The sequence below is a fragment of the Erythranthe guttata genome, chromosome 11, assembly GCF_056151865.1.
Source record: "Erythranthe guttata isolate IM_541 chromosome 11, IM_541, whole genome shotgun sequence".
NCBI lineage: Eukaryota > Viridiplantae > Streptophyta > Magnoliopsida > Lamiales > Phrymaceae > Erythranthe > Erythranthe guttata.
The window spans coordinates 13,754,301-13,826,389 of record NC_142543.1 but is presented as its reverse complement, the minus strand read 5'-3'; the positions used below and the strand labels follow the sequence as shown (position 1 = coordinate 13,826,389).

Genomic DNA, 72,089 nt, shown 5'->3' with positions numbered 1-72,089 from the left:
GCTCGAATTTTCATCTTTCAACAAAATCCGAATTGTCCAATATTTATTAGTTTACAGATTATGGCTCGCATTAATACAGTCACAACTTAACTGGGGTATTTGTTTGGCAATCTATATGTTATTTTGGGGTTTAAAAAACGTATATAGAAAATCTGAATGTGAATGCAGCAATGTGAAACAAACAAGAATTGTAATATAAAGTCTTAATATTCTATTGCACATAGTACGTTTTTACAACTTTAATGATTTTATTTTCTTTCAAAAATTATTTTCTTGAATAATATGCATGTAATATCATTATATGAAATTATTACACGAATGTTAAGTGGCACATGAATTCATCATATAATGCACAATGCATATAGCATGACAGAAGCCACGCTCATCAAAACCAAAACGTTGTTCATGACCAACCATGGCCGAGATGAAAATCGAAGTTTTCAACACAAGCATACATTTTTTTACGAGACATATTGAAACGATGAAGTTGAAAATTTGTTTATCCACAACCTCGCAAAACAATGCAGAAACGGTAATTTTGTATTTCAAATGTCTAATTTGTGTGCAATATTCCAATCAGAAGGGACGTACTGGTTTCAAGTTTAGTTATCATATGTGTTTGCAAACATTGGACAAAATTGAGACTCATTTCAAAATATTTCAATGGCTACTCTCATTGCCTGGTACCGGTGTACACGACCGTCGATGTTTGATCTTTCTTGATAAAGATTGCCTTCATCCCCATTTATTATTAAGTACTATTCTATATATATTACAAATGAACACGAACACAAAACTAATATATTTTATTGGGTTTGCAGACTAAGAGCAACTCCAATTGGTGGCACTAAATGGATTATCAAACATTCAATTGATGTTTGAAACAATGCTTTAATACTTCCCAAAAATTCTTGTGTGCCAACTCATAAGTATCAAATACATTATTATATGAATAAAATTGAATTAAAAACAAATTAATACATATATTATTCCCTATTATATAGGAATTTGTTGAGACTTTAATTTTTGCCCTGTTGAAATTGTGCTTCCTAAGAGCAACTCCAATGGGGAATCAAATGGAGTATCATATGATAAAACTTCCATTTTGATTCCTAAAACTTAAAATTTCTTCTCCAACGGAAGCATCAAAGAGGTAGTTTTTTTGATACTTTATATCCTAGAGGTGCAAAAATGCATCCAAAAAAAACCAAGTATCAAATATTCCTAGACATTAGGAACTGCAATTTCAACGTAAAAAAATAAATTTTCTAACGAATTCCTATGGAATAGGGACCAAATAAATCTTTTGATTTATGTTTAATACATATTTAAAAATTAAATAATTTATTTGATTCCTACGAGTTGGAGCATATAAGTTTTTTCGAAGTACCAAAGTATTATTTCAAGCATCAATTAAGGGTTTAGATGCCTCGTTTTAATACCTACCACTGGAGTTGCTCTAAAATTAGTAATATTTGATTCTTTTCTTTTTGAGCTGTATTTTTGCAACTCCGTGAGGTGAAGTATCAAAAAAACTACTAATTTGATGCCTCCATTAGAATTAGATTTTTGTGTTTTGAAGCATTAAAATGGTAGTTTTATCATTTGATAATCCATTTAATTCCTCTTTTTGAGTTGGTATAGTGTATTTATTGTTTTGGCATATTGTCCGATCGGCGAACCAAAGTGGGAAGAATTGCAAATGGATGGGGCGGTGAAGCTGTACTAAAAGGTCAATCTATAATATTTTATCTTTATTTGTCAACACACTACTTTAGCAATAGTATTATTTGTAATGTACATGGTAATATTTGAAGTTGGTTTCGAAAGGAATGCTACAATAGTAAATTAGGACTTAATGTTTGAACATCGCATGCTATGTGTAATGAAAATAGTAATATTATAAAGCTACAGTCGATTTTGAAGGGAATATTTGTGAAATATTAGAGTTATTTTTTGTCTTTTTTTACAGTAGGTTTTTCAAGAGGCTTCTAGAGTAGGATTATGTTTTAATTTATTCTTAAATTTTCAAGGTCATTAATTAAAGTAATTAATTAGGAAGCTAGAGCATTCTATATAGTATTATAGTTGTATATATTGGTGTGTTATCAAGCTTTTGTAATTATCGAGAAATAGAAACTATTTCCAGCAAATTATCTCTTCAATTTTCAGCTTTCTTCTTTGGGGCTATTCGACAAAACCCTCTCTATAAAATTTCCTACTATGATAGCCCCAAATTGAAATCCAATATAAGTCATAAACCCATATGATGCAGATTGTCTAAATTACTCCTATTTAATGATATTTGGATTTCTTAATTACTAATATATTTTTAATTTATATGTTATTTACATTTTCAGTTTTTTATTTTAATTTTTTTTTTCTTATTAGTTTTTTTTTTCATTTTTATTTAAAAAAACAATATTTTTTCGTTCAAATAATTGGTTTTTTCACCAACCTGTTTTGAAAATTGAAATCCAGTACAAACTTTTCAAAATCCACTATTTAATTTAATATATTTTTTAATTGTAATTCAGATTATTTTTTCTATTTTTTTTTAATAAGTTAACCACCAACAAACGAAATTGACAAAACACTCGTCCAAATCCAATATAAATTTATCTAAAACCACTATAAAGTTAACGTAAAATTCACTAATCATAATCCACTACAAACTTATCGAAAACCACTATGAAGTTAGCGTGAAATCCACTAAATGTAATCCACTACAAACTTATTAATCCACTACGAAGTAATCGACTCGAAATCCACTAAAAAATTACGTAATCCACAACGAAGTAATTAACGCGAAATCCACTAAAAAATTACGTAATCCACTACGAAGTAATTAACTTGAAATCCATTAAAAAAATACATAATCCACTACAAAGTAATTAACTCGAAATCCACTAAAAAATTACATAATCCACTACGAAGTGATTAACTCGAGACCCACCACAAAATTACGAAATAATTAACATAATGCACTATTGAAACAACTACTAAAATATCGAAATCCGCTAAAATATTAGGGAGACCAAGACTATTAGCCGACAAATGAAAAGAAAAGTCACGAACACATTCACTCATGTATGAAATCCCCTGCACTAACACTAACACATCTTGAAAAATAATAGTTTTCTTCACTAGAGTCAAGCAACCAGATTCATACGACCACAATTCCTCAACTATGGTCTTGTTATAAAAAGATAGTCATTTACATGTTATTAACTTTCTCATTTTGAAACTGACCTCCGTGCAACGCACGAGTGAAGTACTAATATTTTCACAAATATTGTTTAAAAAATTGAAATATTTAAACAAAAGTTAACTGAAATATTGTTTAAAAACAGGAATATTCGTAGTGAAATATATTATTTCAAAACAAAATAAAAATCTAATTGCAATAGGTGGATAAGAGAACTTCGTTCCAATTTTCACTTCTACTTAATGATGTAAAACTCGATATATTGTTTCAAAATATTTTCAGGCATGGTGTTTAAAAATTTGAACTATTGTCTAAAAAATCGAATTATTGTTTCAAAATTGGGATAGTTGGAATTCTAATGAAAAATATTGTGGTAAAATGAAATAAAAATCCAATCAGAATAAACCGAATAAGAATCGTCATTCCAATTATTACCCTTACTTAATGATGTAAAACTTTTGCATAACAAGATAATAGTAAAACTATATTTTATTCCCTACACATTACCATTAAAACATTTTCCATCCTCAAAGTTTTTCATCTACAAAATATGTCCTCGAACTTGCCACCTTTTATTAATGGCTGCATCTATTTGCAATCTCAAAATTTCTAAGAGTTACTTGATGTAAGACCAAAATATAAATAAATTTACTAAGAACAAGACTAAAAATTACAAATATAACTCCAATATTTATTTTGATATTATTCATTCAAATTAGACCTGATTACTATTGCAAGACCAGAAAAAGAGAAAAAAAAATTGAAAAACGAGAGGGAATGCTCTAGTTGAGAAGAAAAGAATTGCCGCCGCCCATCCACCGCCGAAGAATTGCGGCCGCCCAACCGCGGGTGCTGGAAAAGGAAGAGAAGAAGAAGATGGAGGAAGGAGGAAGGAGGAGGAGAAGAAGAAGAAGAGCATGAAGAAGAAGAAGACGAGGAAGAGGAAGAAGAAGAACAAGAAGAAGAATATGAAGAAGAAGAAGATGAAGATTAAGAAGAAAATGAAGAAAAAGAAGAAAATTCGACCTGTACATGTTGATTTTTTGGTGAAAATTTGATATTTTAGATGTTGATTTTTTGGCAAAAAATCTAGATGTTGATTTTTTGGCGAAAAATCAACATGTAGATGTCGATTTTTGTCAATAAAATTGACACATCTAGAGTTGATGTCGAGTTTTTGCTAAAAAAAACAACATTTAAATGTCGAATTTTGTGACAAAAATCGACATGTATATGTCGAATTTTGACTGCGCGAATTGTTTCTTTGAAAACTTAAAAATCGATCACCTAACTATAAAAATATATTCAATCATAGTTTGTTTTCTATTTTTTCTATAGAATTCTCAATATTGATGTCTCGTGACTCCATAATGCTATCAATTGCATGTTTTAGTAAGATTTGATGGTTTTGGATGTTGATGATTTTTGGGGAAGATGAAGAATTTTCTTTTTAAGAATTTGTGTGAAATGGGTTTCTGAGGAAGATGAAATGAGTTTTGATTGTGTGGTGTTGCACAAAAAAAATTGTGGAATTTTGTAATTGTGGAAGGGTATAATAGTCTTTTAGTAATTCAATTGGTAAAAAAATAAATTTGGTCTTCCCCTAAGTATTTTTTGCGATTGCATATAGGCGCCGCCTTTAACAATTTATGTTCGGCCGTCGACTTCGTGGGTCAACTTGGATGGAAATATCACGTGTGGCGCACGTGATGTCGATCTGATTGTTAAAAGTCGATATGGCTTACACCCTAGTTGACTTGGCTGAAAAACATAGTATGAAGTGACATATGGCAGTCAAATACCGACCTGAAACACGTTTCAGATGAGTTGATCTAAACTTAATTCACAAATTTTTAACTCAAATCCCTACCTTCCAATTCTCACTTCTCAATTCACTCTTCATCCCGTAAACCCTAGCTATCAAATTCCAAAATATTTTTCCATCGCATAAACTCACTCCCAAGTTTCCTATTAAACCTCCATTCCTCTTCGGAATCATACGAATTTCGAAGGCATAAACCCATAAAAATTCAAAACTAAGTCTCACATTGCAACAGTTATTCGATCGAAGGTGCCGGGCATGGAGTCTTGCTTCGGGCGCTTTCAGGAGAATAAAATGTCCATAATTTGATCTACTACTCATATTGCACACTACAACATACAATTTGATATGAAATCAAAAACACCTCCTCCCAAATTACCAAAACTGAAGTTCAATAATATCAACTTTGAAGAAACTTAATATATTGTTTCAAAAATTGATTTTTTTTTGAAAATCGGTATATTTGGAATTCAAATGAAAAATGTTGTTTTAAAATAAAAATAAAAATCCGATCGGAAAGCCGAATAAGAATATTTGTTCCAATTTTACCCCTACTTAATTATGAAACTTTTGCATAACAAGATAATCAACACACTAACTGCATTGAGTAGGGGTGAAAGTAAAGGGTTTTTTTTATCCTCCTGTTGCGATTGACTTTTATTTTAATTTATTTTAAAACAATATTTTTCATTCGAATTCCAATAGTTAAACAATATTTCGATTTAAATTTCTCAAAGTATTTTGACAAAACATATCGATTTTTTTTTTAAACTTACGTGATTGTGATTTTCAATGAAATTTTAATTATAAAAAATAATTGTGATAATTTTATTTTAACAAAACGCAGTGCGTGTTGTGAAAAATCCATTTTATTGTATCGTTGGAAATAGAAGGCATGTGAGGGCACGTGCCATTTTCCATCCAACTTAACTGAACATATAAACGGCGGAGCAATTCTGTTAAAAAATGGCATGATTGAGTACTACTATTGTAACTCCAAAATCTTTAGGGACAATTTTGAAAAAGTGAATAAAGTTTGAGGATGGAAATTGTATTTTTCCCTCTTGTAATTCATGCTTTTTAGTGTACTAGCGTCTGGGGATTTACTTTAAATTTAAGAAAATAAGTTTTGAAACAAACTAAGAAACCTGTTATTGATTATATTTTACTGGGGGTTAATTACAGTTTGCGTGCATGTACTTTAACACTAAAACGATTTTGGTCTCCAAAATCTCACGCCCACGAAATTAGTCCCTAAACTCACCACTTTTGCACGATTTTGGTTTGACTGTCAAGGTTTACGGTTAAGTTAGACGGATTTGTCACGTGTGGCGCACGTGACGTCCATTTGACTATTAGTTGTCCAACTGGACAACACCCAGTCCACCTCATGGTTCCCTCCTCTCTATCTAACCCAATTTCCCAATCCCTACCAAAATTAGATCCACAATTTTTCCATCACTCTCTGAAGCTCCCAATTTCACAGTCCCGTAAGCACTGGGCAAACAAAATACCAAATTTATGTATTGCTCTCTCAGTTCGTAAACCCATATCAAAATTATCAAAATCGAAAATTTTCGTATTGCTCTCTCAACGGGGGTTTATGCTACATTAAACACATTGAGGTGAAATCAACACTGCATCTAGAAAAATTACCAAAAGTGAAAATTGTTCAAAGATAAAAATGTTGAGTAAACATACCAAAATCAAAAATTGTTTTGCGATTGTGACGGTTTAACTCCACAAACATTAAAAAACTTGCGAAGACGATTATGCTATATCCGAATTTCACCTTAATTGAAAGATTCGAAATGGGAATTTAGAGGTTGGGTTTACACGTTCATTGGGGATATGGAGAATTAGGGATTTCAAAATACAAATAGGGGAGGAGATTGACGTGTCGCTCCACATCACATTTCATCGGTAAGTAGACATTGGGGTTGTCCAGCTGGACAACTTATAGCCAAATGGACGTCACGTGAGCCGTACGTGACAAATTCGTTTAAATGAACCATAAAACTTGACGGTTGAACCAAAATCGTGCAAAAGTGGCGAGTTTAGGGACTAATTTTGTGGTCGTGACATTTTGGGGGCGAAAATTGTTTTAGTGATAAAATATAGGTACGAAAACTGTAACTATCCCATTTTAGTGATTATCATCTATTCTCTGTTAGAATATAATGAAGAACAAATGTGAAACCATGAACAGTGTGTTGAATAATGAAGAAGTATATAACATTTTTTTGAAAAGCTCTATGATATACAATAAAGAGGGAGATCTGCCGTTGCTTAATACCAATTAAAGAATAACTAATCAAAAAGTTAAACGTAATAGTTTGACAAGCAAGAATTTAGACGATTACTTAACACTTAGATTTGAATAATAAATAACTTTATTTTGGTAAATATTATGGATACTTACATTTTTTGTCCCCATACTTAACCTAGCACCTAAAACGATTTTACTTCTCGAACAAATTTGACCACAATATCAGTCATTAATTAAACATGTAACTTTTTTATACTCTTTGTCTATGCCGTCAACTTTCTTGGTTATAATTTGTGGAATTGTCACGTAAGGGACGCCTGATATATATAAGGAATATATAATAACCATTTTGGTCCTTATATTATACTCCTCTTCGATTTTAATCTAAAATTGAGATCGCGGTTTTAGTCCTTAATCTTGCCAAAAAAAATTACAGTTTTCTTTTGCGGTCTTACGTTTTGTGTTAAATTCAACAAAATAAGTTTTGTGTTTTGGACGTGTCACCAAACCCCATACATTTCTTACCTCTAGCATCTGTTTTTACCGACATTCAATTAATCCATAATTTTGTCGGAAGTTCCCGTCAATCCTAAATCGTCTGTCCAAATTCCTAATTTCACACAAGGGGAACTAAGTTATAACAGTTTGCACTGGAAAAAAAATGTTCGATCAAGTTGCCCAAAAAGGATGTAGCATCTTTTGTAGCAGCATTAATAAGCCTTAACGAGTGATTCATGTGTTCACGTGGGTCGAAGATTTGAAATTAGAAATTTGCGAAAAATAATTTAGGGATTTAAGGAAAAGTTTTGAAAAAAATTATAGATTAAATGATTTTTTGGCAAAGTTAAAAATGTAGATAAGAAATGGGGTTGAATTGGGTGACACATTACAAAATAAGTAAGTTTTTATGTCCAATTTAACCATTGTCGGTGCTAAGAAAGTACAGCAACATGTGTTCATATAGACTATAATCGAGCTAATGTTGAGCAATTTGCATGCAATATATAGATAAGAAAAATTAGAAATTAGTAAATATATATGACATGTTCAATAGCAAAAAATGGAACACCGAAAATGTAAAAAATCCACCAATTGCAATCATAATCTATATATGTATTTTAAAAATAAAATTTAATACACATACGTGTGCTGTAAAAAAATGAGAAAAGTTAGTGGTGGAAAGGAAATTAAAAAATAAAAAAAAAAAAAAAAAAAAAAAAGAGAAAATAATTAAAAAGAAAAAACAAACGTGAAAAAAAATTCAAAGTTGATCGTGTTTAGTGGGGAAGGGAAAAAATAAGAAAAAAGAAAAAAAAATAATTAAAAAAAAACGTGTCCTATAAAAAGAAATTTAGTGCTCGAAGAGAACAAAAAAATAATTAAAAATAAAAAATGTAAAAAAAAAATTGGCCGTGTTTAGTGGGGAGGAAAAAAAAAGAAAAAGAAAACAATTAAAAAAAACCGAAACGGGTTCTATACAAAAGGAGGAAAACACAAATAATTTTGAATGTGCTATAGAAAAGGAAAACGAAACAAATATTTCACAAAAATATCTAAATAAAAAAACAGCTTTTAAGATCTTGGGGCAACCTTTCCTTTATATATAAATATTTCATTTTATGCTTTTCTTTGGGACTTTCTTTTTACGGTTGGAAAATTGCTATTTACGGTTCATAACAAAAAAAACCCCTCTCTCTCTAGAAAAAGAACCTCTCAAAAGCTTTAGAAGGGAATTTGCTTAAAAATCATTCTTATTGGTGTGATATACGAACACAAATGAGCTCATCGGATGAAGATCGGGATACCCGACATAACAAGGTAAAAATTTCGTCTTTTCGATCGAAAAAACTGAGCAAAACGCGTAAAAGCCCAACTTGGGCGCCCATTCATGCGCCCAAGTTGGGCGTGCAGTTGGCTGCTCCACGCCCATTTTGGGCGCCCAGCAGCCAACTGCACGCCCAACTTGGGCGTGCACTACATGAATGGACGCCCAACTCGGCGTCCAGTTCAATTTTTTTTTTTTGATAAATTTTCTTACGTTTTTTTCATGACAATACGTCTATAATTGGAGTTGATCATACCGATTATTTTACAACAACTCAATTGTTTGACTCGAGGGACGAGATAGTGGCTTGGACGAGGTCCGTTGCAAGAGGTCTTTTTGTGAAGTTAGTTAAAAAAAGTGGCCCCAAAACAAAAAAAGTGTGTCTGACTTGTGATCTGTTTGGGGAGAAACGAGAAACACCATCAACTAACCTAGAGGCGCCCTCGAGAAGGATTGGTAGCAAAAAACTAAACTGTGGTTTTCAAATTGTCGGGGAGTGGCGGTTGGACGATAGATGGGGGCTCAGAATAATATATGGGAAACATAGTCATTTTCCGATATACATGTCTGGGCATGGGATGAGTGCATTGAATTCGAAGCGGAGGTGAAGATTATTAGGGATTTGTCACAAATTCATGTGCCGCCCAAGAAGATTTTGGCTAACTTGAGAGAAAATGGCTTGGGTCTCGATGCTTATTCGAAACACATATACAATAAAAAGGCGAAATTGAGAGACAAGCTAGGGGTGACCGTACAATGATGCAACATTTGATTGGGTTGCTTGAGGAGCATAACTATTACAAGTGGTTCCGTACTGATGAAAAAATACATGAAGTTATTGATTTGATGTGGACTCACCCTCTATCTGTCGAATTGTTAAGTAAGTTTACGTACGTTATACTACTTGATAGTACTTACAAAACCAATCAGTACAAATTGCCTTTGTTGGAGATTGTTGGTGTTACTCCTGTCGGAAAAAAAATTACTGTTGGAGTGGCATTTTTGCGCCATGAAAATGAAGACCATTATACATGGGTGTTGCAAAGGCTGAAGAGACTTTTCCCCCCACATACTCTACCTAGTGCAATCGTGACTGATCGAGAGTTAGGGCTCTTAAAGGCGATAGAGAATGTATTTCCGACCGTGGCTCATCTCTTATGTCTTTGGCACATTAACATGAATGTGGGGCGTCGTGCTACAAGATGTTTCAGTAATAGTAGGCGTCGAGGGGTTTCTTTTGTACTTGGTCTGTGGCAAACTTTGGTAACATCAGTGTGTGAAGAAGATTTCGGCCAGAATTACAGAGCTTTGGTGGACGAGTACGCGGATCATCCACAGTTGATTGAGTACCTCCAATACACTTGGCTGATATACAAAGAGAAATTTGTAAAAGCATGGACGGATCTAGTTTTTCATATGGGCAATACATCGACAAGCAGGTATTTATTTATAAGTGGTTAAATACATATACTTAACTTACTGTCATGTTGTTTACTGAAACGTAACCTACTTTAATCATATTAGGGTGGAGAGCAACCATAGAGCATTGAAGAGGTGGTTGGATGCGTCCACAGGTGGCTTTGACACATTTTGAGCACAATATCACACACAGATCGAAGATCAACTTAACGAGATTCTGGCCGAATTTGCGAAGTCAAAGAGGATTCGGGCCCAGACGATTAATGTGTCCGTATTTAAAATATTGTCCATTGGAACAGTAACACATTCCGCACATAAAATGTTGGATGATGAGAAGGATGAAGATATAGACAGTTGCGTCTTTTATATGAGGAAATGTCTTGGCCTTCCATGCAAACATGAAATTGACGCAAAGGTGAATGCCTGACTTGGTTTGTTTTACGCGGAGGATGTCCACATTGTTTGGAGGACATGGGTTTCGGGCTTCGGTGCTGGCCAAGAAGAAAGTGTTGGTTATGTTCCCGATCACAGGTCACAGGCTATTGGCAAGCTAGACGGGTTAGTTGATGAGTTGCGTCAACGGTCAGAAATTGAGATCACGGACGTGGCATATGTCATTTTTGAACGAACGCATCCTGGGGCAACGAAAATAAATGAGTCACCAGTACTAGATCGCCCGAGAGGTAGACCGCGGAACAACTCCACATAGAGGGATCAGTCAGCGCATGAGTATGAATTATACCCGGGTCGAAGGTGAATCTAGACGAGGACGAGGACGAGGACGATCAAGAGGCAACAAAGGTCGTGGTTCATCTTCTGAGAGATCTAGCTGTAGCCGTGGTCGTTCATCGACTGTGAGTGGACCGGAAATGGGACGAATGCCCCGACCTGGTTGGTTGCGAGAGCTTCATTTTTTCCTCGTTCCAGAGGTTGTGACGTGGACGGACGTTCAAGGGGATGGTAATTGTGGTTATCGGAGCGTGTCGTGTGCAGTCAAGAACCATGAGGATGATTGAATGGAGGTTAGATTGGATGTGTATAACTGTATTAGAAGACACGAGCTGTTCTTCCATGATTATTTCGGTGGTGGTAATTCAGTGTATCGGGTGTTGGCGAGTGTCGCATATTGGGACAACGCCCCAGCATCTCTTCAAAAGTGGATGACGATCACATACGTGGGCGTGGTTGTAGCAACATATTACAACGCGTTGGTCTTGTCGGATAGCAGTTCGGGAAATCAGACTTATTTGCCACTTTGGGCTCCCGAAGGTGTTTCAGAGTTATCTTACTAGATGACTATACTATTCCTTGAAGCAGGAAGCCACTTTGTGTATCTGAAGTTGAATGACAACTGTCCGCTTCCTCCGTTTAACTTGCAGCGGGCGATATACAACAATGATAGTGTTGCATATTTGCCAGAGGCGTTGCGGGATTGACGTGAAGCGTAGGATATTCTAACTAGTGTTTGATTTAGTTGTGTTTTTTTTTATTGGAATGTATTATGCATATTCATTATTATTATTATTATTATTATTATTATTATTATTATTATTATTATTATTATTATTATTATTATTATTATTATTATTATTATTATTATTATTATTATTATTATTATTATTATTATTATTATTATTATTATTATTATTATTATTATTATTGTTGTTATTATTATTATTGTTGTTATTATTGTTATTATTATTATTATCATTGTTATTATTATTGTTGTTGTTATTATTATTATTATTATTATTATTATTATTAGGGTAAATTACAAACACCCCCCTGAGGTATGGTCAAATTACAAAAACCCCCCTCTTGTTTGGATATTTACATCTGCCCCCCTCAACTATGATTTTTTCTTACATCTCCACCCTTATGGTGCCAAATTCAACATAATCATCTAGATTCCGTGAAATGTGCTCTAGTTTGTACTCGTTTTGTGTAAAAATACAGTTTCCGATGCACCACAAACTGATATATACAAGCTAAAAATCACATATTATGATCATCTTGCTTCATAATGTAGAGTTTGAATAGGATAAAACAGGTACAAAAGTGATAATATTCCATATAATCTCGAAGATTCCACTAAATTTGAGGAGCTGAGGGGGTGGTTGTAATTATTCAAACAAGAGGGGTGTTTTTGTAATTTGACCATACCTCAGGGGGGTATTTGTAATTTACCCATATTATTATTATTATTATTATTATTATTATTATTATTATTATTATTATTATTATTATTATTATTATTATTATTATTATTATTATAAAAAAAAAAAACATGAACAAAATCAAATAAAAAAACAAAACATCAACAAGTCCAAATCAAAACAAAAAACATCAACAAGTCCAAATCAAAACAAAAAACATCAACAAGTCCAAATCAAAACAAAAAATATCAACAACTCCAAATAAAAACAAAAAACATCAACAAATCCAAATAAAAACACAAAACATCAACAAGTCCAAATCAAAACGAAAAACATCAACAAGTCCAAATCAAAACAAAAAACATCAACAAGTCCAAATCAAAACAAAAAATATCAACAACTCCAAATAAAAACAAAAAACATCAACAAGTCCAAATAAAAACACAAAACATCAACAAGTCCAAACCAAAACGAAAAACATCAACAAGTCCAAATCAAAACAAAAAACATCAACAAGTCCAAATCAAAACAAAAAACATCAACAAGTCCAACAAAAAAAAAAAAAAAAAAAAAACATCAACAAGTCCAAATCAAAACAAAAAACATCAACAAGTCCAACAAAAAAAAAAAACATCAACAAGTCCAAATAAAAACAAAAAATATCAACAAGTCCAAATTACCCGAAAACATCAACACCAAACAAGTCCGAATAATAAAAACAAAAAACATCAACAAGTCAAAATTACCCGAAAACATCAACACCAAACAAGTCCGAATAATAATAAAAAAAAAAAAAAAAAAAAAAAAAAAAAAAACACCTACGTATCTCTCGTCCGACGTCAGCGCAGAGAATGTCGCTCCTGTGAGTATAGTGTCCTGCTCGTCAGAAGCATCAGGACGGTCCAACTGTAGATACTCAACGAATGGGGCGCACATGTCCTATATCGTCCTAAAGAAGTCATCGGGCATCTGTCGATATCCTGGAATAGTTGACAGAGGCAAGTTATCGTAGAAGTAGGGATGCAACACTCGAGTGATGTCGTATACAAACGGAACTGCAGATGGCTCCACTCTCTCAACCGGCTCGGTACTAGGATGTATACGGACGTGGGTGTGGTCGAGATACCACGACAAATACTCCGATGACGACTCCCAAGCCGGACGCGCCCAACGACCATAATAATCTCGACTAAGCATGCATGTGTGTGTGGGGGATACTCCACATCTGATCGCCATGCTCGTATAATTTTGTACGATGCTAATTTTCTCTCCCTCTTAGCGCGGACGAATAGGGTCTGCCGGTTAAATCTGCCGAAACCCGAACTGACGCAAAACTCTATCGGGCATGTAAGGCTCGACCGTATCCATCCATCGAATAGTCTCGTGATGAACCGTCTTTTCAACATCACGTGCCACATTCAAACCAAAAGGCGTCCAATTCACCTGTTGTATGTATTAATAATAGACATGTATTAATAAACATAGTAAATATAGAAATCTTATTTTATTTAAACTTGATACTTACATCTGACAGACGCATTAATTCAAGACGTCGACGATAATCAACAAGTATATCCTTGTCCTTAGGGATATGATGTATCACCTGCCACCCCTTAGACCAGGGCTCTCCATCCATATGTGCGTTAACCATCGGAGGCCGGAAACACGGAAAATTCTCATATATCCAACACTACAAAAATAATGATACGGCGTATTAAACATAACAGTTTGGTCACATTAATAAAAAAAATTGAGGGGTTACTAAAAATAAAAAAATACCTCTAACAGTGTCAGACAACCACCCATCTGCGCCGCCTCAGCTCGCGTAGCCATGCCCAATTGTCGGTACAAATTGGCCAATGTAGCCGAACCCCAGGAATACTCGGGGATCAGATCGATGTGCTATAAAAGTGGGAAAAAATATGTTTTCACCTTCGATCCACTCTTATCGACGAACAACAGCTTTCCGAGCAACTAAGCAATATATGCTCGTACCCGAAACTCGGAAGGAAATGTAGAATTGTCGCCATACATCATATCCAAATCATCTAACTAGGACCCGCCACCGTACCACTTCTCCATAAGTGGGGGCTGGACACCGAACGCTCTCGCACCTGCATAAATCGCCTCTGCATTATCCATCCAAATGTTAGGGCGATGTCCACTAACTCGCAAATGCATGATGTAATGCACATCGTGGAGAGTAATTGTCATCTCTCCGAACGGCATATGAAAAATTGTTGGTGTCTGGCTGCCACCTCTCAATAAAAGCCTCTATCAATGGGTTATTGTGCTGAGGGAGCGAACAATAACGCAAGTGATACAAGCCCGTACTCTCCAATAGTGAAACACAATGATCGTCGTCGGGGCCCTGCCAAGTAGACTTCGCGTGTGACCGCAACTTCAGCATATGTCGGCTCTGTTGAAGATATATTCATATTAAGAATAGCACAATCAAGTATAAACATTTTAAACAAAATTTATTAAAATTAATAAGTATTACCTTTCCCTCCAGATGTCGTAGGCAATATGTGCTCCAAAACTCGGAATCAAGTGAGGGTATTTTGGTCCACCGGGTGTCTCACCAGTCAACTTCCACGGTCGGGAAGGAAGCTTTTGAGCGGGGCGGGAAAAGAAAAAGCCCTACAAATCGATTTGTGGGGCTTTTTAACATGAAATTGGTTCCGTAATCAACCTACACAATGCATATTATACATAAAAGAGTCGGAATTACCTCAAAAAATCAAAGCCCAACCCTTCTTCAAGCTTGATTTCGAATTTTCGATTTTTTTTTTTTTTTGGCTATTTGTAGTTTTGAGGTTTTTGGGTTTTTCGTGGGACGTTTTGGGGTTTTAGAGAGATAAAGTGTTATTTTGTTATGAACCATAAATAGCAATTTTCAAACCGTAAAAAATATTTCACTTTTCTTTGTATTGTATGTGTTTATTAGGTAGATTGAGAATCCAAGGAAACATCGAGCCCCAAAATGAAATCAAGGCAACGAGGCGAAGAAGGTCGAGAGAAGTGCATATTTACCACTTTCAAATATTTATATTTGAACTAAATAAATTGTTGAATTATTTGTATCGACTACTTTTAAAGATATTTTTTGTGGTAACTTTTAAACTAAATCCACATTCTTCATTTAAAATATATATTTTTTTATATTTAAATATTTTAAATTTACATATTTATTAAAAGGGTTTAACCAAAATGAAACACATCAAAAAATTGATAAAATAACTAACTAGACACGTGCGTGGCACGTGCATCTCAAATAAAAAGGGCAACCTCGAGAATATTTATGTTTCCCTTATCGCATTCTCAATAAAAATTAGAGTTTTTTGCAATTACTACCCCTGTGAAAATTGCAACTGCATGTTTCTCCCTTGTCATAAAAAATTAGCAAATACCCCTTGTATTTAGTTTTAGATATCATACTTGACCCATTTTCCTTTTTCCTGTTGACTGGTTGTGAAAAGACAGAAATACCCTGGGAAGATTCCTTCAAAAAAATCTGGCGACCAAATTGAATTACTGAAAAATTGTAGAAACTTAATCAAATAATAAGTTAGGGACTGAATTGTAATTTTCAGGAAATACATAATATTTATAAAATCGTGGGGCTGAAAACACTATTTTGGAGCCAAATTAAAATTTAAAACTATTTAGGAACTGAAAAATAATTAGAAATGTAAATTACTATTATAATTATTAAAACATAAACAAAGAAAATTCTTATACAAATAAACATAATCAAATTGAATTTAAATATAAATAATCCAAAACTTTGGATCAAATTGTAATTTTTAAAATTTCTTTAACAAAGGAAAATAACACGTTTTTTAATGAAAAAAAAATGAGAAAAAAACATCGTCTTCCCCAAATTTCTTAATCTCCATTGAAATTGCCACCACTACCACCAAATTCCCACCACCACCGGCAATCACCTCGCTATGCCGCCGCCTCCCAACCAGCAGAGAGAAGAACATGTCTTCCCCTAATTTGTTCTTATTCCCCATTGAAATCGTCACCACCACCACCTCCGGCAGTCACCTCTTCACGCCGCCACCTCCGCCGATACCACCTCTTTCCCCTGCCGTGGACGATGGTGAGGAATGGTGGTGGACTGGTGGTTTTGTTCGAGAATATTTATTTTCTTTTTTAATTTACTAGTATCTTACCCGTGCGAAGCACGAGAATCAATTCTCATATCAAAGTGCATTAATGTAAAAACCAACAAATTAAAAAACATCGACAAACAAAAAAAAGTGTTTTCATTTTATCAGCAAAAAGTCTACATAAATAAAAAAGTGTTAATGTTATAAATATCATCCGCTTTGAAATCCCACAACCAACTTCAAGAACTTCAAGAGGAGCAAACGAATCAGTGAACCACTATTTCACATTAATCTAAATGTTGGTAAATTATGACATGAAACTACAATCAAATCTATCATTACAGGACAAATAACATGTTATTATTCATCAATTTCAAAATATAAGTTCAACACATTACTTACACAAAAATATAAATATATAAATAACAAATGAAGATGTATGCATAGACTAATCTTGCACAAAAAACAACATACTCGATTATTCATGGAAAATTATACTCATTGCAAATAAACATGAACATACAAAAACTGCACATGTTTAAGTAACAAAAGATTTGTGAAAATTCAATATTGATCTCATTGTCCTGTCACGTGTTTTAAAACAAAACTCATGTATCATCGGCTTATCTTTAGAGAATATTGCATGTAACATTAGTAAATATCGACATATTATAACTTGAAAAATATTTTTATACCACATCTACTCATAACTCTCGACATTGCAACGTATATTTGCCCATGTGACCTCTAATATTAACAGTAATACTAAACTAAAACCTAATACTTATTCTAAAACAAATACTAATACTAATACTGATATTGATACTAATATTAATACTAATATTAATATTAATACTAATACTTATACTAATACTAATACAAATACTAATACTAATACTAATACGCATACTCATACTCATACTCATACTTATACTCATATTGATGCTGATACAGTGATACTGATATTGATATTAATACTGATACTAATACAATAATACTGATACTAATACTAATATTAATATTAATACTGATACTAATACTTATACTAATATTAATACTGATATTAATACTAATACTAATACTAATACTAATACTAATACTAATACTTGATACTAATACTCATACTAATACTAATACTAATAGTAATACTAAATTTGTATAATGCGTGCAAGTTAAACTCTTACTCATATTAATAATCATACTCTTATACTCACGTTCATCGTCATACTCATACTCGTACTAATACTCATATTCACACTCATACTCATATTCATATTAATACTGATATTATAATTCATACTAATATTTATACGCATACTCATATTGATACTAATATGATACTAATACTTATACTCATAGTCATAACGATATTGATACTCATATTGATATTGATACTAATATCTATGTTAATACTTATACTCATACGCATACTAATATTGATACTCATATTGATATTGGTACTCATATTTATACCCATATTGATACTCATACTTATACAGATACATATTATACTAATACTGATACTCATACTCATACTGATATTGATACTTGATATTGATACTGATATTAATATTGATTAAACTGATATTGATGCTTATATTGTTACTCATACCTATACTGATACTAATATTGATATTGACTAATACCGATATTAATATTAATATATATACTCATACTTATACTAATACTCATACTCGTGCTCATGCTCATGGTCATGCTCATATTTATACTCGTACGCATACTCATACTCATATTCATATACATACTCCAACTCATACTCATAATCATACTTACACTCATTCACGTACCTATACCCATACTCATACCTATAGTAATACTCATACTCATTACTACGTATACTAATATTGATACTAATATGGATATTTATATTAATAATAATACTTATACTCGTATCGATACTCACACAGATACTCATTTTCATACTCATATTGATATTGATAATGATAATAATAATAATAATAAAGATACGAATATTGATACTACTATTGATACTCAACTAATGACATTGCTAATAATGATGTTAATGCTACTAATAATACTCATATTAATTATAATACTCATATCCATACTCACACTCATACTCATAATCATACTCATACTCATATCGGTGTTATATTGTAACACCATTAATGTGATTTATTCAAATTAAAAATACAATTTTTTTTTAATTTATATAATATTTATGCAAAAAAGTATTTATGTACTAACTAATAGGTTGGTAAAATAATTTTCTTAAATCATAAATTGATATGCAAATTAATTTTATCAAAAACAAATATTAAAACAATGCAGGAATTATTAACAAAATTAAACGTCATAGTAAAACTACGAATAAATAAAAATAGGTAAAATAATAAAATAATAGAAATGATTCATATAAATAATTTATTCATGTAAAAAATTAGTAAAAATATTATCAAAATCGTTTGACAATATAATCCTATTACGGTTAAAATTTATAATAGATTAAAAAAAATTAAAATAATAATGCCTTTTATTAATAATTTTACTTACGAAATACTAAATGGAATAATATAAATAATGTTCTTATATATTACTTAATATTAAACAGTTACCAGAAATTTTAAAAAAATAAAAAATGCATATTTGGTGGAAGTATAATATTTATAATAAAAAGAATGTGTAATATAATAGGCATTAAATATATGGAACTGATAATTAAAAATTGGATTTTATGGATGGAATCTTGTAATATTCAAATGCATTAATTAAAAATAATGGATCAATTATAAGAATATAAATAAAACGACATTGAATAAAATAAAAAATAAAACAAAAATTGCGAGAAAAAGTAGAGTAGTGCTCGGTTTATTTTTCAGTACAGTTAATTTCACAAATAAAAAACATATTTTCTTAATATAATTCTTTGATATGTAAAATCAGAGTAAAATAATTCTATAGCATTCCTTTTCTTTTTAGGAAATTTTTCCATGTCATTCTTAGATGGCGTTTTTTTTAATTCATATTATAAATAATAAATATAGATAACACATTCTAACAAACAAATTCATAAACTAATTAGGTAACTGAAAAGAATTAATAAACGGTTGACCATACTCAAAATCCTAATACATTATATAAATATTCAAATAATTATAAAATATTTGAAAGAGTATGATAAAAAAAAATTAATGAGCAGTAAATAATTATAACATTATTTAAAGGAATATGTAAAAAAAATTAGTTGAACAATAAATAATTATAAAAATATTTAAAAGAATATGATAAAAAATAGTTAATGAAAAGTGTAGAATTATTAGTAATTCTAACTTAGTTCACTATTTTCCAAAACTTTTCCATCAACAAAAAGAATTTATTGTATTTTACCATTCATACAATACTAAAAATATTTCAAAACATTTCACCATACAAACAATACTATAAACTCATTTAAGTATATAAATAATTAGTACATATACGTAAATAGTATTATATTTAAATGAGGTTATTGCAATAAAAATATTGGACCAAGTGTATGCGTCACTATGTGGGTTATTTCTAAATTAACACAAAAATAAAAATCATTTTCACGTAAATCATTTCATTTCATGTAAATCATTGTGTGGGTTATTTCATGTAAATCATTTTTCATTTAAAAAATGGAAAAAAATAAATAAAAATTAATTCAAACACATTATTTAAATTTTATAAAAATTGAATGGATTCATTAAATCATTAAAATGAAATAACAATGAATGGTAAATCGAATTCTATTTAGAAAACAATGCAGAAATGAAAGCAAAACCATAAAATAAAATTGGAAATTATTGAATAAAATTTATATAAAAATAAATAACATAAACCTGGAAATTGTTTTAAAAATGAAAGCAAAACCATAAAATAAAACAATGAATCTACAATTTTTACATGTATTGGTATTTGCGACTTTACAATTTGTATAGGGGATTTAAGAAATGTAAACAAATAAATACATGTAAATTTCCTGTACAAATTACATGTTGCAAATTCCAATACATGCAAATAATAAAATAACAATTCGAAATTCGATATAATCAAATAATACCATACAAACAAATGAAAAAAAAATATTTAGTTTACCAAAAAAAAAACAGATGAGGAAAACGACTAAACACTATTATACTCTCTTGTTGCCGTAAAGTTGGATGGTGGTGACACTTGAGGTGTGGTATGAGAATTTTATACTTGTGTTTGCATCATAAAAAAATAAATAATATTTAAACTTGGTATAAAATAATCAACATTGAATATACATTGCAAAGATTTTGTGAATCGTAAATTGAAATTTTAAAATGAAGTACAAAATAACCAATCAAGTTATTATTAAGGCGGATTTGACGGATTTGGTAAAATAATAATTTGGTGGAATGACAAATCATTTGCTTAAATAAGATAAATTAATAAAGAAGAGAAAATGTAATATATATATATATATATATATATATATATATATATATATAAGGAAAGCAATGGGAGAATAAGGAATACATTGTAATTAAAAGACAAAAGAAAGTATGGAGACCAAAATTAAAGGAAAGCCGTGTCTCTCTCTCTCTCTCTCTCTCTCTCTCTCTCTCTATATATATATATATATATATATATATATATATATATATATATATATATATATATATATATATATATATATAGGAAATGAGGGATACACCCCTAGTTTTTAAAATATATATGGATAGGTCCTATAGATTTTTCTTTCCTAGTCAAAAACCCAAATTTTACTTTTAATTTGATAGACCCCCCTAAACAAATTAAAATACCAATTTTACCCTTTTAGTTCAATTAAATAAATACCCTATCTTCATCTCACGTGACCCACCAAATGATACATCTCTCCCCCTCTCTTTCTCTCTCTCTATGTCCTCCTCTCTCGCCAGATCTATCCGCTCCCCCACCGTCTTCCGCCGCTGCTCCCCACTGCCTTGCGTCGTCGGCTGCTGACCCCCCCCATCACCTTCCGCCGCTGGTCTCCATCGCCTTCCGCCACCAGCTGCTTCCCCCATCGCCTTCCGCCTCCAGCTGCTGCCCCCCACTGCCACCCGCTGTTGCTCCCCCACCATCTTGCACCGCACCTTTTCACCGTACTCAGCCCTACCTTTTTCTCCTCATTTATATATATATATATATATATATATATATATATATATATATATATATATATATATATATATATATATATATATATACACACACATTTTTATATATCTATTTGTTCTGTTCTTGGAATTCAATTGTTTTGTTTTAGGCTTTAATTAATGTGGTTTATATCTATGTGTTTAGAGATTGTTGATTTAAATAGTAGAAATTTGCTATTTTTTTATGAAACCAACTGAATTCGAAAATTTTAATTTGGGTCAGATCTAATGGTGAATTTCAGATCTGGAATTGGTGGTGTTCGATTTGTATATATTTACTGTATTTATTTAAAAAAATCAGATCTACTATTTTTTGAAGATCTGTGCACAATTAATATTATATATTTTTCTTTGGATTAATTTGATTTTTTTATTATAAATCATATGTAATTTATTTTTTGTATTTATTTGAAGATGATTCGAAATGCCTAAAGTGTGAGAGCTTTGTTTGTCTGTAATGAAAATTTAACCAGTAGTGGTTACTTACATGGGTGATTTGAGTCAGATGAATATACAGTTATATTTAGTCATATATAGTGAGACACATGTAGTCATATGTAGTCATAACTACATGTAACTATACATGACTATATATAGGACTTGTAGTATAATATAGGCATTTGTAGTCGATTTTAGTTCAGTAAATTTATCAACAAAAAAAATCATGTTTTTTTGTAGTTTTCATGTAATTTGATTTTTTTATTATAAATTATATATATGTAATTTTTTTTTTGTAATTATTTGAAAATGATTTGAAATACCTAATGTGTGAGAGCTTTGTTTGTCGGTAATAGGAATTTAACCAGTAGTGGTTACTTACATGGGTGATTTGAGTCAGGTGAATATACAGTTATATTTAGTCATATACAGTCACATATAGTCAGTCACATGTAGTCATGTATAGTGATGACTACATGTAACTATACATGACTATATATAGGACTAGTAGTATACTATAGTCATTTGTAGTCGATTTTAGTTCAGTAAATTTATCAACAAAAAAAATCATGTTTTTTGTATTTTTCATGTAACCTAACTCACATGTTCCATTTTGCTATTTAACTCGTATTTCTTTGTCGCAGGTTTTGCTTTTATTATAATTTTATGACATGCAGAGAATAAAATTCGATGAAGTGCCTTTGTGAAGTTGGATTCATGCTACAGTACTCCAGACTTATGCCACTTATATAACTATAGATAATTGTATATAACTATAGTCACGTGTAGTAACATATATTTATATGTATGTTATGTGTTTTTTAATGTATAGTAATGTGTGTTCATGTTTTAAAGATTATATGCAGGTGATTGTGTTTTTTTCATTTTTTTTTACGTTAGTTGATTTATAATATCAAGATTAAATTGTGAATTTTGTTGTTGGTGTAGATTAATTTTGGGGTAACAAGACAGTACATAATTACATATAACTATACATGATTGTGGTATACTGTAGTCATATATAGTCAATTCAGTACGGTAAATTATCCAAAAAAATTAAAAAAATTAAAAAATTAAAAATTAAAAATTAAAAATTAAAAAATTAAAAAAAAGTACAAGAATTAAAAAAATTAAAAATTAAAAAAATTAAAAAAATTACAAAAATTAAAAAAATTAAATAATTAAAAAAATTGAAAAAATTAAAAAAATTAAAAAACTTAAAAAAATTAAAAATAAAAAAAATTAAAAAAAATAAAAAAAATACAAAATACGATATATATAAAAAATAATAATAAAATAAGAATTTATATTTTTATTAAAATAATCTATAAAAATGATAAATGCAGGCCTAAAATGCTAAATGCAGTTCAACATTATGCCGAATGTAGGGGCAAAAGTGTTGAATGCAGTTGGGTGGAAATTGAATATAAGGGCCCAATGGTACTTTTACCTCTCCAGGGGGTTATATCAAAGAAATAATTTTAGGGGTGCACCTAGCCCTATATAAGTTCCATATGAGGGGTGTATATCAAATGAGCCCATATATATATATATATATATATATATATATATATATATATATATATATATATATATATATATATATATATATATATATATATATATATATATATATATATATTAAAAAGCAATGATAGAATAAGGAATACATTGTAACTAGGGGCTTACTAGTCATAGTGCGGTTTTTTCCAACTACAGTGCGAAATAATTCATTTGTCAAAAAATACTTTAACTTTTTACAAAATTCTCACAACCTCCAAATATTTTGACTTTTGTAGATCGTGATTTGTTTTCGTAGAAATCAGTTAAAACCCAACGATTATCAAGATGGCCAACATCGATCCCGTAAATGAGGTAAAAAAATTACGTTTTAGTGTGATTTTTTTCGATTTTCAGTCGTTTCGTGTAGAATATCAGGAAATTATTGAAGTCGTTTCGTAGTGGTTTGCACGAAATTAACACCTTATTCATGTTTTTCAGTCATTTCGTGTACAATACTACGAAATTGTACCTCTTATTTCGTGTAAAGTCACACGAAACAGCAGTAAACTATTTTGTTACTCATTTCGTGCAGTACTACACAAAATGTATGCATTAATTTCGTGTACTTTTACACGAAATACCTAGTATTTTTTTTATTTTTTTTTGTGTGCAAGTATCTAACCTCGGTTTGTATTTTGATCCCTCGGTTTTGGGTGCAAGTATTCATTTTGTTTTGTATTTTTTTTACGCAGCCATATGACGACAATTTGTATTTTGATCCATCGGTTTTGGATCAAAATGAATATGAAGATTTCTCTCACTTCTTCCAAGTTGATATTGTGTTCGGTAGTAGGGAAGAATTAATCAACTGGGCGAAAGCAACTGCAGTTAGTCATTGTCACAGTTTGATTTGTCAGTCTAAAAGGGAGAATGCCCAGTACCTGACGTGTGACAAATACGGACATGGCCGACAAACGAATATTGATGTGGAAGATCCTAGAAATACAGGAACAAAAAAATGTGGTTGTCCGTTCAAATTGATTGGCAAAAAGTCAAGGTTTGATGAATTATGGCGGTTGACTGTCAGCGATGGCAGGCATAGTCATCGTCCGGCTTTGTTTCCTCACGGACAAGGTACGACTAGTCGTATAACTCCACAACATAAAGCAAGAATTAAAGAATTGCGAAATTCTCACGTGAAGCCAATGCTAATCATGGATAGATTGAGGAAAGATGATCCGATGATACAAACCTCTATGAAGCATGTTTACAATCAGTTGGTCAAGATTAAATCTGAGGAAGTGGAGGGCATGACTGTTATTCAGTTTATGATGCATAACTTTCAACAAGGCGAGTATCGATATTGGCATCGCGTCGATAGTGAAACGAGCAACACGATTACATATATTATGTTTGCATGTCCCGAATCTATTAAGTTATTACGGCTATTCCCGTATGTTATATTGATGGACTGCACATACAAAACCAATAAGTAAGTAAAAATTACGATTGTTTAAATTATGATTATTGTGTTTTAATGTCTTGTATTGTTTAAAAATGTAAAAACAACATTGTTGTAGGTATGGAATGCCTCTTTTGGAAATAATTGGGATAACTCCAGTTGGGAGGAATTTTACAATTGCTGTTGCATTTATGTCGCATGAAGATGCACACACCTACGAGTGGACTTTGAATTGTTTGAAAGAGTTGCTAGATGGTGTCGATCCTGATGCGATCTTGACAGACAGAGAGTTGGGTCTTTTGAAAGCACTGCCAAATGTCTTCTCATTTTCGTATCATATGTTGTGTATATTTCATATAAACAGAAATGTTGAGGCAAATGCGACGAAATTTATGGGAGGCAACAAAGACCAAGGTCTAATATTCCGACGTGTGCTGTGGGCTAAGCTGGTGAAATCAGAAACCGAAGAAGAGTATCATTACAATTACAATGAAATTGTTGGACGGTATGCAGGGTATCCTAGGCTGATACAGTATTTGAATGATACGTGGTTGATATACAAGCAGAAGTTTGTTCGAGCCTATACTCGCAATGTGTATCATTTTGGCAACACGAGCACCAACAGGTATTACATGTTTTAGTTATTTAAATGATAAAGTATATTATATAAAAATAATATTTATTTTGTAATTTGATTGTCGTTGTATGCTTTGATTGTTGTTGTAATTGGATAGGGTGGAGAGTGCTCATTCTTCAGTGAAGGGTTGGTTAATTGCTTCGACCGGAGGTCTGGATAACGTGCAAGGCAAACTTCGGGACCAAGTTTATATCCAAATTAGTCAGCTGAAGTGCGATTTTTCATTATCATCCAAGATAAGGAAGCATACTGCAGCATGGCCGTGTTTTCAGGGTTTGATTTGTTATGTTACGCATCTGGCATTAGAGAAATTGGATGAAGAGATGGAGTCCCCGGCGATGCAAGATCTGAGTATTTGCACACACTATCTTTGAAATACTCATGGGCTCCCATGCGCGTGCAAAATTGTGCAGAAAATGGAAGATAATGACACGTTCGTCATTTCAGACTTGCATCCATTATGGAGTACCATGGCAGTTGAGCCTTCGGAGCTACCTGAGTATCAAGTAAACCGCAAGAAGATTGTGGATAGACAGATTGATCACCTGAATTGCAATTTGAAGAAGATGAATTACACGAGTAAGATAAATTTCTTGGCCTCATTGTGTGGCATCGTTTATCCGTCTACGTCGCATCTGTCCGAGCCATCATTTGTTAAGACCAAAGGACGACCAAAGAATAACTCGACAAAGAGATACCCTTCTGGATGGCAGTATCATATTGATGAGGAGACAATTAAGTCGTCTTGTGGTTCCAAGGGTCGCCAAACCTCATGTGGTGCAAAGATTCCTCAAGCAAAGGTTGAGAGAAGCACTGATGGAACGCCTCAATCGAAGATGAAAGGTCGTGGTTCTCGTATTCCCACACAAGAATTTGCTGCCCCTACAATACCTGCACATGAAGGAATCGACTTTTATTCTTTCGTGCCCAGATTTATGGTCCGTCTTATTCAGGATTATGTTAACGTGATGGCGGATGGCAACTGTGGGTACCGGTGCGTTGCTCAAGCCCTGTACGGGGATCAAGAAAGATGGCCGCAAGTGAGAGGGGAGTTGCTTATTGAGTTATACGAGCATGCTAATGTGTACACGGCGATGTTTGGCAGTACCGAATACGTTGAGGTCATACGCAAGTGTGACTGGACCTCAGGGCTTTGTCCACAAGCTTATTGGATGGACATGAATGAAATGGGATTGGCCATTGCTACCAGATACAGTGCATTAGTGGTACTTTTGACTCAAGTAGGGAGTATGACTTACCTTCCTATGTTTGGCAGTGGTCACTTATCATGTATGATTGTTGTGACATTGCACAACAATCATTTCATGTTTGTTATTTGGTCGCGAATAGTCATCTACCACCAATCCATCCGGCATGGGTACACCATAGAGCTAAAAACTTGAGGCACTTACTCAAAATGTACAAACCCCGACTACTCTTGTACGAACAATTAAAGTCTAGTCGGTAGTTCAATTTGTAGTTGTATTTGAATTCTAGTTCAATTTGGATTTGTATTTGAATTTTAGATCAATTTGTAGTTGTATCTGAAATCTAGTTGAATTTGTATTTGTATTTAAAATTTAGATCAATTTGTAGTTCGATTTTAACTCTAGTTCAATTTGTAGTTGTCTTTGAATTCTAGTTCAATTTGTATTTGTATTTGAATTTTTAGGTCAATTTTGTATTTGAAATTTAGATCAATTTGTAGTTGTATTTGAATTCTAGTTCAATTTGTATTTGTATTTGAATGTTTAGGTCAATTTGTGTATCTGAAATAAATTGGTTAATTAGAAAATAAATCAATTAGTGATTCCGTACTGAATTTCACGAAACATTACATTATATTTCGTGGAAAAATCTACGAAATATGATCTTCCATTTCGTGGCCAACACCACGAAATATGATGTCAAATTTCGTGTATTATTACACGAAATACACGATTTTTTTCAATCTAACAGTTTCGTCCTTCGTGTTCTATAACAATAAACACTTATATTTCGTGTAAAAATACACGAAATTATTGAGTGGATTTCGTGTAATAATACACGAAATAGCGGGGGAATTTGGTTTTTTTTTTTAGGAAAGTTACAAATGAAATAAATCGCACTGCAAGGCGGTAAAAATTGCACTATGAATAGCATTTCAGTTGTAACTAAAAGACAATATGAGACCAAAACGAAAGAAAATCCACGGCTTTCCTTTAAAATGAAACTATTAGCCTTCAAAACAATGGAAATAAACATATAAATATGATCCAAATTTATTGAAATAAAAACATGAAATAAAAACATAAAAAAATAACATAAAATTAGAATTTTTATCAAAAATGAAAAATGCAAAATTGGTGGAAGTATAATCTTTAGTCTTTATATACTATTGGATTAAAAAAAAAATCAAATCATTACCTAAAAACATGATATTTCGAATTAATTTTGTGAAATTCTACGAATATAATATATTTCAAGGAATTAATACAAAAAAAAGTTACATAGAAATACAAAAATATAAACATAATATAAAAAAAATTCAAAAATATATACATAACATAAAGAATTGAATATTCATACATTAAAAATTGAGTTTTGAATTTTCTAAAATATATAGGCGGAAAATATATTTCCAAAATTTTAAAATATTAAAAAGATAATATATTTCGAATTTATAGGATATTAAATGCATGAAATGTTTTTTGATATTTTAATATTTAAAAAAATGTTTTTTTCTGAAAATTATTTGAATATTCGTAAAAAAATTGAGTTTCATGATTTTTTTCAATAAATATATTTTGAAATACTGAAAATATAAATAAGATTTTTTTTTTCGAATTTATAAAATATTAACTTTGGAAATAATATATATATATATATATATATATATATATATATATATATATATATATATGTGGTAATTGTTTAAATGCGTGTATAAATGTTAAATAGAAAATAACTTAAATACATACCAAAATAAAATTGACAACTCATCAATTGAAGAATCCACCTCATCAATTGAAATCCAACTAAGAGGGTGTTTGGCTAAGCTTATTTTAAATAGCTGATAAGCTCTTATGTCTGATAAGATGTTTTAAGAGCTGATAAGCTGTTACATCTTATTTTTAGGATTAATTTTTAGAGTGTTTGGATAATAGGCTTATTTCCTATTTTTACTCATTAAAAGATCTTAAATAAAAAGGTGGGGTCGAGGTACTTATTTAAAAATATCTTATTTGCTCTCCAACAGCTTATTTTAAAAAAAAATTAAGATATTTTTCTAAAAATTTACCAAACACTTTGGAAGAGCTTATAAGCTCTAAAACATCTTATAAGCTCATTTTAACATCTTATAAGCTTAGCCAAAATAAAATTGACAACTCATCAATTGAACTCCAACTAAGTAATTTTTATAAATGATATCATCATTTGCCACGTGTCAATCATTGACGGCATAAATCATCTTTTTATATATTGTGGTCATTAGCAATAAACCCCTCATATAGATAATAAATGGTGATATGTCCACCCCTTAAATCTTTCTTTGTGATAAACCCCTAGAATTTGTATTTCCAATTCTACCCTTATGTCAATTAGCATAATTAGTCTCAATTATTCATTTTTTCTCTATTTCCATAACAATAATCTAATTCCTAAAAATCTGCTTCCAAATTCCTACAAATTTGCTACCAAATCAAAAAAAAAACTGATTTTTTTTATTTTTTATTATTTTCGGATTTTTTAGCCATTTTTTTATTTATTTATTTTTTAATATTTTTTCTAATAAAAAATATTTTTATTTATTTATTTAATTTTTTAAACAAAAAATTGAAATTTTTTTTTCGCGGATTTATAACTCCGAATATGACTATAGTTGAATATGGCTATTATGTGACTACGCTGTTTATAACAGTGTAATTAACATATTGTAGAAGCATTATTATTAAGATAACAGTAAGAATATGACTATTATGCGAATGTGATTGTGCTTTGTAAAACATTATAATTAACAGACAGTAGAAGCATGATTCTTAACAAAAACAGCGAGAATATGACTATTATGTGACTACAGTTTGTATAACAGTGACTGAACATGAAAGTGAGAATATGACTATTATGTGACTAGGTTCTGCGTAATGTGACTACAAGTAATCACCACTTGAAAAAACTTGCAATATTAATAGCAAAATACATTGCAAAAAGAAAAAAAAAATGACTAAAAAAAGCAAAAAATAACTAATGGGATCTTTCAACAATGGCCATCTAACATGTTTTTTTTTTTGCGGTATTCAACTCGGTTGCACCGACTGCACTTAATCTTCCGTTTGATCTTGTGTGTTAAATATGACTACATTGTTGAATGTTGAACATATGCAGCACTACAAAAAAAAATGACAAATATAACTAAGTTGTTAAACATGACTACTCTGTCAAATATGACTACTCTGTAAAATACACTGCGCTACAACCGACTAATCTCGTAATTCAATGGGTTTTCCAGATCTAAACATTCAGAATATGCAAAATAACACAAAATTAAAATTGATAAAATCCATAATAATTGAAAATCAATGTATGCATTCATAGCAAACAAATAATAGAACTGAAATTCAGATCCATAACATATTCTATTGCTAGTTAGACAATTAATTCGAGAAAAATAAAAAAAAAATGTACCAATTAATATAGTATATATTGGTATTCAGCGTCGAGAGAAGGGAAATCTCCATGTAGAAATCCGACGGAGACGGCGACAAGGTGGGGGAGGCGCCGCCGCCAATTGTATCAGGCGTTGATGTTGTGGTGTTCGACGAGGGGGGAGACGATCTCCAACATCGGCGGAGGAGGGCCTCCTGCAACGGGTTTCGGCCGGCGGCGTTTGAAGGATATTGTTGACTCCGGCGGCGGCGGTTTACAGATCTGAAGAATAAGGAAAAAGAAAAAAGAAAAAAAGAAAAAAAAAAAAAAGAACTGTGAACAGAGAGAAAGATTGAGAGAATGAAAGAGAGAGAGAGCGAGAACAGAGAGAAAAAGCGAGAGAATGAAAGAGAGAGAAATAAAATTGTATTAGGTTAAAAACCTAACACATAGGGGAATTTTAGTCTTATCATGAGTGGTAAGGGGGGTCTCACTAATTTAGATTGGGATATGGGTTATGGGAAAAGTCTTTAAAGTCAATTGGGTTTAGTTCAAAATATTTTCCAAATAAGGGGTGTATTGCATATTTACCGAAATATTATATATAGATTACTTATTAAAAAAAGGAAAAAAGAAAAAAGAAAAAAAAAAGAAGTTAGAGGGCAATTTTGTCATTTCCTACAACAAAAGGAAGAAAAGTCGCAGAAATCGCGCGTGAGACACACGATTTGCGACGAGGGGGTTTTCGCCTTTGACTAATAAATACAGGGGGTTATTTGCTAATTTTTTTATGACAAGAGGAAAATGACGCGCGATTTGCGACGAGGGGGTTTTCGCCTTTGACTAATAAATACAGGGGGTTATTTGCTAATTTTTTATGACAAGGGAAAAATGCACAGTTGAAATTTTCACAGGGATAATAAATGCAATAAGCTCATAAAAATTATCTTGGGTCCAACACTATCTATAAGTTGCCTCTTGACACAGAGACATGTTGAGTTAAAAGTTAAAACCAAGTATAAATAATCTATAAATCAACTTAAAAAGGGGAGAATAAAAGACTTAAAAATAGTATTTTTTTTTTCATGGACACAAGTAAAAGGATATATGGTTTAATTTCAGATATAAAAGGAAGTTTTGAAGTGGTGAATTTTATTGAGACATTGTTGAGCCCTCTCCAAGACATCTTCTGTATTGCACCTCCTCCTCTTTATGATGCTTTCATCTCTATCAACTTTCTTTCTTTTCTTTCTGCTCGATGACTCTGTTTATATAAATTATGCTAAAACAAATTAGAATAAAACAAATAAAACAATATATATATATATATATATATATATATTAATTGGGTGAATATTATTATTAAAGCAGTATACAAACCTTGGGTGTCAGGTGTAAATAAAGAGATTGAAGAAGTGCAGGGGGCTTTGATGAACACAAAGTTGTGATATTGAGATTCTAAATCTGAAATAAAAGATTTGAGCTCCGTTTTTAGAGAATGAAACTTGTTTGGGTGCTGGAATTCCAATTTCTCCAATTCTTCCTTTGCTTCTTCTATCAAACTCATATTCCTCGATGCCACTTGCGCCATTTCTGAATCCCCTCTCCCTCTCTCTCTCTCTCTCTCTCTCTCTCTCTCTCTCTCTCTCTGAACACGAAGAGAGAGAGGGTTTATATATATATTTATAAAACTGTGATATAAGTAATATATATCATTAATATCAATAAAAGACAAAAGGACAGTTGAAAAGTTCTTAAGGGCATCTGTAGTGGATCCCCAATAAAACACTCCCCAAATAGTGGGGTCCACGTGCCACCTACACAATTTACTATCTCCCTAAAAGTAGGACCCACATTTAACACTCCCTAAAAAAAAGGTTCTCTAGTGGTACATTTAAAACTCCCTAAAAATTTGTCCAAATATCTTAAATAATAATAAAATATTAAGGGAGTAAATATAATAATGTAATTAAATTTAATTCTTTGTATTTAATTAAATTAATTTCGTATTAGATTACATTAATTAAATATTAGTCACCATTTTTATTACGTTGTAATATGTATTATTTTATTTTGTTTGTATCCATATTTATATTGATAAAATAATACAAAACATTCAACAAACATAAATGAAATAAAATTAACAAAAATACATAATAGATTGCAGTAAATTGAACAAGCTTGTTAGAACATTCCTCCAACTCTAGACATAAATAGATTAAAGAAAAAGACATTATAAAATTAGTTTTTATTTTTTCTAATACGGCTTAAGATCTCTATTTGTTGTTCAATAATCCAAGCTTTACCTTCCTCTGTAGGTGCCGATTGAGGATCCATCAACATTATTTCTTGCTCGCGTTGTTTTTGTTGATGTTCTTGTTTAGCTGCAATTTCCATTCTCTTTGTTTCTATTTTAGCTTGTAATTTCTGTTGTTCGATTGCATTTCTCCTAATGCCCTCCTCTTCAAAGCGACTTGATTGTTCTTTTCTCATATTAGAAAACTCCTCTACAAATAAATCGATGGAATCGAGATTTTTCTTTCTTCTAGCATTTTTTGCAGTTTTGCGACCATGATGACGTGGTAGTCCATGTGCGCCATCATTAGATACCCCGTCATCAATTTCATGGCCGGTTGAAGTTGGAGTCGTAGCTGGGGCTGATTGATCAGATGATGGAGGTTGTGTATTTGATGAATCTTCAATTTCATCATCATCCAAATCAATTTCAACCCTTTTTTTTTGGGAAGTTTTTTTCTGTTTTCCCTTCTGCTCAATGGTATAATTATACCATTTGGAAGTGTCTTTCAAAATCATCCAACAAGAGTCATATTTGAATTGATGCTCTTCTTTGTCATTGTATAGTTGTTTTGATGCAATCATCTATAACAAAAATCATAATATATTAATGGTTGAACGAAAATTATATATAAATACATATATGAATTTTATTTACTTACATTATCTTCTGCATTGTTTCCACTACGTTGAGCTCTCTCAATCGTACGAACATACCCAGAAAATTTGCTTACACAATGTTGAATGATTTTCCATCGGTGCGCTAGCCCTGACGCATTTCTACCTGGATCATATTCTAAAATAGATATAAATTCAACTCTAATTCTCTCCCACAACCTACCTCTTTGTTGGTCAGTACTAACTATTGCATCTTCTGAAACACGTAACCAGGCCTTGCACAATGCTTCATCTTCTTCCATATTCCAGTTTTTATTTCGCCCCAGAGCCTTGGTCTTTTTACCTGATTTGCTTGTACTTTGTGATTGCTCTTGATTTGGTATTTGAGATGGCCCCGCATAGACGAAAGGATTATAGGAAAATTGTGAAAATGGTTGTGATTGTGTATTGAAATTGTAAGGATTGTATGAAAATTGTTGAGGAAATGTTTGAGACTCGTTTTGTGGTGGTGGTTGAGAGCTATACTCAGGATTGATTCCATAATTGAAGGGAAAACGTGGATTCATAGTAAATTGAAAGACTTTATTGTTATAAGTAAACAGGAGGAATGAATGATAACATCATGTACAACTAGTATTTATAAAATTTTGTAGATAGATTTTAACATGCCAGTAGATATTGTAGATAGATATTTTGTGGACATGTTTTGTTGATAGATTTTTAGTGGATAAATATATGGATAGATTTTAAGTGGATAGATTTTGTGGATAGATTTCTCGATTTTCTCAATTTTAGTGTTGTAGATATGTCAGAAGACCTCAATTATTTTTTCTCAACTTTACAGACTGTCTATAACTGCATTATTTTCTCGATTATCTCAATTTCAGAGATTTTGTCAATTATTTTTTACTTTTTTTTCCAACTCTAATTATCTCATTGGTTTCTGAACCTCAATTATTTTCTCGAGTATCTCAACTTTAATTATTTTATCTTTTTAAATTCAATTATCTTATTGGTTTCTCAACTTCAATTATTATAATGATTTTCTTAACTTCAATTATTTTGATTTTCCAGCTTCTATAAATATTTTCTTCCGATAGAATTGTATATCTACAATAAATTTTATCCCATGATATGGCTTCTTCATCTGGATGGTTTCATTCAAATGAATTTTCTCACATTAAATCATCTAGTTTTTCATCTTCATCCTCATCTTCAGAAGAGGAAGAACTTCTTTCTCTTCGTATGGAGAAACAATCTCAAGAAATGATTAATTTTATCCCTGGGTTAATTTTAGCATCTGAGGAACAACCGCATCAGCGACAATATATATATCGTGATCGTGAAGAGAGTCATAACTTATTATGGAAAGATTATTTTGCTGAAAATTGTACTTTTCTATCATCTTATTTTCGCAGGCGTTTTAGGATGCGCAGGGAGTTGTTTCTTCATATTCAGAACGATATTGAAAAGCATAACAGATACTTCATCCGAAAGAGAGATGGACGTGGTCGTCTTGGCTTCTCATCTATTCAAAAGATAACTGCTGCACTTCGGATTCTTGCTTATGGAGCATCCGCTGATTACTGTGATGAATATTTGAAGATAGGGGAGGCCACTGCTAATGAAACTTTAAGAGAGTTTTGTTCATCGATAATCCAACTTTATGAAGAACAGTACTTGCGGTCACCAAATGCACATGATATCCATCGTCTCCTACAAGAAGGTGAATCCCGAGGTTTTCCAGGTATGCTTGGATCTTTAGATTGTATGCACTGGCAATGGAAAAATTGTCCAACTGCTTGGCACGGCACACACAGGGGTCACCACCACAAACCAACTTTAATTTTAGAAGCAGTTGCATCGCATGATACATGGATCTGGCATTCTTTTTTTGGCATGTCGGGTGGAAATAATGATATTAATGTCTTGGATCATTCTCCACTGTTTGATAATATCATACATGGTAGAATGCCTCCAGTTAATTATACGGTGAACAGTCGTTCATATACGATGGGTTATTACTTAACTGATGGTATTTACCCCAAATATGCAACTCTTATTCAAACCATTGCTCATCCCACCACTGCGAAAGAAAAATTATTTGCGGCAAAACAAGAATCAGTTAGAAAAGACGTGGAGCGTGCATTTGGTGCTCTACAAATTAAATGGGGTATAACGCAAGGACCCGTTCGATATTGGTCAAAAGAGGATATATGTAATATAATGAAAACATGCATTATACTCCATAATATGATTATAGAAGATGAACGTGGAACTGACCTCGAACCATGGGCACCACTTCCAGAAGAGAATTTCCGCCCCCTTCAATATGAACGAGATCCATCGATTTTGGCAGCCTATATCTCAGCACGTCTTAGTCGGATCCGCAATCGACGAACCAATGAAGATTTGAGATCTGATTTAATGAACCATTTGTGGAATATCTACGGAGAAGAAGATGTCTGAATATTTATTGTTTATGTGTATTTCTAATTATAGTTGTGATTTAATGTTCTTTTATTTTCACATTGTTCGTATTATATTTTATAATGTGATCGAATTTAATAAAATTAAATTTCATGAAAATTTATTTTGGAATTTCTTATAATAAAAGTTATGAATATGAGAGACATGTGTGGAACAATCAAATAAATTAAAATTAACGAATTTACAAAATTTAAATTTAATTATAAAATAAATATTTCTTGTATTACTATAATGAAATTGAATTATTAAAATTAAAATATAAGTTTTTTTTTTTACCATATTAATGAATTTAAATATAATATTTATTTTACTATTAATATTAAAATCAATGAAATTTAAATATGTAATTTCTAAAAATTATAAAATAATTAAAGAATTATTAGAATTAATTATTACTTATCATAATGGAAAAAAAGAAAAAGAAAAAATAAATAATTAAAGCAGATTTGGTTGGCACACATTCCAAAAATACATTAAAATAATCAAAAGGGCTCCACATACACTCCCCAACCATGGATTAACTGTGGGCACTTTAATTGGGAGTCCCTTGCCACATGGCACATTTAGGGAGGCTGGAGAAAAGCACTAGAGGAGTTAAAATCAACAATTACTCCCAATATTCTAAAATTCTGACAAAAATATTAAATTGGGAGTGGCACTACAGATGCCCTAACCTTGCACAGTTAAAAAGAAGTTTGACAGTCTTTAATGCATCAATAAATACATACTTCTGCACACTGCACCCATTCTCTCTCACACCTTGAGAGAGAGAGGTGTTTATATATATATATATATATATATATATATATATATATATATATATATATATATATATATATATATATATATATATATATATATATATATATATATATATATATATATATATATATATATATATATATATATATATATATATATATATATATATATATATATATATATATATATATATATATATGTCTGTGTATGTGTGCGCGCGTGTATGTGTGTGATGTTTATGATGCAAAAGGCAATATTGCAATTAGAACCAAATTTTTTTTATAATTAATTAACTATGCAAAGGTAGAGAGGAGAGTTGACAGTCTTAATTAGCTACCTACACCCAAGTTTATGTGACTAATTTCATACTAAAAAGTGGGTCATGTGTAAATATTCAAACACAACGAGGTTAATTGCTATTTACCCTTTATTTTTCTTATGAATGACAGTCTTAAATTTATTGGATGTATTAGTAGATACATACTATATGATACAAATAGCGGCCATTTTTTTTTCTACAATATGTGAGCCAACTTTTTTGAAAATTAGGACATTTTTTATTTTGCATCATTCAAAGTAACGCTTTTTAAAAAGCTGACACGTGTCAAGGTAATAGTGGCCCACTTTGTATTTTTTCAAATAAAATATTGATGTAAAAATTGAAAATATGTGGGGCCCACAAGGTAAAAGAGGAGATGGATGAGTGGGTAAGTTTTGGAGATGAGGACCAAATGGGGGGTTTGGGGTGTATACAATTATTTTTTTGATAAATAAATTTGGGGATGCAAATATAATCATTATTAAGAAAAAAAAAATTATACTCTTGTACTTTTTATTTTGCATTCACTTTATTTTGAATAAGAAACTAAAATTCTGAAGTTATTATAATTTTAATTTTGAAATTATTTTGACAATATCAACATTTTTTTAATTTAAAAACTTGATATATTTTAAATTTCCGAATAAATTTGGGGAATATAACTTTAGAATATCTATAAATTTTGAAAACTTGTATAATTTGTAAAAAAAAAGATATAATATACTTTTTCTAATATTTTTTAATCATACTATAATTTCAGAATTTTGAATATGGGTTTAAAGTTTAAAGAATATATTATTATTATTATTATTATTATAATTATTATTATTATTATTATTATTATTATTATTATTATTATTATTATTATTATTATTATTATTATTATTATTATTATTATTATTATTATTATTATTATTATTATTATTATTATTATTTTCAAAATTATAAAAGTTTTCACAATGTTTTGGAATTTTAGAATAATGGTGAAATTAAGGAATTTCGAATTAGGGTCTAAAATAAAAAATAATGTTTTGTAATTACTTATTAAAAAATTATTAAGTAAAAAAATACAAAACGAATATTTGATTTACTTAATTAAATTTTTTATTAGTTATTCAAACAAATTAAAAAATGCTACAAAAAGCCCCCACATATCACCTTATCCACCCCCCCACCCCATTCGGCCTTTACCCCCAAGCCCACCCATCCATCTCCTCTTTCACCGTGTCGGCCCCACACATTTTTTATTTTTCATCAATTTTTTATTTGAAGAAAATACAAAGTGACACACAATTACCTTGACATGTGGCAGCTTCTTAAAAAACGCCACTTTGAATGACACATTATTGTAGAAATAAAAGAAGATAAAAATATGTCCTAGTTTTCAAAAAAGTTGGCCCACATGTTGTATAAAAAAAAATGGCCCATACAAATAGGGGTGTGAACTAGGGATGGCAGCGGAGCGGGTACCCTAAAAAAATGTAATAACAGAACCATAACCATTTAATATTGCTCAAACCATAACCATACCAGACCCGTTTAAAAAATTAATGGAAATACCAGAACCATTACCACGAATATCTGGGTACCCACGGATACCCATTTACCATTTAAATTGTGGTGATAAAAAATAACATTTAAGTAACTCTCATAAAAAAGGAAAAAAAAAAGAAAAAGAAAAAAATATACAAATATATCCTCCCTAATTTATTTAATACTTTTATTTAAAATTTTGCCAAATTATTTTTATATTCATGTATATATATATATATATATATATATATATATATATATATATATATATATATATATATATATATATATATATATATATATATATGAGTTAAATGCAAAACCACCCCCTGTGTAATTCCTAAAGGCCAAAAAACCCCCTGGGAAAAAATAAGTCACCAAAACCCGCCTAACAAGTGTTCAATGAAGCACACTCGACCCTTTTTTGTTTTTGTCTGTTGACCGCTCGCGAAAAGACAAAAATGTCCTTCAGATAAATATATCCAACCTCTAGAATTTTATGACTCAAATGAAATTTTCAAAATTTTCAATTCAGTCCCTAGCACTTTCAATTTAGCCCTCTTCTCCAATTGAAAAAAAAAAAATCAACGCACACTTCAATTTCAATTTCTCAGCTCATAGCTCAACGGCGGCTGCAACGGCAGCTGTGTTTGAGAGGATCTTGCGATGGGCTTTGCTATTCGTCGGAGAATTCGGCGAAGTGTAGCTCGCCGGACCTCGATTGGCGACGACTTTAGAGAAGATCTGAACTCGCGGCGGCGGCAGCAGCGGCGGCAGCGGCGGCAGCGGCGGCGGCGGCGGCAGCGGCGGCAGCGGCGGCGGCAGCGGCGGCGGCGGCGGCAGCGGCGGCGGCGGCGGCAGCGGCGGCGGCGGCGGCGGCGGCAGCGGCGGCGGCGGCATCGGCGGCGGCGGCAGCGGCGGCGGCAGCAGCGGCGGCGGCGGCAGCAGCGGCGGCGGCGGCAGCAGCGGCGGCGGCGGTCGCTGGGCAACGTCGGAGAAGATGGCGATGTCGGACAACAAAATGGGCGAAGAAGATGAATTAGGGGTTGGTCAGTTTGACGGGAGGAAGAAATTCCAATTTCTTTTTTCTTTTTTTTCTTTTTTTTGTTTTTTTATTGTGTTTTGTTCTTTTTTAATTATTTCATTTATATTTAGTAATTTTTTTCTTTTGTTTTTGTTTAAAATGGTAGAAAAACTAAGAGAGATTTAGAGGGGCACTTGCGTCTTTTCACACAAAAAACGCACCAGCAGTCGCGTTGGTAGCGCGTGCATGACACGAATGAGATAGAGGGGGGTTTATGACTTTGACTACTAATCACAGGGGGGTTTTAGTCACTTAATTTTACCTAGGGGGTTTTTTGGTATTTAGGAAAATCACAGGGGGTGTTTTTGCATTTAACTCATATATATATATATATATATATATATATATATAGATTCAATGGTCGGGTACCGATGACCGTAAAGGTAAAACCAGAACCATACCAAAACCCAGACGGTTTTCTTTTCTTTTACCAAAACCATTACCAAACCCTAATGGTTTCGGTAACGGGTTTTAAACGGAGCGGATACCCACGGATAGCTAGCGGTTCGGGTTTTTTTTTGCCATTCCTAGTGTGAACGAGCCGAGCTCACCTTTTTTGACAGTCTTGAGCACGAGCTTGAGTCTATTTTGTCGAGTTCAAGCTCATGACATCTTGTCGAGCTCGAGCCCAAGCTCATTTTGTTGTTTTTTTTCTTTTTTAATTATTATTAAAAATTATTTAAAAAAAATAACAAAATAAATAATAAATTGTAATTATATATAATTTTTTATATTTTTATTTATTTTTATTTATTTATGTAATATTTTATATTAATATACATTAACAAATAATAATATATAAAAAAATAATATAAAAAAAGTAATATAAAAAATAAAATAATAAATAAGGCTCGCGAGCCGGCTCGTGAACTCACGAACAACTAAAAACTAGCTCGAGTTCGACTCGTCCGAAAGCTCGAGCTCGAAAAACTCGAGTTCCAATTTAAATTTTTTTTGAGCCGGCTCATCGAGCTCACGAGTTGGCCCGGGTTTAGCACGCCTAGATACAAAATGCATAAAGTAGAGTAACATACGGAAAGATGATTTTGTCCATGTTTGTTTTTCAATATCCAAAGCAACTAATTACTTGAGAAGTGACGTTGCAATTTGATACGGGCCATTCTGGAAAGATCCAATACGAATTAGGCCCACGACAATAGGCCCATGACAATTCAGCCCAATGATATAAAAAGACCATTAGGTCGTACGACCTCAACGACGAACTGCGGAACTTCGGCTCGCAGGCCCAGTATCGGCTCGTGGTAAATCGAGCCCAGGGCAATACAGGCCCAAACACGTAACTTGAAGAGGGAGCAAACCCTAAAAAAGGAAACCTTGGAGGCCAAGGTTTCCTCATCTATAAATAGAAGGATCATCAAACACACGCACACACGAAAAATACACCACTTTACTGTTACATTACACACATTTATTCCTCTATTCCGATCACTGACTTGATCGTCGGAGCTCTCCCGCCGGGAACCCCTCCCGGCGTTGCAGGTACCATCATCGGAGTAAGCACGGAAGGTGACTCGAGGAAGACGAAGCCCCACAGACAAAATCAAGTGGCGCCGTCTGTGGGAAAGGCCTAAAAATCAGGAGAAAACAGCTTCCGGGAAAAATCAGATCTACCCCCGGAAGTCCAGATCTGAGCTGAGAACGTGGAGAAAGAATGGACGGAGAAGACGCAGTCGCTCGGAATTTGCAGAAGGATTTGGATGCGGTAGCCCGTGGTGCACCGGTTGACCCATCGTCCGTTCAGAAAGATAGATCGGGGTGTAGCTTCCTTACACCTGAAAAGGAGGGCCGGATCCCCTTCGCTCCAAGCAGCCCCTCTTTCGAGTTCCAGGATGGCGAAGCTGCTTCGAGAAGGCCAGCCACAACCCCCGCTCAGGCTCCTAATGAGCGCACGTATACCCGAGACGAGGTGGAAACCATGATCACCGCGGCTATCAGAAACTACACCCAAAGTTTACCTCACGATAACCGACTCAGGAGGGATCCCAGACATTCCCCGAACGAGGGACGAGCTGATGACGAAGGCGACAGTTATTCGGAAAATCGAAGAGGCGATAGTCATAGAGTCAGGACCGAGGTAGACAGCCTGAGACGCGACATGAATGAATTAAAGGCCCTACGGAACAGGCCAGGGCGGGATCTCGTGGGATCTAGCCCTTTCGCAAAACACCTTGATGATGACCCCATACCCGCTAGCTACCGACCCATTTCGTTCGAATACAATGGCACATCGGATCCCGCCGAACACCTAAGCCGTTTCAACAACACCGCCTCGCTTCATCAGCTCACAGAAGGAGTGAGATGTCGTGCCTTCGCTACCACCCTAGCTGGATCCGCTCAGGCCTGGTTCGGTTTATTGCCTCCCGGGAGCGTGCAATCTTTCGAGCAATTTGCCAAGGCTTTCATGAACCAGTTCGCCAGTTCAAAAAAGTGCAAGAAAACCTCCCTGTCGCTATTCAGCATTCGCCAGAAGGAGAAAGAAAGCCTCAGAAGTTACATCAAACGGTTTACATCGGCCACCCTGGAAGTCCCGACTACCAGTGACGAGGTGCTTATGGCGGCTCTTTCGCAAGGATTAAGAGATGATGAGTTTTTCCGAGCTTTGGCGTTGGAGCCGTCCCCTGATTTCGATAACTTATTAGAGAGAGCGTCTAGGTTCATCAACTTAGAAGAAGCCCGCCAACAAAAAGTGGAGGAATCCCACCAAGTCGCGAACGTACGGGTTAGTGAAGTAAAGAGAGGCAAGGAACCCGTGTTACCTCGCAGGGATGCCAATGCTCCTAGTCGGAGTATTGTCCCAGATGCTAAGGGATCCCGGTTCCAATCTTATCAACCCCTCACGGCTCCTCTGTCCCAGGTGTTGTGCGCGATCGAGAAGAGGGTTGATCTCCGGTGGCCCCGAACAGCTCGCGGAGCCCCCCGTCGAGATCCGGCGTTGGGAACTTTCTGTCGTTTTCATAACGAATATGGACATACGACCGACGACTGCGCACACTTGAAAGACGAGGTGGAACGCCTCATTAGAGACAACAAGATCGGAGATTTTGTGAAGATAGATTCACCCCGCGGACAAAAGCGTGAAGCCCAGTTTGGGAACCCGCCACGAGCACCGCCTCCACCGCCCGCGCCGAAAAGAGGATACATTCAGATGATTTCGGGGGGCCCTACGGGAGGAGATACCCATCGGGCTAGGAGACGTCATCTCGGTAACCTTAAGAACCAACGCGAAATCTGCCAGATTTCTACATCGAAGAGTCGTCAATACCCCACTATATCGTTTGGTCCCGAAGACGAGGGGGATCTGGAGGATTTCCATTGCGACCCTCTTCTCATTACAATTAATGTTGGTGGGTATGAGGTCGCCCGTGCTTTCGTTGATCCGGGAAGTTCAGTGGATGTTATGTCCTATGAGTGCTTCCTACAGATGGAACTGGACCTCCCAGTTTTTCCTGTCACTACTCCGATATTCGGATTCACAGGAGGGTCCCTGACGCCGATTGGCCAAGTTAAAATTCCCGTCACCATAGGGACGCCACCTCGAACCCGCACACAAGCTGTCAATTTTGTCATCGTGGAAGGATCGCCGACTTCGTATAACATCGTAATAGGACGACCGATGCTGCATACCTTTCGGGCGGTCCCTTCAACCATTCACCAGAAGCTTAAGTTCCCAGTCGATGGGATGGTAGGAGAGGTCCGGGGAGATCAAGCCCAGTCAAGATCATGTTATGTTGAGATGGTTAGGGTAGCAGAGAGAGGGCGACGTGACACTCTCACTAAAGAAGATTTGGGAGACGAGAAACGCCCCCGAATTGACCCTGAGGATAAGGTTAATCATGTACAGCCTATGGACGAACTGATGATGGTTGACCTCGTCCCTGGCATGATGAAGCAAACTCGAATAAGCAAGGACTTAGAACCACTTCTCCGAGATGAGCTGATAGCGTTGTTGCGATCTAATGAGGATATCTTCGCATGGCAATCAAGTGATTTAACCGGTATCTCACCTCGCACTGTCGTGCACAGGCTCAATTTGCGACCTGAGTGTAGACCCGTCAAACAAAAACGACGACACTTCGGTACTGAAAAGGATGAAATCATACAAAAAGAGGTTCAACGACTTCTGGACATCGGACATATTAGGGAAATTCAATTCCCCACATGGTTGTCCAACGCAGTTTTGGTACAGAAAGCCAACGGCCAGTGGCGAATGTGCATCGATTTCAGGGACTTAAACAAGGCCTGCCCTAAAGACGATTATCCCTTACCTCGCATAGATCAGCTTGTAGATGCCACTGCCGGGTGCGAGCTACTTAGTATGATGGATGCTTCGCAAGGATACCATCAGATCCCGTTGGACGAGAAGGATCAGCCAGCAGTAAGCTTTGTCACAGCCACGGGTACTTATTGTTACGTGGTGATGCCTTTTGGTTTGAAGAATGCAGGGGCCACGTATCAGCGATTAATGGATAGAATGTTTCGGGCTCAGCTCGGACGCAACATCGAAGTCTACGTGGATGACATGCTAGTTAAAAGCAAGCAGCGCTCCACACATCTCGCGGATCTAGCTGAAACGTTTGCCACTCTTCGTTTGTATGGAATGAAACTCAATCCTGCGAAATGTGCATTTGCGGTACAAGCTGGAAAGTTCTTAGGGTATATTGTTAACCGGGAAGGTATCAAAGTGAACCAGGATAAGGTTGAGGCCGTACTCCAAATGACACCCCCTCGCTCCATCAAGGAGGTCCAATCCTTAGCAGGGAAGGTAGTAGCCTTAGCTCGATTTATATCGCGTATGGCTGACAAGAGTTTACCTTTCTTTAAAATATTAAGAAAAACGGCCCAATTTGAATGGACTACCGAGTGCCAGCTCGCATTCGACGCGCTAAAGCGATCCCTTACTTGTTTACCGATCCTTAGCATTCCAGAAAAAGGGGAAACACTGTTCATATATCTGTCAGTAGGCGATGAATCAATCAGTTCGGTTCTGTTCAAAGAAGTGAATAACCAACAAAAGCCAATCTATTATATTAGCAAAATCCTTACTACGTCGGAAAGTAAATATTCTGAAGTCGAGAAAATAGCGTATGCTCTGGTCCTCACCACACGACGACTCCGGCCTTATTTCCTATCGCATACCATGGTGATCCGCACAAGTCTACCACTTCGGCAAACCTTAGGTCAACCTACTGCGTCAGGACGAATTGTCAAATGGGCCATCGAACTAGGACAATACGAGATTCAGTATCAACCTCGTACCTCGGTTAAAGGGCAAGCCCTGGCAGATTTCATCCGGGAAACTACCAGGATACCAGTCGAAAAGGAGTGGAAAATTTACGTGGATGGGTCGTCAACAACAACCGGAGCAGGGGCAGGAATAATAGTCATTGATCCCACCAGAACGGAGTTTGAGTTCGCCGTCAAACTACCTCGGGTTTCTAACAACGAGGCGGAGTACGAAGCTTTCATCCGAGGAATGGAGATTGCCCAGGAACTCGGAGCACGAGTGGTGCGAATATACTCTGATTCACAACTGGTGATACACCAACTAGAGGGAGATTATGAAGTAAAAAATGATAGAATGAAGGGATATGTGAATAAAGCTCGAGCAGTACAAGAAACTTTCGAAGCCTGTACGGTGCATCAACTTCCGAGGAGCGACAACCAACGAGCTGACTTCCTCGCTAAAATTGGGTCATCAGTTGTTGACTGTGTCGAGCGAAAAATTACCATCCTCATCGCCCCTACCCCGATGCAAGGAGTCATGGTAATCGATGAAGAATCTGACTGGAGAACACCTTTGTTCAGATATTTTAGAGGAGAGCGTTTTGGCACGAAGAGGGAACAGCATCGTTTGGCATATAAAGCAAGGCACTTTTATGTGCGACACGAGGTATTGTATAAAAGGACCTTCACCACGGTGGATGCAAGGTGCCTAGGAAAACAAGAGGCGAAATGTGTCCTGGACGAAGTACACCGAGGAGGTTGTGGGGAGCATGGAGGAGCTCGGGCCCTCATGCAAAAATTACATCGGGCCGGGTATTATTGGCCCGGCATGAAGAGAGACACCCATCAATATGTACAACATTGCGCGCAATGTCAGAAATTTGCCCCACTTATCCATAAACCAGGAGAAGAAATGACTATTATGAGCGCTCCATGCCCTTTCGCCCAATGGGGAATTGATCTGGTGGGACCTTTTCCTCAAACCACCGGTAGGAAGAAATTTCTTATTGTTGCGGTGGACTATTTCACCAAGTGGGTTGAAGCTGAGGCTTTGTCTAAAATAACAGAAGATGAGGTAATGCACTTCATTTGGAAGTATATATGCTGCCGGTTTGGCCTACCTCGCAGTATTGTGTCAGACAATGGTACTCAGTTCAACGGCAAAAAGATCCGCGCATGGTGCGAAGAGATGAAGATAACACAGAAATTTGTGGCGGTAGCACACCCCCAGGCTAATGGCCAAGTGGAATCCACAAACCGGACCATCGTCAACGGTCTGAAGAAAAGACTGGATGAGCTAGGAGGAAGCTGGGTCGACGAGCTGCCCTCGGTCCTATGGTCTTACCGGACATCGGCCAAAGCAGCTACCGGCGAGACACCATTTCGATTAACCTATGGAACCGACGCTGTTATTCCGGTTGAGGTGGCAATGGACACACTTCGCATCGCTACATTTGATGAGAAAACAAACGATGAAGCCTTGAGGACACAGCTGGATGAGGTCTTTGACCTGCGAGAAGCGGCGTACCTACACATGGAGCGAAGTAAGAACCTGATCAAAGCACGATACGATCAAGGGGTATGGCCTCGTTCATTCCAGATCGGCGACCTGGTCTTGCGCCGAGCTGACGCACTAAAACACACAGGAAAGTTAGAGGCTAATTGGGAAGGACCATACATGGTCACAAAATGTTTGGCTGGTGGAGGGTATGAACTAGCAGACGTAGAAGGAAAACCACTGCCACGGGCATGGAATGTCATCCATTTAAAACGCTTCTTCGCGTAAAAAAAAAAAAAAAAAAAAAAAAAAAAAAAAAAAAAAAAAAAAAAAAAAAAAAAAAAGAGCGAAGGAGGACAGATAGTCAGTGAAATCGAGACACACCTTGTACGCACAAAAAACCATTAATAAACATCCATTTTCCGATCTGGGCTAGGCCCCGTGGTTTTTTCTCTCCTTATTTGGAGGGTTTCCACGTTAAAAAAGTACTTGTGTTATTTACTTAAGTTATAACTGTGGCGTTAACTCGCGTGTTTCACCGTGGCGTTAACTCGCGTATTTTATTGTGGCGTTAAATCGCGTGTTTCACCGTGGCGTTAACTCGCGTGTTTTATTGTGGCGCTAAATCGCGTGTTTCATTGTGGCGTTAACTCGCGTGTTTCATTGTGGCGTTAACTCGCGTGTTCCATTGTGGCGTTAACTCGCGTGTTTCATTGTGGCGTTAACTCGCGTGTTTTATTGTAGCGTTAAATCGCGTGTTTCACCGTGGCGTTAACTCGCGTGTTTCACCGTGGCGTTAACTCGCGTGTTTTATTGTGGCGTTAAATCGCGTGTTTCACCGTGGCGTTAACTCGCGTGTTTTATTGTGGCGTTAAATCGCGTGTTTCATTGTGGCGTTAACTCGCGTGTTTCACCGTGGCGTTAAATCGCGTGTTTCACCGTGGCGTTAACTCGCGTGTTTTATTGTGGCGTTAAATCGCGTGTTTCATTGTGGCGTTAACTCGCGTGTTTCATTGTGGCGTTAACTCGCGTGTTTCATTGTGGCGTTAAATCGCGTGTTTTATTGTAGCGTTAAATCGCGTGTTTCACCGTGGCGTTAACTCGCGTGTTTCATTGTGGCGTTAACTCGCGTGTTTCACCGTGGCGTTAAATCGAGTGTTTTACTAAAGTAAGTAAAAAGTGTGTTCTAGTATGACGATGTTTCGTGTTTTCTGTTGCAGCGCTAAGTCGCGTATTCATAAGCGAGATGATGGGGTCAAGCATCAAGTTGAAATATAAAAACAGTTTTCTGAGATCAAGTTAACTGATAAGCTCAGAGGATAAGCACAAATGAGAATGATCGGGGATATGAAAATATGGACTGAACTCGAAGTCAAGACAAGACAAATATAAAGGCTCGAAGCACAAATTTGAAAAATGAATAAAGACGCTTCGGAACATATGGAAAAACGGAGGAATTGTTAAGGATACATGGCAAAACGAAATAAAGAAAATAATGTTTAAAAATACATAATCAGAACACAAACAAGAAAATGGCTAAGTTTTTGGCCGTCTTCACTTCGGGACCGCCGCGTCTGCTCCACTTCGATTCTCAGCATCTGGAGGGGATGGTGAGATGAGGTCTGCCTGCGCATCGGTCGGAATGGTCACGGTCCCAAGGGCCCCAACATCTCCGACGAAGTCGGTAATAGCCCCTTGACGGGAGAACTCTTCGACGAGGCCTTGATAAACCGGCCTCCACCACTCTAAGTTGGGATCCTCATTTACATCCCCCTCAAAACCCGGGATCACGTCGTCGGGGAGGTCCTCTGCCAGTTCGTTTTCCACCAACGGGAACTCGATGCCGGCACCGCCTAACCTCTTCCGAACAGCCGCAACCGCTGACGAAAAGAAGAAACGAGCTAAACCTGAAGCTTCTCGAGTAAAAGTGGTGGAACGCCATAATCGGTGAAAGAAGCGGCGAACAAACTCCTCGATGAAGCGAAGACCCTCGGGCGACCCCGGGAACAACCTTTGCCCCTCTTTCACCCCTTCGGTGAAATTGGTGGAAGCTTGTACTCCAGCTGCGAACAGCTCGTTGGAAAGCCCCTTAGCTTTCTCCTCCAAACTGGCATTGTGGGATGCAAGGGAGTCTTTTTCAGCTTCAAGGATTTTTTCTCTCTCTTTCAGCCTCTTCACTTCGGCAAACAGCCCCTCCTTCGAAGACTCCGACATCCCCAGGCTCTCCTTTAAACCCCGGACTTCCTTCCGGAGCTGCATCACCTCTTTCCTCTGATTATCATACGCCTCGCGTGACACATCGTCCCACCCTAAAGGGCCCGAAAAGGCGATGGCGAATTGCTGCACCCACAAAGAGGTTAAATAGAGTCAATCTCAAATACAAGATGCAATGGCAAAGATTGATTCACAAAGACAGAGTGAAACAAACCTGTGTAATGTTATGGAGAAGCAGCTCAAGTCGGTCGCCCTTACTCATTTGCCCGAAATGGGCGACATCGGTGGGGAATGCCAAGGACCGGCACGCAGCAATAGCGTTTTCAGCATTCCGGCAGAGGTACAGTCCAAAGTCGGCCGGTAAAGATGACCCAGCCGCCCCAAGGGCCAACTCAGATCTCCGTTTCTTCGGAGCGGGTTCCCTCTCTATCACTTCTTCGGTTGAAGAAGGAGGCGGTGATGAGGCAATAACTATAGCGGAGGATCGCTGAGGAGGCTCAGAATCCTCAGGTCGCGAGGGAGGACCACTGCGGACGCGAGAAGGAGCGGTGCTTTTCTTCGATGGCCGGGGCCTTAAAGCCCCTTCTTCTGAAGGCCTTTTCTCGGATTCAGCGATTAGAGGGCGCTGAAACTCGGAAGCATCGAACCCAGGCTCCGGCTCGGAAGGACGGGTAGCCGGTTTTTCACCTCGGAACATCCTCTTCATCCTTAGATCTGCGCACCGAAGCAAACGGGCAAGAGGAGATAAATGGGTGAGAAACAAGACATAAACGTACATAATTAGCGAAGCAACAAAAAATAAACCGACTGAAGTAAGGCAATGAGTCGAAGTAAAAATCAGTGTTATAACCAAACCCACCTAAATCTTCCCGAGTTAGAGAATATGTGCCGTTGTCGTGAAAATAGAAGTGGCGAAGCATTGGCGGAAAGCTGGTAAGGCTATCCGGGACGCCGTAGCTCGGTTGGAAATGGGATATCATTTTCAACAAACATTCGTCAACCGCCAAAGGTTTCCCCCTTTTCTTTTCAGGCAGGGTGGCGAACCAAGGACACAAATAAGGCGTGTCAACAGGATTTCGGGCAAAGAAATAATGACCTTGCCACCCATCGGTCTTATTAGGTGGCATCAGAATCTTAAAACCCGGCCGAGCCGAGATAGAGACATGGAAAGGACTTGAATTTTTTAATACCATGACGCTTCGAAAGCGAGCTGGTGTGGGAATCACCCCCGACCAGGCGCACAGCATGCGAAACCCGGTCATGATTATTATGGCGTGGGGATGAAATTGGTTAAGGGACACGTTACATAATTGGGCAATCTCGGAAAACCAGGGCGAGATGGGGAAAGACAGACCAAAATAGAACTGCTCTGAAAACCAAGTACTAAAACCTAAAGGAGGGTTTAGAGGGCGATCATCTCGCGAAGGCAGAACCAGTTCGACATCGGTAGGGAGGCCTATGTCGCGAACTAAGTTAGTTAAATCTGTCTCACTTAAAGTGCTAGGTCCCCATTGGTCATCAAAATCTCGTCCTTCAGATAAGGAAGGGGAACCACTCCTCGCAGAGGACGAAATTTCTTTTCTGTTTTTCTTCTTGGGTCGCTCCAAAAGTTTGCCCGAGGGAGAGAAGAAAGGTCCCTCATCCGACGAAGAAGAGATAGAGAAGGCGGGGTTTTCACCCCCCTCCCCGGAGGGCACTTTTTGGCCGAATGGATCAGGGGAATTGGCAGACATTATCGAATTGAAGAATAAGATGGAGGTAATAAAAGATGGGGAAGAGAAGTAATACCTTGGCTGGAGAAAAAAAAAGTGGGCTTGAGGGAGGAAAGCTCTGTCTCAGAAAATGGAATCACCAGAAATCAAGCAGGAGGAGAGATGCGTAGGCAAAAAGAAAAAACTTTTACAAGTTGGGTTAATGGGGTATTTATAGGGAAAGAGATAAAAGGAAATTAGATCTCAACCACTCATTCGGACGAACGAGATCAAAAGCAGGCCGCCTCGAATTCGGCGCGGAAAGCACCGATTGACATTCCCTCATTATGACCTAGGGAACTCGAATCGACTGCATTGATTGATAGGACAGCAGAGGGCGGTAGAGCACGCTTCCCCATCAAAGATTAAACGCTAAAAACGAACTGTTACCTCGCACTCCATACTCCATATTCATCGAACGGGACAAAACAGAAGTTTTATCTCGCCCGATAATTAAGGAGTAGGGGGGAGTAGTTGATACGGGCCATTCTGGAAAGATCCAATACGAATTAGGCCCACGACAATAGGCCCATGACAATTCAGCCCAATGATATAAAAAGACCATTAGGTCGTACGACCTCAACGACGAACTGCGGAACTTCGGCTCGCAGGCCCAGTATCGGCTCGTGGTAAATCGAGCCCAGGGCAATACAGGCCCAAACACGTAACTTGAAGAGGGAGCAAACCCTAAAAAAGGAAACCTTGGAGGCCAAGGTTTCCTCATCTATAAATAGAAGGATCATCAAACACACGCACACACGAAAAATACACCACTTTACTGTTACATTACACACATTTATTCCTCTATTCCGATCACTGACTTGATCGTCGGAGCTCTCCCGCCGGGAACCCCTCCCGGCGTTGCAGGTACCATCATCGGAGTAAGCACGGAAGGTGACTCGAGGAAGACGAAGCCCCACAGACAAAATCAGGAGAAAACAGCTTCCGGGAAAAATCAGATCTACCCCCGGAAGTCCAGATCTGAGCTGAGAACGTGGAGAAAGAATGGACGGAGAAGACGCAGTCGCTCGGAATTTGCAGAAGGATTTGGATGCGGTAGCCCGTGGTGCACCGGTTGACCCATCGTCCGTTCAGAAAGATAGATCGGGGTGTAGCTTCCTTACACCTGAAAAGGAGGGCCGGATCCCCTTCGCTCCAAGCAGCCCCTCTTTCGAGTTCCAGGATGGCGAAGCTGCTTCGAGAAGGCCAGCCACAACCCCCGCTCAGGCTCCTAATGAGCGCACGTATACCCGAGACGAGGTGGAAACCATGATCACCGCGGCTATCAGAAACTACACCCAAAGTTTACCTCACGATAACCGACTCAGGAGGGATCCCAGACATTCCCCGAACGAGGGACGAGCTGATGACGAAGGCGACAGTTATTCGGAAAATCGAAGAGGCGATAGTCATAGAGTCAGGACCGAGGTAGACAGCCTGAGACGCGACATGAATGAATTAAAGGCCCTACGGAACAGGCCAGGGCGGGATCTCGTGGGATCTAGCCCTTTCGCAAAACACCTTGATGATGACCCCATACCCGCTAGCTACCGACCCATTTCGTTCGAATACAATGGCACATCGGATCCCGCCGAACACCTAAGCCGTTTCAACAACACCGCCTCGCTTCATCAGCTCACAGAAGGAGTGAGATGTCGTGCCTTCGCTACCACCCTAGCTGGATCCGCTCAGGCCTGGTTCGGTTTATTGCCTCCCGGGAGCGTGCAATCTTTCGAGCAATTTGCCAAGGCTTTCATGAACCAGTTCGCCAGTTCAAAAAAGTGCAAGAAAACCTCCCTGTCGCTATTCAGCATTCGCCAGAAGGAGAAAGAAAGCCTCAGAAGTTACATCAAACGGTTTACATCGGCCACCCTGGAAGTCCCGACTACCAGTGACGAGGTGCTTATGGCGGCTCTTTCGCAAGGATTAAGAGATGATGAGTTTTTCCGAGCTTTGGCGTTGGAGCCGTCCCCTGATTTCGATAACTTATTAGAGAGAGCGTCTAGGTTCATCAACTTAGAAGAAGCCCGCCAACAAAAAGTGGAGGAATCCCACCAAGTCGCGAACGTACGGGTTAGTGAAGTAAAGAGAGGCAAGGAACCCGTGTTACCTCGCAGGGATGCCAATGCTCCTAGTCGGAGTATTGTCCCAGATGCTAAGGGATCCCGGTTCCAATCTTATCAACCCCTCACGGCTCCTCTGTCCCAGGTGTTGTGCGCGATCGAGAAGAGGGTTGATCTCCGGTGGCCCCGAACAGCTCGCGGAGCCCCCCGTCGAGATCCGGCGTTGGGAACTTTCTGTCGTTTTCATAACGAATATGGACATACGACCGACGACTGCGCACACTTGAAAGACGAGGTGGAACGCCTCATTAGAGACAACAAGATCGGAGATTTTGTGAAGATAGATTCACCCCGCGGACAAAAGCGTGAAGCCCAGTTTGGGAACCCGCCACGAGCACCGCCTCCACCGCCCGCGCCGAAAAGAGGATACATTCAGATGATTTCGGGGGGCCCTACGGGAGGAGATACCCATCGGGCTAGGAGACGTCATCTCGGTAACCTTAAGAACCAACGCGAAATCTGCCAGATTTCTACATCGAAGAGTCGTCAATACCCCACTATATCGTTTGGTCCCGAAGACGAGGGGGATCTGGAGGATTTCCATTGCGACCCTCTTCTCATTACAATTAATGTTGGTGGGTATGAGGTCGCCCGTGCTTTCGTTGATCCGGGAAGTTCAGTGGATGTTATGTCCTATGAGTGCTTCCTACAGATGGAACTGGACCTCCCAGTTTTTCCTGTCACTACTCCGATATTCGGATTCACAGGAGGGTCCCTGACGCCGATTGGCCAAGTTAAAATTCCCGTCACCATAGGGACGCCACCTCGAACCCGCACACAAGCTGTCAATTTTGTCATCGTGGAAGGATCGCCGACTTCGTATAACATCGTAATAGGACGACCGATGCTGCATACCTTTCGGGCGGTCCCTTCAACCATTCACCAGAAGCTTAAGTTCCCAGTCGATGGGATGGTAGGAGAGGTCCGGGGAGATCAAGCCCAGTCAAGATCATGTTATGTTGAGATGGTTAGGGTAGCAGAGAGAGGGCGACGTGACACTCTCACTAAAGAAGATTTGGGAGACGAGAAACGCCCCCGAATTGACCCTGAGGATAAGGTTAATCATGTACAGCCTATGGACGAACTGATGATGGTTGACCTCGTCCCTGGCATGATGAAGCAAACTCGAATAAGCAAGGACTTAGAACCACTTCTCCGAGATGAGCTGATAGCGTTGTTGCGATCTAATGAGGATATCTTCGCATGGCAATCAAGTGATTTAACCGGTATCTCACCTCGCACTGTCGTGCACAGGCTCAATTTGCGACCTGAGTGTAGACCCGTCAAACAAAAACGACGACACTTCGGTACTGAAAAGGATGAAATCATACAAAAAGAGGTTCAACGACTTCTGGACATCGGACATATTAGGGAAATTCAATTCCCCACATGGTTGTCCAACGCAGTTTTGGTACAGAAAGCCAACGGCCAGTGGCGAATGTGCATCGATTTCAGGGACTTAAACAAGGCCTGCCCTAAAGACGATTATCCCTTACCTCGCATAGATCAGCTTGTAGATGCCACTGCCGGGTGCGAGCTACTTAGTATGATGGATGCTTCGCAAGGATACCATCAGATCCCGTTGGACGAGAAGGATCAGCCAGCAGTAAGCTTTGTCACAGCCACGGGTACTTATTGTTACGTGGTGATGCCTTTTGGTTTGAAGAATGCAGGGGCCACGTATCAGCGATTAATGGATAGAATGTTTCGGGCTCAGCTCGGACGCAACATCGAAGTCTACGTGGATGACATGCTAGTTAAAAGCAAGCAGCGCTCCACACATCTCGCGGATCTAGCTGAAACGTTTGCCACTCTTCGTTTGTATGGAATGAAACTCAATCCTGCGAAATGTGCATTTGCGGTACAAGCTGGAAAGTTCTTAGGGTATATTGTTAACCGGGAAGGTATCAAAGTGAACCAGGATAAGGTTGAGGCCGTACTCCAAATGACACCCCCTCGCTCCATCAAGGAGGTCCAATCCTTAGCAGGGAAGGTAGTAGCCTTAGCTCGATTTATATCGCGTATGGCTGACAAGAGTTTACCTTTCTTTAAAATATTAAGAAAAACGGCCCAATTTGAATGGACTACCGAGTGCCAGCTCGCATTCGACGCGCTAAAGCGATCCCTTACTTGTTTACCGATCCTTAGCATTCCAGAAAAAGGGGAAACACTGTTCATATATCTGTCAGTAGGCGATGAATCAATCAGTTCGGTTCTGTTCAAAGAAGTGAATAACCAACAAAAGCCAATCTATTATATTAGCAAAATCCTTACTACGTCGGAAAGTAAATATTCTGAAGTCGAGAAAATAGCGTATGCTCTGGTCCTCACCACACGACGACTCCGGCCTTATTTCCTATCGCATACCATGGTGATCCGCACAAGTCTACCACTTCGGCAAACCTTAGGTCAACCTACTGCGTCAGGACGAATTGTCAAATGGGCCATCGAACTAGGACAATACGAGATTCAGTATCAACCTCGTACCTCGGTTAAAGGGCAAGCCCTGGCAGATTTCATCCGGGAAACTACCAGGATACCAGTCGAAAAGGAGTGGAAAATTTACGTGGATGGGTCGTCAACAACAACCGGAGCAGGGGCAGGAATAATAGTCATTGATCCCACCAGAACGGAGTTTGAGTTCGCCGTCAAACTACCTCGGGTTTCTAACAACGAGGCGGAGTACGAAGCTTTCATCCGAGGAATGGAGATTGCCCAGGAACTCGGAGCACGAGTGGTGCGAATATACTCTGATTCACAACTGGTGATACACCAACTAGAGGGAGATTATGAAGTAAAAAATGATAGAATGAAGGGATATGTGAATAAAGCTCGAGCAGTACAAGAAACTTTCGAAGCCTGTACGGTGCATCAACTTCCGAGGAGCGACAACCAACGAGCTGACTTCCTCGCTAAAATTGGGTCATCAGTTGTTGACTGTGTCGAGCGAAAAATTACCATCCTCATCGCCCCTACCCCGATGCAAGGAGTCATGGTAATCGATGAAGAATCTGACTGGAGAACACCTTTGTTCAGATATTTTAGAGGAGAGCGTTTTGGCACGAAGAGGGAACAGCATCGTTTGGCATATAAAGCAAGGCACTTTTATGTGCGACACGAGGTATTGTATAAAAGGACCTTCACCACGGTGGATGCAAGGTGCCTAGGAAAACAAGAGGCGAAATGTGTCCTGGACGAAGTACACCGAGGAGGTTGTGGGGAGCATGGAGGAGCTCGGGCCCTCATGCAAAAATTACATCGGGCCGGGTATTATTGGCCCGGCATGAAGAGAGACACCCATCAATATGTACAACATTGCGCGCAATGTCAGAAATTTGCCCCACTTATCCATAAACCAGGAGAAGAAATGACTATTATGAGCGCTCCATGCCCTTTCGCCCAATGGGGAATTGATCTGGTGGGACCTTTTCCTCAAACCACCGGTAGGAAGAAATTTCTTATTGTTGCGGTGGACTATTTCACCAAGTGGGTTGAAGCTGAGGCTTTGTCTAAAATAACAGAAGATGAGGTAATGCACTTCATTTGGAAGTATATATGCTGCCGGTTTGGCCTACCTCGCAGTATTGTGTCAGACAATGGTACTCAGTTCAACGGCAAAAAGATCCGCGCATGGTGCGAAGAGATGAAGATAACACAGAAATTTGTGGCGGTAGCACACCCCCAGGCTAATGGCCAAGTGGAATCCACAAACCGGACCATCGTCAACGGTCTGAAGAAAAGACTGGATGAGCTAGGAGGAAGCTGGGTCGACGAGCTGCCCTCGGTCCTATGGTCTTACCGGACATCGGCCAAAGCAGCTACCGGCGAGACACCATTTCGATTAACCTATGGAACCGACGCTGTTATTCCGGTTGAGGTGGCAATGGACACACTTCGCATCGCTACATTTGATGAGAAAACAAACGATGAAGCCTTGAGGACACAGCTGGATGAGGTCTTTGACCTGCGAGAAGCGGCGTACCTACACATGGAGCGAAGTAAGAACCTGATCAAAGCACGATACGATCAAGGGGTATGGCCTCGTTCATTCCAGATCGGCGACCTGGTCTTGCGCCGAGCTGACGCACTAAAACACACAGGAAAGTTAGAGGCTAATTGGGAAGGACCATACATGGTCACAAAATGTTTGGCTGGTGGAGGGTATGAACTAGCAGACGTAGAAGGAAAACCACTGCCACGGGCATGGAATGTCATCCATTTAAAACGCTTCTTCGCGTAAAAAAAAAAAAAAAAAAAAAAAAAAAAAAAAAAAAAAAAAAAAAAAAAAAAAAAAAAAAAAGAGCGAAGGAGGACAGATAGTCAGTGAAATCGAGACACACCTTGTACGCACAAAAAACCATTAATAAACATCCATTTTCCGATCTGGGCTAGGCCCCGTGGTTTTTTCTCTCCTTATTTGGAGGGTTTCCACGTTAAAAAAGTACTTGTGTTATTTACTTAAGTTATAACTGTGGCGTTAACTCGCGTGTTTCACCGTGGCGTTAACTCGCGTATTTTATTGTGGCGTTAAATCGCGTGTTTCACCGTGGCGTTAACTCGCGTGTTTTATTGTGGCGCTAAATCGCGTGTTTCATTGTGGCGTTAACTCGCGTGTTTCATTGTGGCGTTAACTCGCGTGTTCCATTGTGGCGTTAACTCGCGTGTTTCATTGTGGCGTTAACTCGCGTGTTTTATTGTAGCGTTAAATCGCGTGTTTCACCGTGGCGTTAACTCGCGTGTTTCACCGTGGCGTTAACTCGCGTGTTTTATTGTGGCGTTAAATCGCGTGTTTCACCGTGGCGTTAACTCGCGTGTTTTATTGTGGCGTTAAATCGCGTGTTTCATTGTGGCGTTAACTCGCGTGTTTCACCGTGGCGTTAAATCGCGTGTTTCACCGTGGCGTTAACTCGCGTGTTTTATTGTGGCGTTAAATCGCGTGTTTCATTGTGGCGTTAACTCGCGTGTTTCATTGTGGCGTTAACTCGCGTGTTTCATTGTGGCGTTAAATCGCGTGTTTTATTGTAGCGTTAAATCGCGTGTTTCACCGTGGCGTTAACTCGCGTGTTTCATTGTGGCGTTAACTCGCGTGTTTCACCGTGGCGTTAAATCGAGTGTTTTACTAAAGTAAGTAAAAAGTGTGTTCTAGTATGACGATGTTTCGTGTTTTCTGTTGCAGCGCTAAGTCGCGTATTCATAAGCGAGATGATGGGGTCAAGCATCAAGTTGAAATATAAAAACAGTTTTCTGAGATCAAGTTAACTGATAAGCTCAGAGGATAAGCACAAATGAGAATGATCGGGGATATGAAAATATGGACTGAACTCGAAGTCAAGACAAGACAAATATAAAGGCTCGAAGCACAAATTTGAAAAATGAATAAAGACGCTTCGGAACATATGGAAAAACGGAGGAATTGTTAAGGATACATGGCAAAACGAAATAAAGAAAATAATGTTTAAAAATACATAATCAGAACACAAACAAGAAAATGGCTAAGTTTTTGGCCGTCTTCACTTCGGGACCGCCGCGTCTGCTCCACTTCGATTCTCAGCATCTGGAGGGGATGGTGAGATGAGGTCTGCCTGCGCATCGGTCGGAATGGTCACGGTCCCAAGGGCCCCAACATCTCCGACGAAGTCGGTAATAGCCCCTTGACGGGAGAACTCTTCGACGAGGCCTTGATAAACCGGCCTCCACCACTCTAAGTTGGGATCCTCATTTACATCCCCCTCAAAACCCGGGATCACGTCGTCGGGGAGGTCCTCTGCCAGTTCGTTTTCCACCAACGGGAACTCGATGCCGGCACCGCCTAACCTCTTCCGAACAGCCGCAACCGCTGACGAAAAGAAGAAACGAGCTAAACCTGAAGCTTCTCGAGTAAAAGTGGTGGAACGCCATAATCGGTGAAAGAAGCGGCGAACAAACTCCTCGATGAAGCGAAGACCCTCGGGCGACCCCGGGAACAACCTTTGCCCCTCTTTCACCCCTTCGGTGAAATTGGTGGAAGCTTGTACTCCAGCTGCGAACAGCTCGTTGGAAAGCCCCTTAGCTTTCTCCTCCAAACTGGCATTGTGGGATGCAAGGGAGTCTTTTTCAGCTTCAAGGATTTTTTCTCTCTCTTTCAGCCTCTTCACTTCGGCAAACAGCCCCTCCTTCGAAGACTCCGACATCCCCAGGCTCTCCTTTAAACCCCGGACTTCCTTCCGGAGCTGCATCACCTCTTTCCTCTGATTATCATACGCCTCGCGTGACACATCGTCCCACCCTAAAGGGCCCGAAAAGGCGATGGCGAATTGCTGCACCCACAAAGAGGTTAAATAGAGTCAATCTCAAATACAAGATGCAATGGCAAAGATTGATTCACAAAGACAGAGTGAAACAAACCTGTGTAATGTTATGGAGAAGCAGCTCAAGTCGGTCGCCCTTACTCATTTGCCCGAAATGGGCGACATCGGTGGGGAATGCCAAGGACCGGCACGCAGCAATAGCGTTTTCAGCATTCCGGCAGAGGTACAGTCCAAAGTCGGCCGGTAAAGATGACCCAGCCGCCCCAAGGGCCAACTCAGATCTCCGTTTCTTCGGAGCGGGTTCCCTCTCTATCACTTCTTCGGTTGAAGAAGGAGGCGGTGATGAGGCAATAACTATAGCGGAGGATCGCTGAGGAGGCTCAGAATCCTCAGGTCGCGAGGGAGGACCACTGCGGACGCGAGAAGGAGCGGTGCTTTTCTTCGATGGCCGGGGCCTTAAAGCCCCTTCTTCTGAAGGCCTTTTCTCGGATTCAGCGATTAGAGGGCGCTGAAACTCGGAAGCATCGAACCCAGGCTCCGGCTCGGAAGGACGGGTAGCCGGTTTTTCACCTCGGAACATCCTCTTCATCCTTAGATCTGCGCACCGAAGCAAACGGGCAAGAGGAGATAAATGGGTGAGAAACAAGACATAAACGTACATAATTAGCGAAGCAACAAAAAATAAACCGACTGAAGTAAGGCAATGAGTCGAAGTAAAAATCAGTGTTATAACCAAACCCACCTAAATCTTCCCGAGTTAGAGAATATGTGCCGTTGTCGTGAAAATAGAAGTGGCGAAGCATTGGCGGAAAGCTGGTAAGGCTATCCGGGACGCCGTAGCTCGGTTGGAAATGGGATATCATTTTCAACAAACATTCGTCAACCGCCAAAGGTTTCCCCCTTTTCTTTTCAGGCAGGGTGGCGAACCAAGGACACAAATAAGGCGTGTCAACAGGATTTCGGGCAAAGAAATAATGACCTTGCCACCCATCGGTCTTATTAGGTGGCATCAGAATCTTAAAACCCGGCCGAGCCGAGATAGAGACATGGAAAGGACTTGAATTTTTTAATACCATGACGCTTCGAAAGCGAGCTGGTGTGGGAATCACCCCCGACCAGGCGCACAGCATGCGAAACCCGGTCATGATTATTATGGCGTGGGGATGAAATTGGTTAAGGGACACGTTACATAATTGGGCAATCTCGGAAAACCAGGGCGAGATGGGGAAAGACAGACCAAAATAGAACTGCTCTGAAAACCAAGTACTAAAACCTAAAGGAGGGTTTAGAGGGCGATCATCTCGCGAAGGCAGAACCAGTTCGACATCGGTAGGGAGGCCTATGTCGCGAACTAAGTTAGTTAAATCTGTCTCACTTAAAGTGCTAGGTCCCCATTGGTCATCAAAATCTCGTCCTTCAGATAAGGAAGGGGAACCACTCCTCGCAGAGGACGAAATTTCTTTTCTGTTTTTCTTCTTGGGTCGCTCCAAAAGTTTGCCCGAGGGAGAGAAGAAAGGTCCCTCATCCGACGAAGAAGAGATAGAGAAGGCGGGGTTTTCACCCCCCTCCCCGGAGGGCACTTTTTGGCCGAATGGATCAGGGGAATTGGCAGACATTATCGAATTGAAGAATAAGATGGAGGTAATAAAAGATGGGGAAGAGAAGTAATACCTTGGCTGGAGAAAAAAAAAGTGGGCTTGAGGGAGGAAAGCTCTGTCTCAGAAAATGGAATCACCAGAAATCAAGCAGGAGGAGAGATGCGTAGGCAAAAAGAAAAAACTTTTACAAGTTGGGTTAATGGGGTATTTATAGGGAAAGAGATAAAAGGAAATTAGATCTCAACCACTCATTCGGACGAACGAGATCAAAAGCAGGCCGCCTCGAATTCGGCGCGGAAAGCACCGATTGACATTCCCTCATTATGACCTAGGGAACTCGAATCGACTGCATTGATTGATAGGACAGCAGAGGGCGGTAGAGCACGCTTCCCCATCAAAGATTAAACGCTAAAAACGAACTGTTACCTCGCACTCCATACTCCATATTCATCGAACGGGACAAAACAGAAGTTTTATCTCGCCCGATAATTAAGGAGTAGGGGGGAGTAGTTGATACGGGCCATTCTGGAAAGATCCAATACGAATTAGGCCCACGACAATAGGCCCATGACAATTCAGCCCAATGATATAAAAAGACCATTAGGTCGTACGACCTCAACGACGAACTGCGGAACTTCGGCTCGCAGGCCCAGTATCGGCTCGTGGTAAATCGAGCCCAGGGCAATACAGGCCCAAACACGTAACTTGAAGAGGGAGCAAACCCTAAAAAAGGAAACCTTGGAGGCCAAGGTTTCCTCATCTATAAATAGAAGGATCATCAAACACACGCACACACGAAAAATACACCACTTTACTGTTACATTACACACATTTATTCCTCTATTCCGATCACTGACTTGATCGTCGGAGCTCTCCCGCCGGGAACCCCTCCCGGCGTTGCAGGTACCATCATCGGAGTAAGCACGGAAGGTGACTCGAGGAAGACGAAGCCCCACAGACAAAATCAAGTGGCGCCGTCTGTGGGAAAGGCCTAAAAATCAGGAGAAAACAGCTTCCGGGAAAAATCAGATCTACCCCCGGAAGTCCAGATCTGAGCTGAGAACGTGGAGAAAGAATGGACGGAGAAGACGCAGTCGCTCGGAATTTGCAGAAGGATTTGGATGCGGTAGCCCGTGGTGCACCGGTTGACCCATCGTCCGTTCAGAAAGATAGATCGGGGTGTAGCTTCCTTACACCTGAAAAGGAGGGCCGGATCCCCTTCGCTCCAAGCAGCCCCTCTTTCGAGTTCCAGGATGGCGAAGCTGCTTCGAGAAGGCCAGCCACAACCCCCGCTCAGGCTCCTAATGAGCGCACGTATACCCGAGACGAGGTGGAAACCATGATCACCGCGGCTATCAGAAACTACACCCAAAGTTTACCTCACGATAACCGACTCAGGAGGGATCCCAGACATTCCCCGAACGAGGGACGAGCTGATGACGAAGGCGACAGTTATTCGGAAAATCGAAGAGGCGATAGTCATAGAGTCAGGACCGAGGTAGACAGCCTGAGACGCGACATGAATGAATTAAAGGCCCTACGGAACAGGCCAGGGCGGGATCTCGTGGGATCTAGCCCTTTCGCAAAACACCTTGATGATGACCCCATACCCGCTAGCTACCGACCCATTTCGTTCGAATACAATGGCACATCGGATCCCGCCGAACACCTAAGCCGTTTCAACAACACCGCCTCGCTTCATCAGCTCACAGAAGGAGTGAGATGTCGTGCCTTCGCTACCACCCTAGCTGGATCCGCTCAGGCCTGGTTCGGTTTATTGCCTCCCGGGAGCGTGCAATCTTTCGAGCAATTTGCCAAGGCTTTCATGAACCAGTTCGCCAGTTCAAAAAAGTGCAAGAAAACCTCCCTGTCGCTATTCAGCATTCGCCAGAAGGAGAAAGAAAGCCTCAGAAGTTACATAAAATAGGAGAATACAAAATGACCAACCAATGAAATAAATAATCAGAAGAAGAGGGCATTCGACATTATTTCACAAAAGATCTATGAGCAATTTGGACCAATACTTAGGGATGGCAATTTAACTCGCTCCACTGAGTACTAGCCCTGTCCCGCTTTCCCTGGGATTTAACGGGTAATCCCCGGCTCGTTAGCTAATGGGGGTGGATACGTGTTTTATAAATTTTAACTGTAAGCGATACGGATTTTGAACATATGTACCCTTACTCGCCTTGTATTCAACCTGTTAATATATTTTTATTAATTTTATATATTATTGATATGCCTAATTGACCCAACCCAATGGGCCTACAAATTATTTACCTACTGGGCCACGAGCCCAATATCGAAGACCACTATCACCGATGCCCAATCACCTTCAAGTAAGGTTTGGGCCCGACAATCTCAACTAAGCTATAAATAAAAGTTTGAACTCATTCTTCAAGGTACGTCCTATTATCTGAGCAATACTATTAAATGTATTCTCTCGACTATTTCTACTATCAGCACGTCTGACTTGAGCGTCGGAGGGGTTTCCGCCGAATCAACCCCCGGCCTAGTTCACGTGTTCTATGATCGCAGGTACCTCAGGATCATCAAGTTGTCAAGCTACTGATTCGCTTTGCTCTCCCAATTCGTTTTCTACACTACCCCATGTGATCGAAGTAATTAGCATTATCATTTTGGCGCCGTCTGTGGGAACGATGCAAACCAGATCACGTAGCCAACAAGATCCTCCTGAGGCGTCAGCTCGGAGAGAAAATGACGCAGCTAATCAAGATCCTCATGAGGCGTCAGCTCGGACAGAAAATGACACAGCTAATCAAGATCCTCCTGAGGCGTCAGCTCGGAGAGAAAATGACACAGCTAATCAAGATCCTCCTGAGGGGTCAGCTCGGAGAGAAAATGACACAGCTAATAACCTCCCAGTCCGTGGAGGATCTGGCATGCCACCTCTTCCACGTGCCGCGGAGCCACTTCCTCCACGTGCCGCAGAGCCAGCTCCTCCACGTGTTGCAGATCCACCTCGCGAGGTTCAGGTGATCCCTCATCGGGACCCACCACTCGCCGATCCACCACTCCCTGCTCCTCGAACGGTTCAAATAATCGAGGACGCGCTCCAACGCATGATAGCAGAAGCCTCAACTCGTGCCGCCACGGAGGCCGTAACTCAATATATCGCCACGATAGGAACAAACGCTCCCAACGCGATACCAGCACCTGCTCCACATGTGGAGCCACCTATGGCACCACTGCCATCGACTCCCTAGGGGCTTACATCTGCCCCCAAAATATTTCGCTCGCCAAGGGTTATCGACTCCCTGGGGGCTTACATCTGCCCCCAAAATATTTCGCTCGCCAAGGGTTATCGACTCCCTGGGGGCTTACCTCTGCCCCCAAAATATCTCGCTCGTCAAGGGTTATCGACTCCCTGGGGGTATACAGTGCCCCCAAAATATTTCGCTCGTCAAGGGTTATCGACTCCCTGGGGGCTTACATCTGCCCCCAAAATATTTCATCCGCCAAGGGTTATCGACTCCTTGGGGGTTTATAGTGCCCCCAAAATATTTTGCTCGCCATGGGTCATCGACTCTCTGGGGGCCTACTTCCGCCCCCCCTCGAATGGTTCAGATAACCGAAGAGGACCTTCAGCGTATGATCGCCGAAACTTCAACAATATCAACTTCTACTTGCTCCTCTAACGGTTCAGATAACCGACAAGGACCTTCAGCATACGACCGCGAAAGCTTCAACTCGTGTTGTCACTGAAGCAACGACACAACCGTGTGCATTCACCTCAGACCATAGGTCTCGAGCGCCTCATCGTACAGTGGGTGGTTAACCCATCCCAAGGTTGGGCATCACCCTTACCTTTCAACCCCAAGTGGGTTCACATCACATCGCAAGAGACGAGTATAATCCTCCTACTAAAAAAATAGAACATCCCAAGGGGTGAACATCAACCACCAAAATAAAAAAAAAAGGGGGTAAAATCGCGCACGCGAAACCCAAGAAAAAAGAAGAAGATGAAGAAAAAAAAAAAGCAAAGAAGAAGAAAAAAGAAGAAGATGAAGAACAAAATAAAAAATAAAAAAGCAAAGAAGAAGAAAAAAGAAAAAAAAAAAGAAGAGGATGAAAAGAAGAAGATGAAAAAAAAAAAGATGAAAAAACAGAAAAAGAAAGAAGAAGAAAAAAGAAGAAAAAAGAAGAAGATGAAAAAAAAGAAGAAAAAAGAAAAGATGAAAAAAGAAGAAGATGAAAAAATAGAAGAAAAAAGAAGAAGATGAAAAAAGAGAAGAAGAAAGAAGAAGAAAAAAGAAGAAGATGAAAAAAGAGAAGAAGAAAGAAGAAGAAAAAAGAAGATGAAAAAATACAAGAACAAGAAGAAGAAAAAAAAAGAGTAAAAGAAGAAGAAGAAACAAAAAAAAAAGAAAAAAGTGAATAAAGCAATGCGTCACTCTCGAGGAAGTCCCATATCAACTCCTCATAAAATGCTCAACAGCTCCACACTCTCTCTCTCCATGCACTACATGCGCGCGTGCCCACCTTATATGGGCTAGTGCGCACACGGACCCCAAGTGCGCGCGAACTCTGGCACATCAGCGTCCTACAATGCGTGCCGCCTCTCCTACATCATAGCACGCGCATACCTGAGGTCGCGCGCAACTCTCAAAATTCTACCTCAAATCACGTGAAAATTTTGACGCACTTTACTAAATCGCGCAAGAATTTCTGTGCGCTCCACCAAACCGCTTGATAGTTTCACCTCGCTTAACCAAATTGCGCGAGCTCTTCAACGCACCTACCAAATCGCGCTCGCTATCAAACGGATAAATAAAAAATATTATTTCTCCACGCCACGCCAACGATTAACGAAACACTACATCACCGATCTACTCTCGACACGATCCGGTATCATTTTTGACTAGGCTCCCAAATCGAATCGAGAGTGGGGGGGCTAGCGAGACAAACCCACCGCGAGACAACTCCCACGAGGAGCAAACTCGCTCGGCCCTACACACCCGTTGCGAGGCAACTCCCACGAAGAACCAACTCCCTTGGTACCACAACTCACAGCAAGATAACTCCCACGAGGAGACAACTCGCTCGGTCCTACAAACCCGTTGCGAGACAACTCCCATGAGGAGCCAACTCCATCGGTATTACGAATCCACAGCGAGACAACTCCCACGAGGAGCCAACTCGCTCGGAACTACAACTCGTAGCGAGACAACTCCCACGAGGAGATAACTCGCACGGTCATATAACCCGTTGCGAGGCAACTCCCACGAGGAGCCAACTCCCTCGGGTCTACGAAACCACAGCGAGATAACTCCCACGAGGAGACCACTCGCTCCGTCCTATAACCCGTTGTGAGGCAACTCCCACGAGGAGCCAACTCCCTCGGGTCTCAAAACCACAGCGAGATAACTCCCACGAGGAGACCACTCGCTCGGTACTACGAACCCGCAGCGTGACAAATCCCACGAGGAGCCAACTCGCTCGGAACCACAACCCGCAACGAGACAACTCCCACGAGGAGCCAACTCGCTCGATACTACAAATCCGTTGCAAGGCAACTCCCACGTACAACCACCTCGCTCGGGTCTACGAAAACACAGCGAGATAACTCCCACAAGGAGATAACTCGCTCAGTCATATAACCCGTTACGAGGCAACTCCCACGAGGAGTCAACTCCCTCGGGTCTACGAACCCACAGCGAGATAACTCCTACAAGGAGACCACTCGCTCCATCCTACGACCCGCAGCGAGGCAACTCCCACGAGGAGCCAACTCGCTCGGTACTACGAACCCGCAGCGAGACAACTCCCACGAGGAGCCAACTCGCTCGGTACCACAACCCGCAGCGAGACAACTCCCACGAGGAGCCAACTCGCTCGATACTACAAATCCGTTGCAAGGCAACTCCCACGTACAACCACCTCGCTCGATAATAAGACTCGCTGCGAGACAACTCCCACGAGGAGACAACTCGCTCAGAGCAGCCTCAATCCGCACGCTCCTCAATCGCGCGTCATCCAATGCTCCTACAACTTCGCTGCAAGACAACTCTCTTGAAGAGACAACTCGCTCGCAATGCACTACATAATCGCAAGCTCAAGTTAGCACGATTACAACCCTAGAAACACTTAGAGATATTATGAGAATCTATATAGCCTGGCCAGCTTGATTACTCAAAATTTATCTACTTGTTTTCGATGGGTCCTTCATTAAAACGTGGCCACGGTCCAAACATACTTACGACCCACGAGGTCTAACAAGGGGCACGATCCCCATAAAAAACTCTTGAGAGCCTGATCCCCTCCTCAAGTACATCACGCACAAGACTATATGCAAACACATACAAGCAACGCGTCAAAACATTGACAATGTCGATAAATAACAACTCCCACGAGGAGATTACTTAATCTGTGCTACTACATTATCACGAGACAACTCCCACGAGGAGATAACTCGATCAACTCTATTACCCCACGACGAGACAACTCCCACGAGGAGATTACTTGATCCGTGCTACCACATTAGCGCGAAACAACTCCCACGAGGAGATAACTCGATCAATTATATTACCCCGCGACGAGACAACTCCCACGAGGAGATAATTCGCTACTACATCGTCGCGGGACAACACCGACGACTCAAATAAGTTACATAACGACAACTTGGTCGCGCCAACGCGCATTCACGCCCCTTCGACACACGCTCCAACGCGTTTTCGCACACCATCGACTACTACAATTTTTACTCTCGACACGATCTGTCACCCATTCCAATATGACCCCCACATCGACTCGAAAGTGGGGGGCTTAATGATATGCCTAATTGGCCCAACCCAATGGGCCTACAAATTATTTACCTACTGGGCCACGAGCCCAATATCGAAGACCACTATCACCGAGGCCCAATCACCTTCAAGTATGGTTTGGGCCCGACAATCTCAACTAAGCTATAAATAAAGGTTTGAACTCATTCTTCAAGGTACGTCCTATTATCTGAGCAATACTATTAAATGTATTCTCTGGACTATTTCTACTATCAGCACGTCTGACTTGAGCGTCGGAGGGGTTTCCGCCGGATCAACCCCCGGCTTAGTTCATGTGTTCTATGATCGCAGGTAGCTCAGGATCATCAAGTTGTCAAGCTACTGATCTGCTTTGCTCTCCCAGTTCGTTTTCTACACTACTACCCCAGGTGATCTAAGTAATTAGCATCATCAATTATAAAATGCTAATTTTTAAAGATATTTTAATTGAATAAATTATAAATATAAAAACGTAACGGATACGAGATGGGTAGGGGTAGAAATTTATACGGAGCGAGGCCGAGTTGAATAAAATTAAACCTGTAACGGATACGAGATGGGTAGGGGTGGAAATTTGCTAGCGGGGCGAGTGCGGCTTTTCCAGAACACGCTCCTTACCCGCCGCATTTGTCATCCCTACCAGTACTACTCATATCAATCCTCACATACATGTTTGATAGTATTATTTGGCTTATCATTCTCAAACTATTACGGTTTACAATTCGATTCATCCATCCATTCGAGTTTTCAATTTTTCGATTTCAATTTTGAGATAAATTCCATTCCATATAACTCCATAGTGCAATTTTATACATTTGTTTCTACGATATTAGCATTTTATTTAAATTGATGGCCCTACTAAATTTTGAGATACACCCAATTATTTGATATTGATTTTTAAAGTCTAATATATGAATAATAGGTTTGAGACCATTACTTGACCTAATTAAGAGTCTTAATCATAATATAACTATTTAATCTACCCCTATAGATACCCCAAAAGCTCATTAGTCAGGTACGTAATTGTTTATTTTTGGAATTATCTTCGACTTTCGGTTTCTCTTGTAATCCATAATTTCTAACTTGAGCGTCGGAGAATTTTTGCACCCACCCCTAATGCTCCTCGTGAGTACAGGTTCTCGCATCACATTTGAGGATTCCCATCAACAGTGCTCACATGAATGTTCGCCTTAATTTCTCAACCATTCATCTTGCAGTCATTGGACCCCACACATGTTAGATAAGATGAACAACGAGTCAACTTGTGACTGTGGTCTTTCATTTATTCTTGTAATAAATAATCATTTTTCGTATTAAACACCTTTTGGCATTCCATATCTTTGTTCCTTGCACAAGCATAGATATAGTACTTACAGTTATTATAATTACTTATATTTGATCTAGTAGGATCATGAGATATTTACTGAAGTAATATAATTGTTAAACCATGTTCCTAGTCGACGGGTTACGCCACCAATGAGAATATCGGCATTTCCCATTATAGACTAGCACTTAGTGTATGTGTATTGCATCACATCAGTAAACGGTATTGTGATATCGGCATGCGTAAGTGGGTTCTCGTAAGTTGACGAGTTCACTGAACTCCCTCATCCTAGAAATCTCTAAGGGGTTCTCAATAATCGAGTAGAGATCTCTATCATATAGTTGTACACCATTAGTCCTTAAGACCTAGACATCACCGTGACTTCACTAGAGGACCAGTTGTATCGTGACCTGTCCCTGAGTTCCACCGAGGACCGCCCCAAGGGTCAGTGTTCGTGCAGTCCAAAATCTAGTGGGAGGTCTGTGCAATAGTCTTCGATGTCCTGTGTGTTCTCATAGTTTGTAATCATTAAGTGTCTGGCCAGAGCTGACTAAGTGATGATTAATAGGTAATGTGATTCTCTAAGTCATGCACGTACCGATTGCAACACTTAGAACGATCGCACAATTATTGAACTATAAAGGAGGTCTCGATGAACCAATGTCTCTAGTTCAATCGGGACATATGTATCGAAGGGATCGTACTGTACGTTAACTATATCACACGGTTCTTGCAGGCATTTCATTTGTATCTAGGGAATCATGATGTGTAGTTGTTAGACGTCAATATTGATTCGTTGGGTGATTAAGTTGAAACGAGCTACATCTTAATTATAACTCTAGGGACGAGTTTAAACCACAGAGGGTTTTGAGCCCACGGCTAGCTTACACATGAACCATCGAGGGTCACACTGCTTGTGTACTCGAATTCATTGAATAAACGGTCAAAGATAAAAATATTTAACCTTCGCATATTTGGAAGTCAATACGATTGAGTCCAACATTCATAATTGGGAATTATGAATGAGAATAAAAAAAAATTAAAAAAAAAAAAAGAACTAGGCGATTATCTTAGTGAACTTTCCGAATTGGGAAATTTCCAGATTTAGCAGGTTTATTAAATTAGGATTTACAGTTTTAGAAATTGCAAATCGAGAATTGGCATTCGTATCAACGAGAACGTGTCAATGATCCCAAAAATATAATTGTTATAATTTTTCGATCATTGGTTTATGAGAAACGAGCAAAGAAAGACTAACGAGCTTAAGTTGTTGGGCCCGATCCAACTTAAGTTTGTTAGGGCTTGTATACAAGACACTATAAATACAAGATTTATAGGTCTTGCACATAAGTGAAAACCCTAACTGCTCCACCCACGTCCGTTGCCACCTCCGCCTTCGCCGGAAATCCACCTCCATTGAGGTCAATTGGAGCTCCCCCTGCTTCTGAAAGGGAGCACGTCGTTCAAATGAGCTAATTTAAGTGGGGTATTGTTGGATATAGATTGTTTAAGGAGTTTTGACTAATCGGTAATTATTTGTTGTCCGCTATTCTTAATGTTGCTGGGCCAGGGTCACCAGTTGTTACTGTTAAAGGAATTTTAGAAGATTGTCCGTATAAATAAACATGGTTTATTAGTAAGAATATCCAAGACATTTGGGTATATTAGGATGTAATCACCCATTTTTTTTATTAGTCATACTCTTCTTACTTATTACTTAAAATCAGTGTCAAAACTCTTATATGGTATGCCTCATTTAACCATCAATTATATATCACGTCATATATATGAACACGTAATTTTCGGTCCATTATTATTACGTATCTCTCTCTTACGGTCCATTATTATTACGTATCTCTCTCTTTTCTCGTGGAATAACTCAGATCAATAAATAGTTGATTTCATAAACATTTGGTTGAGCCCAATCAGTTTTGCTCTTGCGTTTCTCCAAAAGGTCTCATACCAATAAAATTGTTATCCCATCCTTATAAATGAGCGATATTTCCACTATTAAATCGATGTGGGACTTGGCTTGCACCTCAACAATCGTCCCCTTATACCAATAAAGTTAAGGGTAAATTCCACTTTACCCCCTCGTACTCTGCCCAAAAATCACTTTACCCCCTTGTACTCTCAATTTCATTGATTTACCCCCTTGTACTTGTACAATTTCACAATACAACCCTCTCCGTCGACTTTTTTTGATTTTGACTCTGACGCCGTTTGATCAACTTTGTAAATTACAAAATTACCAATAACAGGTTGTTTCTTCTCCGTCAATATTGTCGTTTCTTCTTCTCCCACCACTTCCTCTTCCAAGATATCCCCAAATTGAAGCCCTAACTTAGCAAAAATGAAGACCAAAAAATTGATCGAATCCACCCAGTGCAAAGAAAAAAATATATGAATGTGTGAAACTTTCTGTTTTCTAAACTCGAGAGTCAAAATTAAAAAAAATTAATATTTACGTCAATATTTTGACTCTGACCAAACGGCGTCAAAGTCAAAATCGAAAAAAGTTGACGAAGAGGGTTGTATTGGGAAATTGTACAAGTACAGGGGGGTAAATCGATGAAATTGAGAGTACGAGGGGGTAAAGTGATTCTCGTGCAGAGTACGAGGGGTAAAGTGGAATTTACCCTAAAGTTAATAAAGTTGTTATCCCATCCTTATAAATGAGTGATCTTTACACTATTAAATCGATGTGGGACTTGGCTTGCACCTTAACAATCGTCCCCTTATACCAATAAAGTTGTGCTATGCCCTCCTTATAAATGAGTGATCTTTACACTATTAAACTAATGTGGGACTTGGCTTGCACCTCAATAATCCTCCACTCGAACAAATGGCCATATAGGTCGGACCACAAAGGACCACCGAGTGCACCGGGAGCTCACCATATTTGTTCACCGAGTGCACCGGGAGCTCACCATATTTGTTCGGCACCGAGGATTTCGGCAATACGCAGATTCCGACAATTTCCACCACATGGTTCAGTCTAGGCCATGGGCCTTGGCTATGATACCACTATTGGATCCCACCGGGATAACACAAACTCCACATTGGAGTGATAGTGTCCAAATTGGGCCGAGCCCAATTGATTTTGCTCTTGGGTTTCCCCAAAAAGCCTAATACTAATAGAGTTGTTATCCCCTCCTTATAAAGGAGTGATCTTTCCAATATTAAACCGATGTGGGACTTGGTTTGCACCTAAAAACGGTATATATGAAGATGTGTTGATTTAATAAGTAGTTGAATTAATAAATAGTCGATTCAAGAACAATTGTTTATTGGGTTAAGTGCACTTTGAATTTAAGAGCAATTATCTTGCTCGAAACCATGAAGTTACAACAATCCTACAGTTACAGAAATGGATGATGAACAATTGACACAAGAAGGAGCCATAGCATTCGCTGATCATTTTTTATTAGATTTTATGGTACATAGCCCTAGTATTAATGAGATTGTGGTTAGGGGTGAACATGATTGGGTTTGGGTGGGTTTTAATAA

The 72,089-nt window shown here is 38.3% G+C and overlaps 5 protein-coding genes across 5 annotated transcripts; 2 read left to right on the top strand and 3 right to left on the bottom strand.

The window, feature by feature from the left end:
* The first annotated feature begins 24,277 nt into the window (after positions 1–24,277).
* On the top strand, positions 24,278–26,405 carry LOC105971103 (PKS-NRPS hybrid synthetase cheA-like). Its single transcript, XM_012995950.1, has 4 exons — positions 24,278–24,304; positions 24,685–25,424; positions 25,513–26,019; positions 26,129–26,405. The coding sequence occupies exons 1-4, from the start codon at positions 24,278–24,280 to the stop codon at positions 26,403–26,405; spliced, it is 1,551 nt and encodes a 516-aa protein (XP_012851404.1).
* Positions 26,406–30,003: 3,598 nt separating this feature from the next.
* On the bottom strand, positions 30,004–32,330 carry LOC148767038 (uncharacterized). The gene is made up of 3 exons (XM_088825361.1): positions 32,038–32,330; positions 30,697–31,921; positions 30,004–30,398 (listed from the first exon to the last, which is right to left on the bottom strand). Exons 1-2 carry the CDS (start codon positions 32,246–32,248, stop codon positions 31,776–31,778), a joined length of 357 nt encoding a protein of 118 aa, XP_088681487.1. The 5' UTR covers positions 32,249–32,330; the 3' UTR covers positions 30,004–30,398; positions 30,697–31,775.
* Positions 32,331–47,899: 15,569 nt separating this feature from the next.
* Positions 47,900–51,017, bottom strand: LOC148767037 (uncharacterized). The gene is made up of 3 exons (XM_088825925.1): positions 49,574–51,017; positions 48,929–49,428; positions 47,900–48,840 (listed from the first exon to the last, which is right to left on the bottom strand). The coding sequence occupies exons 1-3, from the start codon at positions 50,445–50,447 to the stop codon at positions 48,055–48,057; spliced, it is 2,160 nt and encodes a 719-aa protein (XP_088682051.1). The 5' UTR covers positions 50,448–51,017; the 3' UTR covers positions 47,900–48,054.
* Positions 51,018–51,470: 453 nt separating this feature from the next.
* LOC148767036 (uncharacterized) lies at positions 51,471–54,819 on the top strand. The gene is made up of 2 exons (XM_088825924.1): positions 51,471–54,581; positions 54,781–54,819. The coding sequence occupies exons 1-2, from the start codon at positions 51,471–51,473 to the stop codon at positions 54,817–54,819; spliced, it is 3,150 nt and encodes a 1,049-aa protein (XP_088682050.1).
* A 3,124-nt stretch (positions 54,820–57,943) lies between these two features.
* Positions 57,944–61,061, bottom strand: LOC148767035 (uncharacterized). The gene is made up of 3 exons (XM_088825923.1): positions 59,618–61,061; positions 58,973–59,472; positions 57,944–58,884 (listed from the first exon to the last, which is right to left on the bottom strand). Exons 1-3 carry the CDS (start codon positions 60,489–60,491, stop codon positions 58,099–58,101), a joined length of 2,160 nt encoding a protein of 719 aa, XP_088682049.1. The 5' UTR covers positions 60,492–61,061; the 3' UTR covers positions 57,944–58,098.
* Between the last annotated feature and the right edge of the window lie 11,028 nt (positions 61,062–72,089).

Coding starts and splice junctions, on each gene's coding strand:
- LOC105971103 (XM_012995950.1), top strand. CDS start 24,278: ATGGCCAACATCGATCCCGTAAATGAG. Junction 24,305..24,684: donor ACATCGATCCCGTAAATGAG/GTAAAAAAATTA, acceptor TTTTTTACGCAG/CCATATGACGACAATTTGTA. Junction 26,020..26,128: donor GGCAACACGAGCACCAACAG/GTATTACATGTT, acceptor GTAATTGGATAG/GGTGGAGAGTGCTCATTCTT.
- LOC148767038 (XM_088825361.1), bottom strand. CDS start 32,248: ATGGCGCAAGTGGCATCGAGGAATATGAGTTTGATAGAAGAAGCAAAG. Junction 31,922..32,037: donor ATTTACACCTGACACCCAAG/GTTTGTATACTG, acceptor TTATATAAACAG/AGTCATCGAGCAGAAAGAAA.
- LOC148767037 (XM_088825925.1), bottom strand. CDS start 50,447: ATGTCTGCCAATTCCCCTGATCCATTCGGCCAAAAAGTGCCCTCCGGG. Junction 49,429..49,573: donor TCTAACTCGGGAAGATTTAG/GTGGGTTTGGTT, acceptor TTCGGTGCGCAG/ATCTAAGGATGAAGAGGATG. Junction 48,841..48,928: donor TTCTCCATAACATTACACAG/GTTTGTTTCACT, acceptor TTGTGGGTGCAG/CAATTCGCCATCGCCTTTTC.
- LOC148767036 (XM_088825924.1), top strand. CDS start 51,471: ATGGACGGAGAAGACGCAGTCGCTCGGAATTTGCAGAAGGATTTGGAT. Junction 54,582..54,780: donor TCCAATCCTTAGCAGGGAAG/GTAGTAGCCTTA, acceptor ATCTGTCAGTAG/GCGATGAATCAATCAGTTCG.
- LOC148767035 (XM_088825923.1), bottom strand. CDS start 60,491: ATGTCTGCCAATTCCCCTGATCCATTCGGCCAAAAAGTGCCCTCCGGG. Junction 59,473..59,617: donor TCTAACTCGGGAAGATTTAG/GTGGGTTTGGTT, acceptor TTCGGTGCGCAG/ATCTAAGGATGAAGAGGATG. Junction 58,885..58,972: donor TTCTCCATAACATTACACAG/GTTTGTTTCACT, acceptor TTGTGGGTGCAG/CAATTCGCCATCGCCTTTTC.